This window comes from Pinus tabuliformis, chromosome 1_2, assembly GCF_031772625.1.
Source record: "Pinus tabuliformis cultivar Carrire ecotype Pingquan chromosome 1_2, CPIR1, whole genome shotgun sequence".
Lineage (NCBI taxonomy): Eukaryota > Viridiplantae > Streptophyta > Pinopsida > Pinales > Pinaceae > Pinus > Pinus tabuliformis.
The window spans coordinates 874607235-874679323 of record NC_142298.1 but is presented as its reverse complement, the minus strand read 5'-3'; the positions used below and the strand labels follow the sequence as shown (position 1 = coordinate 874679323).

The 72089-nt window shown below is 37.9% G+C and overlaps 1 pseudogene; it reads left to right on the top strand.

Annotated features, from left to right (window-relative positions):
• The first annotated feature begins 27110 nt into the window (after positions 1-27110).
• On the top strand, positions 27111-30062 carry LOC149208748 (pentatricopeptide repeat-containing protein At1g11290, chloroplastic pseudogene; annotated as a pseudogene).
• The last annotated feature ends 42027 nt before the right edge of the window (positions 30063-72089 follow it).

The following is a 72089-nucleotide window of genomic DNA, read 5'->3' as shown; positions in this document are numbered from 1 at the left end:
TTTACCATTTTGGCGCTTTTTAGTGATGACGTCAGCATGATGTCATTGGTGGGTCAAGGTGAGGTGACGTCAGCTGACGTCATCGGGTGGCGTGGCGGTAGACTATTGGTCCAAGGGGCGATGAGGTGGCGGCCATGTCAGCGGCCAGGTGGACGAATAGCGGGGCGAGTACAGGCGGGCGTGACGTGGCGATGCGTTGGCGGAAAACAGGTGGCGGTTAGGACCGTAGCGGTTACGGTTAAGGCTAACCGCTACGGTTTCTCGGGGCGGTTTGGGTACGGCGCCGAAGTTGTCAGGCCCGGCTCCGAGATACCTTAGCGCTTGACGCGTGGAGAGGCCCTGACGTGACGCAACGTCAGCTTCTCGGGCGGTAAAGGACAGCAGTGGGGGCCGCTCCGATATCAACGTGGATCGTCGGATCTTCGGGGCTTGATCCGACGGTGGGCGGAGCAGGAAGATGCTCGGGTTGTATGCGGGCGGAAAACTTTGGGTAGAGGGTTTTTCGTTGGTTTTCATTGGTTTTTTCATAAAATCAAACTGCGCGCTAACCCTTTGGAAATGCGCCAGAGGCGGGTTTTTGACTTTGGTAATTTTTGCAAAGGATTTTTATAGGCAAAAGAGGTTTTATAAGGTTTTTTCAATGCAAATGGTGGTTTGAGGAGCAGTTTGACTTGCAGCAAGGGGGAATGGGATGGGACAGGTTCACCAAAGTGACCAGAGGTCATTTTGGTCCCTTTTGAAGAATATAGGGCTATAATGCCAAGGTGAAGGAGTATTTATAAGATTTGGGGCTTTATACACCATAGTGTTAGTATTATTAGGGGAAGGGGTAAAATAGGGGAGCTATATAGTAGAATTAGAGGTTAATATGAATGAAGGGAGCAAATGAAGGGGATTTTACTGAGTTTATCTGAAATTGACTTGGTTTTGAGAGTAGATCAAAATGAAAGATCTTAGACCAGAAATGTGGATTCTGAATGAACTAGAACCACCATAAAACCATGATCTCTCTTCATAAATCTCAGTAAAGAAAAAGGGAGTGTTAGTAATGGAATAGAGGGGAAGAGGGAAGTTAGTCATGCTCCTTGCTGTAATATGATGGGATTAACCACTTTGTTCATTGATAGATTTTGCCTTGGCAAAACACCTCTTGACATATGTGTAATGGTGAAAATACCCTTTCTGCAACCACAACTGCCTACCCAGCTATTTTCCTAGCATTTTTTGTTTCTCCATAGAGGGTGCATTTGGACTTGCAAACCCTTACTTGCCTTTTCTTTTCTTTGGCTTTTTCTTTATTCTTTACTATCTACTTCTACCCTTATTTCTTCCAAGGTCCCAGATTAAGCTGTTGGGAACCTTTACTCCTCTACCTAAACTACTTGTCTGCCAAGATTAAGCAGTTTGGACAGACTTCTTTCTCTATTCTATAACTCAAAATTGAAACATGGCATGATCCAGATTAGACTGTTGAATCATCCACAAAATTGAAATAAGGTCCTCAATACTTGAAACACTTTACCCACCTCTTGTTCTCTAGGAAATATGGGATCTTTGTAATACCAAAGCAAAGCATATTTGGACTTTCTTTGGTCAATCATGAAATATGAAACCTATTAGTATAGGTATCCAACAGAATGTTATCCTTTAAAGTCCCTATGAAGACATCAATCCCCTGCTTCTCTGGAATATCATTTACCCTTATATTCAATTTTTTGAAGTCCTCAATGTGCTCTACCATTGAACCCTTTTGTTTGAGATTTATTAATTGGCTAAAGAAGGTGTTTCTCTTTGTATCCTCATAATGTGCTACCATTTCCTCTGTGAAAATTGTCCAAATGACAAATTGTTTACGAGAGAAAAGCCATTGATACCATACAATCTGATTTGGTTCCAAATATAAAGTTGCAATGTGTATCTTTTGGGTGTTTTGCACATTATGGAGGTCGAAATATCACTCCATCTGTAGTATCCATGTTTCAGGAGCCTGGCCGTCAAACTTCCTCATATCAATCTTTGGAACATGGTGGGTCTTCAATCCAACGTTAGAGTCTATGAAATCAAGATTAACATTTCTTTTGTTCTCATCATGAGTTTCCTTTACTACCCTTTCGCCATTAGTAAGAATTTCTTGTAGCAAATTTGTCAAATATGTCTTCAAATCTTCCATGTTGCCTTTAATTTTTCTTCTAAATCATCCATCTTAGCTTCCATGCCCTTTGAATTGCTTCAAACTAATTTTTCAACGAAACTTATGCAAAACTTAAAAAAACAAACTACACACCTCTTTTCACTTTGTAGGCGCTCGATATTGAATTTGTTGTATCTCTATAATTTCAGATCTCCAAGGTCTAAAATTTTGTCCTTTGGTAGCCCTCTATGTCCTCTTTCCAACCCCGCAAGTCTAATCAAGATTGGATTCTCCAAGGAAGATTTATGCTAACTCTCCCACGATGACCTGATTATAGACTAGTTCAGTAGAGCGAACTTGTACGAAGTGCCACGTATCTTTTTTTTTACCTCAGGACCTAAAACCGATACATAGAAATCTACAGGTCGTCCTCTTTCCATAATGTTTTTCGAAATTTCAATTTGATGCTCAGAGAGAAAGTTATGATGATTTTCCCCAGGTCACCTGTTTGCGATGTAATTTGGGAGCCTGAAAAAACCTAAATGTCTTGGACTATATCTTCCAAAATATAGCGAAACAAGATCTGAAATTCGGACCCAAGCTTGACCAAGATTTTGGTTCAAATGGGTTTTTTGTTTAGCTTCTGAAACTCCATAAGAGAAATTTATAGCGAAAATTCCACGATGACATGTTTGGAGCAACAAAACCCTAGAATCTAAAGCTCTGATACCAAATGTTATGAAACCAACTCACAAAAGATAGAAAAGATAGATCAACGACTTCAAAATCAGCCTCTTCAAGGGGGTAACCTCCTTTACATTACACAAATGAACAATTCTTAGATGATACAAATGACAAGACCTCCTTTATATACATAGGATTCTAAGGGGTCCCAATACAATCAGAGCTTACATAAAAATAATATTGTAGGGGCACAAAAATAACAATAGTGGGCTTCTATGGGGCACAATAATAACAACATGGGGACTATATGGGTACAATAATACAATAAGGGGGTTGCACTAATAATAATAAGGGCTTACACTAGTAGTATAGGGACCTAATAGGTATCAAGGACTTTGAGCGACATATGGTACTTAAGTACCATGGATGTATGCATAAATACATCCAAGTAGAAATAAAGTTCCTAGACATCTCCTTGCTTGGTGCAATGTACCGATATGTCGTCAAGATCTAGCATAAATTTAAATAGAATAAGTGAGACTTCGGATTAATGAATTTGAAGTAGGGAAAAGGCACCCCCAAACTACAGAACAAAGGACAAAGCCAAGGTGGAATAACCATGGATAACCGTTCAAAGCCACAAGAAAATAATAAAAATGGGAAGATGAACAAAGACATGGGAAATTGGTGTGAGTTCCACAAAATCCCCACTCACAACACAAATGAATGTCGTGCAAAGCAATCACTAGTGGTTGAGATGAAAGCTTCAGATTGAGACACAAGCTATGACTTTGAGCCAGAACCTGACAAGGGGAAAAAACCATTGATGCTCAACCTAACACCATTGTTGCCACCATTAGGGTAAAGAGAAGTGAACCTGAATATCTGGAGGAGGGTGAATGTTTCTTTTACTCATAATTGTGGGTGAAGGATGCTCCACTACAGTTCATTGTTGATAGTGGGAATCGAAATAAACTCATCTCAATAGAGGTTGTTAAGCAGTTGGGCCTGTCGATAACACCACACCTATAACCATACACCATCGGGTGGCTCCACCAAGGGCGAGATCTCTGTGTCAACCAACTATGTTGCATGCCATACATTATCAAGCCTTTCATAGATGAGGTATTGTGTGATGTTTTTCCCCTTGAAGTTTGTGATGTTTTATTAGGCTAGCCATACTTGTGGAAATGTTGTGTATAAGTTTAGACCTTGTACTATTATTATTACTTTGGGTAGAAAACTATATAGGATACTGAAGGTAGCCCCACCTACCAACATTTCTTTGATATCTGCTAAACAATGTAGTAAGATCATCTTCCAGACTAGGAAATTTGTTTTCTTCCTAATTCACTCTCAAATAAATGGGAAGATCATGGCCACATCTAAGGCCTCCATAAAGGGAACTTCTACGCAACAAAAGTAAGTGGATAAGGTCGTGGAAGAGTACAGGGACATCTTCTCCTTACCTAAGGGGGTACCTTTGCACTATCGGGTCAAGTAATTGATCGATTTGGCTCTTGGTGCTCCTCTACCTATTGGGCCAATATACCATTCATCTCTTCTAGAAAATGAGGAAACCAAGTGATAGATCCAAGATATGCACATCTGACACATTTGACGAAGTTCCTCGCCTTGTGGGAGCCCAATTTTACTCATATAGAAGAAATATTGGACCTATAGACTCTGCATTGATTATCGAGCACTAAACAAAATCATAGTTAGTAATAGATACTTGATCCCATGGGTTGATGACCTTCTTGACCAACTCAAGGGGGCTAAGTACTTCAATAAGACTGATTTGAAGTTTGGCTATTAGCAAGTTGTAATAGAACCCACAGATGTATAGAAGACTGGCTTTAAGTCCAAGGAGGGTCTCTTTGAGTGGTTTGTCTTGTACTTCAGGTTGAAAAATTCCCTCGCAAATTTTATGAGAATGATGGATGAAATCTTGTGGCCTTTCACCAAATCTTTCATGGTTATATATTTGGATGATATCCTCCTCTTTAGAAATAATTTGGAAGAGCACTTGCAACATTTTCAACAGGTCCTTCAAATCTTATGGCAGTACAAGCTGTGTGGCAACCTAGAGAAATGCTCCTTTGGCATGGACCAGGTCCAATATTTAGGCTACATAATTGATGAGAAAGGCATGCATGTGGATCTAGCCAAGACCCAAGTTATTTGGGTTTGACCGACCCTGGCAACTCTAACATGACTTCGCAGCTTCTTTGGCCTTGCTAGTTTCTATCGGAGATTCGTGTTGGGGTTCTCTCATATCACTTTTCCTTAAAGTAAGGTTACCAAGGGCAGAGGAAAAGCATATATATCTATATATCTATATATATATATCTATATATATATAATATATATATATATATATATATATATATATATATATTATTTAATTTATTAATTTATTTTTATTTTATTTTATTTTTTATTTTTTATTTTTTATTTTTTTTCGGGATTCAAGTCACAACAGAAGGAACTTTCTAATTTATATCAAAGATTTGTGTTGGGGTTCTCTCATATCTCTTGGCCCTTATTTCAAGTTACCAAGGGTAGAGGAAAATATTTTTTTTTTGGTTCGAGTCACAACAGAAGGAATTCATTGAACTGAACACTGTCTTTGCTTTGCACTAGTCCACACCTTTCCAGACTTGCGACAACCATTTGAGATTGAGACAAATGCCTCTGATTATTATATTGGTGTAGTCCTCAATCAATAAGGGCATCCAATGACTTATCACTGTGAGACACTATCTGATATTGTTCGAAGGTGCCCCGCCTATCATAAGGAAACATATTCTATCACACGGGCCTATTGGCAATGGAAATGTTATATTATGGGGAAGGAGATAATCATCCACATAGATCACCATCTTCTTTAATTTATGTAGACATGGGGGAAGTTGTTGAATGATATCCATCAAAAATGGTCCACATATATGCAACAATTCCATTTGAAAATTAAATGCAAGAATAATAGCACCAATCACATTGCAAACTACCTCATTCAACCCCCAATTGTGGCATTGAGCACAATTCTCAACTCTTGTGGGCACATGACCTCTGGATGGTCGTAACTATATGTAAATGACTCAGAATTTTCTGCCACCTACAATATTTTGATGGATGAAAAGCTAGTTCCAAACTTCCACCTTCGGGATGGATTATTGTGTTATCTAGGACATCTTTGTGTTCCTTTAAGTGAGCGTGCCAAGATAATTTGGGAGACACATTACAACCAGGTCAGAAGACACTTTGGGGTGGAGAAGACAGTGGAAGTACATTAAAAGTATTTTTATTGGCCAAAACTCCGACAAGATGTTGGAAAATATCTCATATCCTGCACTGCCTATGGCATTTCCAAGCCAACCATTAAGAATCAAGGTCTATACACCCTTCTGCCTACTCCTATATGACCTTGGGAATCCATCTCCATGGACTATATGTTTGGCCTTTCTTATACAAGGCATGGTAATGACTGTGTGTTGGTGGTTGTTAATAGATTTTCTAAGATGGCTATATTGGTAGTCTGCAAGAAGAGTATCATAGCAAAATCCACTACTAAGCTCTTCTTCGAATGCGTGTGGGTACATTTTGGGATCCCACTGACCATTATATCAAATAGAGATAGCAGGCTTTTAAGCACATTCTAGTCAAGCCTCTAGTTAGTGTTGGACACCAAGCTCACTGAGTTGACTACTTTCCACCCCCAGACTGATGGCTAGACAAAGGTTGTCAACAAGATAATAGTGCACATACTACACATGTACAACTCTAAGCATCCAAAAACATGGGATGAGATTCTCCCCTATGTGAAACATATCTACAATAGAGCTCTCCATATCTCAACTGTCCACAACCCCTTTCAGGTGGGCCTATGATTTCAACCATTGTCTCCCATTGATGTTGCAATGCCTCATGTAACTACACACACATAGTCTGCACATGTCTAATTCAAAGATGATAAAGCCATCAAATTTATTGAAAAAATTAAACACGTCCACTAACAGGTTCACGATATCTTGGATAAAGCCAATACTAAGTGTAAAAAACATCATGATGAGCATTGGGTGCCACATAAGTTTCAAGTGGGTGACAAGGTTTGGTTGCATTTGTAGAAGGAATGCCTTGCCGCAACCCATCGAAAGATTCAACCACTTTGATACGAGCCTTACACCATCACCAAGGTTTTGGGTGACAACGATTTTGAGCTAAGTATCCTCCCATTCCTTGGCCTACACCCAATATTCAATGTGGACCTCCTTGAACCATACTTTCCACCATTGTTGGACACATTAGACATTATCAAGCAACTAACACCAACAAAGCTCAACCAAAATTGCATTGAATAGGCCACAACTAATTGGATAATGGAAACACATATTAAGAAAAATCACTAACAAAGGATCTAACTGTATTAGGTTGTCAAATTAGGCTAGCTCTTGCACCAAGGAAAGTGGCTTACCAAAGACCAAGTTCAACAGAAGTTTCCCCATTTGACGAAGTGTTAGAAATTAAATAACAGAGCAATGGAACACACAAAATATCACAGAAACACAAACACATAAAATCATAAACAAGAGAGACACATATATATGAGATTTACCCAATTTGAGCTACATCCACGAAGAAACAACCATTCCTTCCTTTTATATTATCTAGTAAAATGAAGAGATACAACCTACAACAAATCTGTCATAACTTTCCTCTTCGCTCTCACACAGTATCCTCTATTTTTTTCTCGCATAGAATACTACACATCCATAATACAATTCCCTTATATAAACCAAGGGTTTCCTTTTAGGGAAAAAATACCTAAATTAACATAACTTCTATCGTTATATCTTCTGCCTAATGAATGACTCAGATTGACTACGAAATTACAATATTTTAAAAGGCAAATTTTCATCTAATTTTTGTAGCCCCCCCCCGACCCCCTAGTAGTAATAGTCGGGGGGCAATCCCCCCCACACCCCCTGTTAGGGACTAGAATCCAATCACGACTGAAACAAAAACCTTTGAACAATCAGGAAGATAATTAGACTCCACACCCAACATGGAGGCACTCAACACAATGGGGACTATTACTTTCTAAGGAAGGGGCACTGATCCAGGTGGATATTTTTGGCCACCTACCTATTCCACTTGGACCCCTAACATTGTTTTCTATCACTTTCCTATTTTTTAGCACAGTTTCCTATTTTGGCAGTTTTCAAGTCCTAAACTTCTAGATCCATTTGAGGCCCTAAATGAAATTTTTTTTGGAAATGAGAAAATATGAGTCAAAGATCACATTTTCAATTGAAATTTGTTTTCCACGGATAGAAATTTCTAATGGGATATCATGCATACCAAATAGAGAACATATGACAAAGTTATGATCCTCGGAAGTTGATGTTCCAACTAACCCCATTGGGTCCCATACACTTTTGACACTTCATCTCCTAGGGTTAGGTTTTTAGATGTTTATGGTTTCTCATTGTTTCTTCATGATAAAAATTCCTCAAAGCCTCATTGTAACACAATTCAGAAGACATGTAGCTATCACATCTCTTCTCAGAGATAAGCTACCATCACCTGAGCTAGTTTTCTTTCATTCTACATGTAAACAAATTTCAACACTTCCTATTTATTAATAGAAGTTAAATTTTACTTTATCTCTTTTTTTGTGTTAAATATGTATTTCAATTTGTTCCTTCATAAATCTAGATCAATATCAACCTTGAATTTAAACTAAAACTTTACAAATTCAAAGAAAATGGGGTAAATTTCAAACAAAAATGAAAAGAAATCAAACTTCTAATGCTTCAGACAAGACAATAAGTGAGTGAAAATAAAAAATTTAAATAGGGTCCCCATTTATTTTCAAAACATATGGGGGTTTGTTGCATACATGAAAACAGACCTATACCATACGTTGCCCATACCCACTCGTCCTTGGGAAAGCATTTCCATGGAATTTGTAGGAGGTTTACCAACAACCAAGAACAAACATGATTTATTTTGTGGTAGTTGATAGGTTTAACAAGATGTGTGTTCTAATTCCCTATAAAAGGACCATCTGTGAGAAAGAAATAACAAACTTGTATCTTTGGGTAGGTTTGGGTGCACTTTGGGATACCAAGGAGCATCATTTTAAACAAGAACACAAGACTTTTCAATGCATTTTGGACTACAATGTGGGAGAAGAAGGACACAAAGTTGAATATGTATACAACATTCCATCCACAAATATATGGGAAAACAAAAGTAATCAAGAGGAATTTGGTGCAACTTTTGAGGGATTACAATCAAAAGCATTTGAAAACTTGTGATGAAAATATGGTATATATACAACCCTCTTATAGTCCACACTTCTACTAGTAAGTCCCCATTTGAAACTTGTTTTGAATATTTTCCACCTTCACCTTTAGATATTGTATATGGGTAGCAAGGAGGAGTGAGGGAGAATCTCACTAGGAATGTGTTAAGGGTAGAGAAATTTGTTGAGAAGATCAGTAGATCCATCTGTTGACACCTAATCATTGGGATTGGGTGAAGACTTGTAAATAACGTAAATAGTAAATAATGGAAAATAAAGAGCCACATGAGGTGAAGCCCAAGAGTCAATCCCTCATGTATATAACCATGAGTAATCTTAATGAATCAACACAATTCATTTGAGGAGTTACCTCCTGACCTGACATGGTATCAAAGCCAACCCCATTTTTGGCATCCCTTTCTACCCTTGTAACTCCCTTCTACCATTTTTGTTGCAGTCTGTCATATATGCTCATCTATGTCCTTTTCTCATCTCTGCCATAATTATCTATGCATTAAAATTCCCTAGAGATGCATTGAACATCCATTGTGAACGTTGGTTTTTGTACATTCAAAGTATATGGGAGATTGTTGAATAATGAGGATTAGATCTGTGCATTGTGTGGAGGTACGAAAGTATGGCGCAAAAGAAGCATGATGCTGTGGATGGCACTGTGACTGTGACAACGTTGAGAATACTTGAATGTTGTGATACCCGAATATCGCTTGAGGTTTGAACCACTATTCTGGGGATACCATCCCACTCCCCTTTTTTACACTGTGGTGAATAATATAAATTCGCTCCCATTATTTTTTTTACATTGCATTTCTTTAGAGTCCATAATCTATAATACCACTGTTGTTGCATCCCATAACATATATCTGCATTTGAATGTTGCACCACTCCACCCTTAGTTTTTAAATCTGCTCCCGTTTTTTTGCGTTAACACAACCTGCCATACCCATAACACTACTCATATCACATACCACTCAGATACTTGACTCTGTTAAAATTCATTATATGCATACCTTAATACCTCTCTCCGTTAATATGCATACTTTAATACTTTTCCCATACATTGTATCATTGTTTTAATATTTTGTGTTATAAATGATCTCCCTCACATGTTTGCCTTATCTCTGGTGGAATTTCTAAGTCTAACTCGTTGGAACCCTTCATGCACTTTACTGATTTATTCCGACGTACTTGTTATGTTAATTAACAAGTTATTTGCCATGTAAATACTGGAAATAAATACAAGTACATGCTCAACACATTATAGAGCGTCAATTGAAGGAAACAAAACAAGCACACAAGTGACACCATTGTTTTTGGACCAATGTCCCTTGAAAAAACCAATGTGGGAAAATCGGTGCAGCAATCTGAGGGTTTTATTATAATGCAGTTTCTGAATACAATATGGGTGAAAAAACTAGCTCACCCAACAGAGAATAATCTCAGCAGTGGTACCTCTCAGTTGGAGACAGATTTTCTGGCTGAAACCCCGGATAATCACTCCAACAGCTTCACAGCTCCAATCTATCCCACAAAACCCCAATGTCAACCTCTAGGGACAGCGTCAGCCCTTTCTGGCCCAATGTTTACCCTACGTCACTCTGTCTTGGCATGTGTCAGCCTCTGGAGGCACTGCATCAACCCTCTGGCCCTCTGTGTCACCCACACTAGCCCTCTGAGGCACTGCACAACTCTTGGCTGCCTTTGTGTAAGACCTGGCTGCCTCTGCGTGAACCCCTGGTTGGTTCTGTGTCCCTCACTCTCGACTATTGTGCTGATCCTACCGTACTATCCCTCTGCCTCTATGCTTCTGTATTCACTGCCCCTCAGTGTTAATCACTGATTCTATCTCTCTTAGCAAACCTCGCTCTAGATAATAGAATGACTGATCACCCTGGTGTGTTCTCTAAGTGACCCTCAAGCCTCCTCTTATACTTTTCTCATTGACGATTCAATGGCCGAGATTAATTCCCTAATCAATGGCTAAGATTAGATCTTGCATGATCCATGACTTTTAGACCATTCTAACATAGTTTTATATTAATTCACATTAATATTTTATTTTCCCTAAGTTTAGACTTAGGGACTCCATTAAATATTCATTATTTTAATATCTCCCAAACTGTTCAGAATATGCCCAAACCCTTTTTGGGTATTGGAGATCTCATGTTCCTTAGCCTCTCCACCAATTTTCGTGGCTAGAGCACATCCGATGCTACCCCAAATCAACACTCTCTCTTAGCGAGGACTATGATCTAGCAATACTCCTCACTGAGTATCACTCTAATCATCCGACATTGGTCCATTTGCTGATGTTAGGCCTGCTGCCCATCATCTGCACTGCTGCATCCTATACTGCTACCCATGGCCCAGCCACTACCACTGTTGCATCTGTACTGCAACTCCCTCTGCATCTGTGTTGCTACCCTTGGCCTTGCCACTGCCACTGCTACATCCACACTGCAACCCCTCTCATCATGCTACATCGTGCTGCCCATAGCACTACCACTGCTAACTACTACATTGCAACTTAGTTATTGAGAAGTAAGTAACTGATCTCCCAACTCTGACATCTCCATCAGGCTAGAAAAACTCTTGATGCTGAAGCTCCCTATGTCACTGAAAGTGCTCCCTCTATGACGTTTGTGCTGCTGCAACAACTATGTGCATCTCGCACCATTGCACACCTATCTGTGCCATATTGCACTGGTGCAACACTCCTGTGCTTCTCGCACTACTGCCTCACGCTATCCTGGGAATCTTGCATTGTAGCTCCCTCTGTCACTCCATCTGCATCCGTCTCTACTAACATTCACTAGTACTGCTACTCCTCTTCGAGGCTCCCATAGCAATGTCTAATCCAAGAGGTTGGGTACCTCAAGGATCCTTCCCCTTATCACCTATAGTCCGTCTGACTACAACTCCATGTCTCCCCACTTCCACTCAAGTGGTGTGTGTGCACTCATGGTACATTCATCGTTTGCCTCCACTTCCTTCTCTGCCCTTGCTGGTACAACCTTGGCCTTGGAGGCCTCTCCCTTGCTCTTATTCCTTGGAAACTGGGTCACATAATGACCCAGCTCCCCATAGTGGAAGCATTTTACCTTGAAGAGGTCCTTCTTCTTCCATGTCTCCTTCTTTCACTCAGATGCTAGGGCAACATCCACCTCCTCCTCCTTCTTGATTCGGATCCCCTTGCCGCTGCTTCCCACCTTGCTCAACCTTATGATATATTCTTAGCGAAGAGCCACCCTCATTTCCTCCCAATCTGGAAGGGTTGCCCTGCCTAGTATGCTTTGGACAAACACCTCCCAGTCTTTTGAGACTGCATTCAAGGTTGTTCTCACCATCAATTCTTGATCGGTGTGGCCCCTATGGAAGTTAGCTGATCCCGGATCTCCTTCAATCGACCAAGGAAGATGTCGATTTGTTCTCCCTTCTTCATCTAGTATGACCACAACTGATTTTCTAGTAACATCCTTCTCTACACAGAAGTATGCTAGTACAATTTCTTTAGGGCCTCCCACATCTCATTTTTTGTGTCCTTTTCGGCAATATGTGGTACTACATGGTCCTTCACCCCGTTAAGAATGATGCTCTTGGCCCTTGCCATTGCCTTCTTGTACTTGTCGTTATCAGCTGGGTCAACTAGGATTTCTATCGTCCTCAAGGTGAAGTGCTTGACACGATTCCTGTCTAGAATGGATAAGATTATGGGCTTCCAGACTACGAAGTTTGAGGCTCTATCCAGTCTGTCCTGGTCTCCTACCCCATTCACTGCCATTTCATTGTTCCTCTACTTCCCTCCTGGAAGTTCTTAGTGTGACTCTCTCTAAGCCTCAATTTCCCTCCTAGAAACCCTTATGCCAATATCGAGATGCCCCCACTCTGATCCTCACTAATCTAGATTTCTTGGCTAGAAATCCTCAGTAGCAACTCTCTCCTCCCTTGTCTTGCCCTATTAGGTATTTTTCTGACTACAATACCACACCAGCTTCACTCTGCAACTTACCCACAGCCTCCTAAGCCCCAGTAAACTGAAGGTAGAGCTTCTAGGCTCTACGCAATCCTGACACCAGCAAAATCTGCACCTCGTGGCCATGGGCGTCAATCCTTCCTGATTGAGAAATATGACCAGGCACTGTGTAGGTCGAGTCTTCTCCCCTCTGCCACTGCATTGATCCTCTTCACGGCTCAAACTTGATGATGCAGACAGTACGGCACCCCTTCCTTGTTGCTTCTCTACTAGGAACAACCTCTGTCACTTGAGACAACTGTTTTCTGTTGCTGCTGCTCTACTCAGCTGATGTCCTCAGTTCTTCTGTGATCTGCAACTACGCTCTGATACCATGTTTGAATTTCGAAGTCTAATTCGTTAGAAACCCTTCATGTACTTTACTGAATTATTCCTACCTACTTGTTCTGTTAATTAACAAGTTATTTACCATGTAAATACTAGAAATAAATACAAGTACATGCTCAACACATTACAAATCATCAACTGAAGGAAACAAAACAAGCACACAAGTGAAACCATTGTTTTTGGACCAATGTCCCCGGAAAAACCCAATGAGGGAAACTGGTGCAGCTGTCTGAGGATTTTATTATTATGTAGTTTCTGAATATAATATGGGTTCCAAAATTAGATTACTCAATAGAGAATAATCTCGGTAGTAGTACCTCTTAGTTAGAGACAGATGTTCCGGCTGAAACCCCGAATAATCACTCTAGTAGCTTCACAGCTCCAATCTACCCCACGAAACCCCAACGTCAGCCTCTAGGGACATCGTCAGCCCTTTCTGGCCCAACGTTTTCCCTGCGTCACTCTGGCTTGGCCCGCGTCAACCTCTAGAGGCACTGTGTCAGCCCTCTGGCCCTCTGCGTCACCCAAGTTGGCCCTCTAAGGCACTGTGCAACTCTTGGCTTCCTCTGCGTGAGCCCTAACTGGCTCTGCGTGAACCCCTGGCTGGTTCTGGTCCCTCACTCTTGGCTACTGCGTTGATCCTCCTGGTACTATCTCTCTACCTCTCTACTTTTGTATTCACTACCCCTCGTTGCTGATCATTGATTCTATCTCTCTTAGCAAACCCCGCTCTAGAGAATAGAATGACTAATCACTCTGGTGTGTTCTGCAAGTGACCCTCAAGCCTCTTCTTATACTTTTCTCGTTGAAAATTCAACGACCAAGATTAAGTCTCTAATCAATGGCTAAGATTAGATCTGGCTTGATCCATGACTTTTGGACCATTCTAACACAATTTTATATTAATTCGCATTAATATTTTATTTTCCCTAAGTTTAGACTTAGGGACTCCATTAAAAATATTAATTATTTCAATATCTCCCAAACTATTTAGAATCCGCCTAAACCCTTTCTGGTTGTTGGAGATCTCATGTGCCTTAGCCTCTCCACCAATTTTTGTGGCTAGAGCACATCCGATGCTACCCCAAATCAACATTATCCCTCATACATTAACTCCATTGTGAGGAGTTAAATTCCTCATAAGTTAACTCCATATCTCCCTCATCTTCTTTTGTAATTCATTACCTCATATATTATCTCCCCCATATAAGCTCTCCCCTCATATAACCCTCCCCCATATAAGCCCTCCTTCATATATACCTCTGTTATATACATCAAAATTCTAGTTTTTACAATTAGAAGTGCAATTTTTTTATATATTGGTAGCATAGTACATTTTTAAAATGCATTCATTGATATCTATTGTGGGAGTGGTTCTCATGGGAAGGACAACTATCTTGAGTGGTCTCGGAAGATCAAGCAAACTTCATTTTCAATGAGATGTGGAAAGGAGTTTGTGTAGGAGAAGGAGATGATGAACCAACAAAGCCTACCTCAGACAAGGAATTCACCATAAGGGAAAACAAGAAGAGCAAGGCCTGTGCCTTGATTGAAGCATCTATAAATGAAGAGGCGAGTCACCATATTTAAACATTTTCAAATGATTTTGAATCCCTACAGAAGTTGAAGGAACTCTATGACTCACACTTTGCGCTTGAAGTTGTCCAATTGATGATTAAATTGTTTAGCCTTGAATTACAAAATGATGATCCTCTTGCTCTTGCATCAGAAGTAAAATCTATTATGCATGATATCAAAGTCACTAATGTTGAACTAGAAATTCCTCTGATAGCTTTTGTCAAGGCACTTTATCCCACTTATTCAAATTATCTTGAGTGATTTCAAGCATATGGTAACCTCAAAGAAATTACCTTTGACTCCCTTGTAAATAAATTTGTTGAGAGAGAGAAAGATTTTGGGAAGAAGACAACTCCTCAGTCTTCTGAAGAGGTTGTGTGTCTTGCACATAGAGAGAAGAATCATTCTCAAGATTATTCCAAAGGAAGAGGTGGTCGAAGACGAAAAGGAAGAAGATATTTCAGAGGCAAGGGGGGTAGACACTCTCAAGGAGAAAAATCTAATCTTCATTGCATACGTTGCAATATAGATAGATCACATGATGAATCCACATGCAAGTTGCTTTGCGAAAAAAATTGAGCAAGAAAGAAATCAACCCAAAGGTAAAATCAATGAAAAAGAGAAAGGTAAAGCACCTAAATTTGTTCACTATGTTGTGGCACATTGTAATATTGGTATAAATGAAGACTTGTTTAATGCTTCACTTGCTTCTTGGAAAAACGATTCGTTGCTTGATTCAGGAGCAACTTGCCACATGAATTTTAGAAAATATTTTTTCGAAGAATTTACTGACAATGTTGATGGAGTAGTATACTTTGCAAACAAATCAAAACTCAAGCCATCAGGGCTTGGCACAATCAGGCTCAAATTGCTTGGTCTTCCAGACTTTCTTTCTGCATGATGTTTTATATCTCCCACGGCTAAGGAGAAACTTGTTGTCCATGGTCCACATCCACCAACAAAGACACTCCATTCATATGTTTGATGGCAAGGTTGAGGTGAGAAAAGCATCATATCACTCACTTTTCATGATGGGGATAGAAGAAGAAAGGCTTCTTAAGCTACAAGGTACCTATGCTCGTGCACAAAATTTCTCATACAGTTCTCATTATGATGAAGGTATAGTTCCATCAAGTCTATTATGGCATGCTAGATTTTGACACTTGAACTATGACAACCTTCGCTTGTTGAAGAAAAATGGTGTTATTGGTTTGCATACAATTCTTAGGAAAATTAAGCAATGTGATGCTTACATTCTAGGAAATCATAGCAAAAATTCTTTTCATGATTCACATTCTAGAGCACATAGAAAACTTGAACTCATTCATTTAGATTTATGTGGTCCAATGCATGTTCCTTCTACAAATGGAAATAAATATATGATGACATTTATTGATGACTACACCAGAATGTGTTGGGTTCATTTATTGAAGAACAAATCTGACGATTTTCAAACATTCAAGAACTTTCATACATGGATTGAAAATGATGCACAATGTCATATTGGCTCTATTCGCACTAATAATGGAAAATAATACACTTCAAATGAATTTTAAAACAATCTTCGCCAGCATGGGATCAAACATCAAACAACTGTGCCTTATAATCCCCAACATAAAGGAGTAGCTAAAAGAATGAATAGGACAATCTTAAAAATGGTATGTTCCATGATGTTTTTCAAGAATGTAAAATTGATGTTTTGGGCTGATGCATTTCTATGAGTTGTATATGTAAAGAATAGATGTCCATCTAATGCTATTAGAGACAAGACTCCTTATGAATTGTGGTATGGCCACATTCCTTCGGTAAAGCATCTCAGGGTCTTTGGTTCCACCTATTATGCCTTAATACCAAAGGTACATAGAAACAAACTTCGTGCAAGGATTCGTAAGTGTATCTTCTTGGGGTATTCAAATACCTCCAAATCATACTGCATCTATGATGAAGTTAATAAAAATTTTGTTGTATCTAGAGATGTAATTTTTCTTGAATCTTGCAAAGTTGACAATGTTGTTGAGCGGCAACTTGATCGCTTGGATAGATTTGGACATGCAAAATCATTTCAAGAATTTGATAATCATATTCCACATCTTGAAGGGGGGATTCCTATATTGGATCAATCTGTGGAATCTTCTTCTGAAGCACTCTCTCCCCCACATGAAACTCCAACCACTGATGATACTTTGAGTGATGTGATTGATAGAATTGGGAGACTCAATCTTGATTCAGTCCCAACTCAATCAACTGAGCAGCCTGGACCATCTCAGAAAGGTCCCCCAAAGTGGTTGACAAAGACACTTGAAAGTGTTCATCCTGATGAGGTTGGAAAGATAGGAACACGAAATTCAACCAGGCAAAATGGAGGTGATGTAGATGATTCTGATTCACTTGTTGATATGGATGTTTCTTATGATTGTTAACTGAATTTGTCTACATATTTTGAACCAACTTCCTTCAAAGAATCCACTTCTCATGATGAATGGAAAGAAGTGATGCAAAAGGAGTATGGTGCCTTGATAAATAATGGCACTTGGAAGTTGGTTGATCCTCCATTAGGAACTAAACCAATTGGCTACATGTGGGTCTACAAGAACAAGTATAAAGTTGATGGTTCACTTGACAAGAACAAAGCCAAGCTTGTGGGAAAAGGTTTTGCGCATAAGGAAGGGGTCAATTATGAGGAAACTTTCCCCCCCACAACAAAATGGGCTACCATCTGGACACTCTTTTCCCTAACAGCTCACAACGGTTGGAAAGTCCATCAAATGGATGTAAAAACTACTTTCTTGAATGGAGATATGAAAGAGAATGTTTTTATGTCCCAGCCCAAAGGATTTGCTGTGAAGGGACATGAACATAAAGTATGAAAACTTGTGAAATCCTTGTATGGCCTCAAGAAAGCATCGCGAGCCTAGTATGAAAAGTTAACTGAGCATCTTCTGAAACTCAACTTCAAACATTACGATCTTGATGATGCAACTTTGTTTTTCAAGAAATTTTTAAGAACAGTTGTATATCTTGTGGTATATGTAGATGATATTTTTATTATAGGGAACAATGAGAGCTACATTGCATCCATAAAGAAGGAATGCAGGAAAGGTTTTGAAATGACTGACTTGGGCTATGTTCACTACTATCTTGGTATTGAAGTAACTCAACATTCAAAACATGTATTCCTCTCTCAAAAGAAGTACATTGGAGATCTATTGAACAGTTTGGCATGGCTGAGTGCAATCCTCTGACTATTCCAATGGAACAAAACTTAAAGCTCACATCCATTGAAGGAAAAGAATTTGAGGATGCACCAAAGTATAGACAACTTGTAGGAAGTCTCAACTACCTAACTACTGCTAGACCAGACATTTCGTTTTTTGTTTGAATCCTCTCCAGGTTTATGCAAAAGCCTTGTGAGGGACATTGGTCTACTGCAAAAAAGAGTTCTAAAGTACTTGAAGGAAACTCAAGAATTTGGACTCAAGTATACATAGGTGGGAAATTTCAACTTGATTAGATACTCTGATTCAGACTTTGATGGAGACAAAGAAACTGGGGTATCTACTTTAGGTTATGCTATGAGTCTTGGATCAAGAGCTGGATCCTATAGATGACACAAACAATCAGTTCCAATAGATTCCACACTCTTGGCGAAATATGTGGCAACAGCTGAGGAAACAAAAGAAATTGTGTGGCTCAGGAAATTTATGGAATATTTGTAGGTAAAACAAGTACATTCAACTCCACTCAAGATTGACAACACCTCTGCAATAAAGTTGGCAAAGAACACAAACTTCTCTAATTGAACGAAGCACATAAATACAAAATACCATCTGATTCAACATCATGTTGAGGCTAAGACAATCCATCTATGCCATTGTTCCACTAATGAGCAAATTGTAGACATCTTCACCAAAGCGCTTGGAAGAGAAAAGCTTGAAAGATTTAGAATGATGCTTGGACTCACCAACATCCCTTCAGATTAAGGGGGGGAATGTTGACACCTAATCATTGGGATTGGGTGAAGACTTGTAAATAATGTAAATATTAAATAATGGAAAATAAAGAGCCACAGGAGGTGAAGCCCAAGAGTCAATCCCTCACGTATATAACCATAAGTAATCTTAAGGAATCAACACAATTCATTTGAGGAGTTACCTCCTAGCCTGACACCATCTACAAGTAATACAGAAACTGAAGAGATCACATTAAAAGTAAAATACCATGAATGCTGAGCACATAACATAGAATTCATTCAAGGTGGAAGATAGAGTATGATTACAATAGAATAAGAAGAGGCTACAAGGTCCTAATAAGAAAAAAAGGCTTTGGTATATGGTCCCTTTGAGATACTAAAAATGGTGAGAGATAATGCCTATAGAATCAATCTAACCCCATACATGCACATTTAATCACTGGTGATTGTAAAAAATTTGAAATGCTATCATCCTTCCAGGCTAGATCAAGAAGAGGAATAGATCCTCCCATTTGTAGAGGAATTAGCCTCATATGCTTAAATAGAGTTGATAAAGGATACATTTTTGTAGAAGAAGTCCAAAAGTAAAAGACAATGGAAACATGACCTTTAGTAGATTGGATTGAATGTACAACTTCCACGCAAGGCTAAATGGTACACTTAGGAGAAGGTAGAGGAAAAATTTCCTCACCTTATTCGGTAAAATATATTTGGGACCAAAATCTCCCAAAATGGGAGGTATGTTCTAGATTAGATCATTATATTATTTGTCATCCATCTTGATGCTTTCAAAGTGGAAAAATTGGAGTTAGATCACAAGACCAATTTTACCAGCGGGTCTCAATTTGGTGAATTGGGGTCTACAACCTTATGAAAGTAGTTTAAGGTATTAATAATTCATAAAATTATGTGGATATTCCACTGGGTAGTCCGTCACAATATTTATGATAAAATTATATTTGAAATAGAAATTCTACACTATTACATTTTTTTAGATTCCTGTATTTGTAGATTTACTATTAATAGTGTGTGCATGCGAATGAAAATTATGCATAAAATAGAGAACGACAAAATAAAAACTCGCACAAAAATTTGACACAAGATATGCTTGGGAAAGCCTTTCGGGAGAAAAACACAACTGGAAGGTGAGGTCACTTCGCTCTCTTTATCTGAATGGAAATATGGCCGCAAGTACACAGAAGTGTGGCCTATGCACTGTAATTACTATACTGCGCAAATCCTATATGTGTGCTCTGTTTCGTATCCCTCTTTGCTATTTTTTCTCAACTATGGAACAAATGCACTTGAAATAATGGAACCCCTTTTCCTCCTAGTGGCCTAGTTATAACACAACCCGATAGCCTACTTGTGGTTAGGTTTGACTAACTAAACTCTTAACCAGAGTTACAATATAGACTCTTCTAGAGTCTTCTACATCATAATCACGTGGCTATCACCTTTTTCATGAATAATGGGGGCTAATGTGGCATCCTCTCAAATTATGGTGGTAAAAATAGGAAGGTCAACTTCTGAATGGCAAAACTTTCACATAAATACTTTGATTGATGTGACTCTTGTGTTGCTGGAAATGTATTTGTGTGTAGAATAGGTGAAAAAAGTTTCATGCTAGAGAAACAAAGTTTTACCCTCAAAAAATGTCATTTGATACCTAAAAACACTCCCAGAAGGTTTCAGACCCTATTTTGCCAAACTGGGTCCCACTAGTAAAAATTGTCCCATGAGTTGATTCCTCCAATTTTTCCATTCTAAAAGCATCGGGATGGATGAAAAACAATATAATGATCTAATCTGGATCAATTAAACAACATTTTTTTGAGGCAAAACTTTGTTTCTTAAGTATGACTCCCACAAGTGCTATTCTACACATAGATACCTTTCCAACGGTGCAATAAAACCTCAAATGAAGTTTGTTGCAAAAGTTATGCCACCCAGAAGTTGACCTTACTATTTTGACCATGTTGATTCAAGAGGATGCCACATGAATCCCCATTATTCATGGAAAAGGGGCTAGCCACATGATCATGATGAAAAAAACTTTAGAATAGTTAATGTTGTATTCAACTAGTTAAGACTTGAAGGAGTCAAACTTAATCACTAGTAGGTTATAGAGTTGTGTTATAACTAGGCCACCAAGAGGAAAAGGGGATCCATTCTATTGGAGTGCATTTTGTTCCATATATGAGCAATGTAGAAGAGAATGAATAAAGAGAGAGGAAAAAAAGAGGGTCTATGTAATGTAGCATCCCATGGGTTGTAGGTTTCACTCACGTCTCACTCCTTTGTACTTGCATATATTTCCATTCAGAGAAAGTAGAACAACCTCATCTTCTAGTAGGGCTTTTCCTATTAGGGTTTCGCAGATCATATCTTGTGTTCATTGCGTTTTTTTAGTTGTACTTTGTTCTTCTCTATTTTCCATATTTCATTTAATACTTGCATAAGAATAACACAATAATTAATGAATCCATAAATCTAAGAAAAAGTTAACCCTGATAATGTAGATTTTAGATTTTCAAATATATTTTAGTAGATATGTTGTGACAAACTGAAATTGTCCAATGGAATATCCACAATAATTTACATATCATAAATGGGTCAAACTTGAGACATTTCCTTCAATTTAAAATGTTGAAGGGCTATCTAAACTCATGCTTGGTTCAAATCTCCTTAAGTGATATGCATTAGTCTATATTAGCAAGTTTACTGGGGATAACATCCACAAATACGGGAATGCATGTTTTGATTTTTCTCATGAAGTTTTCCTAAAAAAATAGAATAAAACATTATCAATATTACCTCCATGGTGTCCATTAAATTTACATTTATAAAAATTAATGACAATAGAAGTGTAAAGGTGAAATTATTTAATGCCACAATATGTCATGTAGGCGTAGTCTAACTAATAGACAAAATGGATTTTTGGCCAGAATATGACAAATACAGTTTCTAGCAAGATTGTGTTTTTTTGTTGTTTAAAATACATTTTTGATGCATAAATGGACTCAACACCCTTAAAAACCACTGAGGCACTCAATCTTTGCAATTAAAGAACTTAAACTTATGATTTTTAAAAATATCTACTTCATTTTGAACAAAAATGACCAGAAAAATGCTCAAAAAAGGGCCATTTTGTCTATTAGTTAGACTACGTGTATCCTCTAGTCTCATTGCATCATGGGTTAATACACTTTAAAGCTACACATGAAAGTTATAAACATGTGTGTTTTATATATGAATAATTATCACACATTTCAACTATTTTCACTCCAAATTTTAATGCAAATACATATTTTTTGGAGCCATATAGCAATTATTTATCATAGATACGTAAACTCTCTCTCTCTCTCTCTCTCTCTCTCTCTCTCTCTCTCTCTCTCTCTCTATATATATATATATATATATATATATATAGTTGAGTAAAACCTCATTTTATCTCCTCTATTCTTTGAAATATCCAAATGAAGGGAAACTCAATTTTCAATGACAATTACAAATGCTAATTCCAAGATATTTGATTGGATTTGAACCTATGACATTGACCTCTCTATTATTAACATGCCTTGAGTAGATAGTTCAATTGACTAGGCTAACACTCAAAACTTTAAATTTGAAGGACATCAGGTGAGATTCAATTCACTTATGTATGCATGGACCACAAGATCATTTAATATAATCTCTCCAGGTGCAACTACACATTCAACCGCATCCACTTATGTATGCATGGGCCATGAGATAATTTAATATAATCTCTCTAGGTGCAACAACAATTCAACCTCTACTTTAAGGTGGCCCCATGACTCTAAGAAAATCTTTCACAAGAATTGAAACTTGTCGACGTATGAAAAATTCCTTAGTGTTCACCAAGACAAACTTAGTGGATTTTGATCCACTTATTCAAAAAACTTGTTGAAGAACACTGGATTGGAATTTGATACAGTTACATGTGCATAGGCCATAAGATCATTTAATATAATCCCTTTAGGTGCAACCACACATTCAACCACAACCATAAGGTGCCCCCCACCACACATATATTATTTTATTCATATTCCCAAGGGTCAATAGCTCAATTGGTTTAAATAACACTATCTCATTACTAGCCTAGGTTTTATTCTTCTAGTAAGGTCCAATAGTCTTAATAGCAACCAATGGTGAGGATGAAAACCTGCATTTGGGTTTTGCGAGGTGAATTATACTAGTACCTACTAAGAAGTTTATTATAAACACCATCCACGAATATGGAAAAAAGGTCCTAAATTTATTTGAGAAATTGTTTCTTTTTAAAAAAAATATTTCATTCATAGTAATATTTAAATATCTTTTATTGATATTAAATTCTCTATGAATTGTGCTTATGCTTAAATAGTAAAACATATCTAATAATAATCTATTCCATAAAATTTGGTGAAATTTTATCAAAATAATAAAATTATACAAAATAATTAAGTTTCATTAAAATTCCAACTTGACATGTGCTTGTCTCCTACAAGTCGCCCCAAACATGCTTTCACATTCCACAGGGTTCTATTTTATGTTCTACACAACGTTTCTTTTTTGTACGTTCTCGCATTGCCCATTCACCGCTTAACACTAGATGTTTGTATATGTTTACGTGTCTCCCAATTAGGTCCTTTTAGCTAATAAGATCTAACACTTACAATATAACAACTGAAATACAAGATAAAAAATAAAATAGGCTCCTTGAGTCAAAGATTGAGAATCCTCACGGATAGAAAGTCCCAAGGCACCGAAATTCATTCATTCAAGGTAATAGAGTAAGAAAATGTTTAATAAACATGTAAAATCTCAAAGGAGTGTAAATTTCTCTTAATTTTAACTCCATCATAAGTTTTTTTTTTTTTTTTTAATTGTTAAGATGAGTCACCTCATCATGCTCTCACATGAACATATAGGACTTGAATGTCTCTCCATTGGTTTGGGCGTATACATTTTTTAACAAAAATAATGTGAATATGTATATTATTATTATTATTTACTTTTAAGGTCACGACCAAGTGAGACACAAAATTGGTGTATGAGACCGTTTTGTTTGTGGGACAAGGGACCCACTTCTGCGCAATGATTTGACTGCTAAGTCTACGAAGGCATACATACCCTACCCCCCTCTGGTCTTGAGCTTGTGACCTCTTAGGAGGAAACACATGCTCTTAACCATTAGGCCCACTCAAGCTATATTGTAAATTGTTTAATATTATTGTAGGATTTTCCATGATTCACAAGACACAATTTAATGATGTGTTAATAATTTAATGGTGGTTATTAATTAATTCAATTATCTACTTTAAATTTTATGTTATTATTTTATTAATCTTTATCAAAAACGTGTATTTTTAATAACTTTTAAGGTTTCATTTTAACATACCTTTTGGCTCTATTGAAAGACATTCCTCTTGTAATTATGTATAGGTTGTAATTCTCCCTGATATGCATCACAATGAACCTCAACCTTGACATATTACCATAACCAATTTGATTCCCCAATAATATAAAAGTAATCCTCCATAATCATACCTATTGTTAGTGCATTAAGAAAATAACTTCTTGAGGAAGCCTTGCCCATGTGTTTCACATAACAAGCTGGATCCTTTCATAGATAAATCATGATCAATCACTCATACTAAATGATTCACACCACTCATTATAACCTTGTCAGAATTCAAGTTTTACGCTATTTCCGTCAATAAAAACATCAAACATTTTATTCTCTGTAACAAATGATGCCATCATACTATATCCATTTTGTCTCTCTATATAATGATGATTGATTTTCACATAAAAGCACCTATCTCTTATGTTTTCATTATCTATTGAGAGAGGTAGGAGATATTTTTATTACAACCATTAATGCTACCATAATGTGTTGATTTCAATTTATTATAGATTTCAAAATATGACACCAATTTAGTGTACTTACGATCACTTTAAATATCAAAGTTCCCAACATATGGTGGGTAGTTGATAACGGGTAGATTGTAAAACAAGGCATAATGTAGGGCGAATCTAAATATTCTACATTTTTTACTTTGATAATACATTAGAATCTAGTGATGTAATTGTTGGTGAAATCACTATTTTACATTGCTTAAATCATACTATTGAAAATGCATATATCGGTTCAACATCCTCAAATACCCTAAGGGCACTTGAATTATGCAGTCTCAACAATTATCATTTGCAATTTGAGAATTTCCAATCAAATTTTGGATACAACACATTGGAAAAACATACTCAAAAAAGTTGAAAAATGTAGAACTTTTAGACCACCCTAATAATATATGTTAATGATCAATGTCCATCATAACCTTTGCAATTTCCAATTAAATAGTGGTAACTTTTTAAGCCTTTCCTTAACCTATACATTATAACAAGACATTCCTTTGTAGGAATAACACCTATTGCATGCACCCCAACCTACACCTAAAAAGCATAACTCTTTTATTTCTCAAAAATCATTTAATTAATCTTTCTTAATGGTTAAGAACACATGCCTCCTTGTAAGAGGTCACAAGTTCAAATTCAAAGGGGTAGAGTATGTACCCCTTCATAGACTTTACTAATCAAATCGTGAAGGCAGATCCCTTATCCCACAAATAAAGGGCTTTCATACATCAATTTGATGTCTAGCGAATCCCTTGTCCCACAAAATAGAGAGTCTCCTACACCAATTTGGTGCCTAACCTTGTTTTTACATAAGTTTAACTTGTCTCATACCCTCCACCATGCAATAACTCTAAAAATAGATGATCATGACCCTATATACCTATGCATCACTTTTATTACCCCATCTTCATTACCTGAAGCCACAAGGAAAACCCAAATATAAGTCTTTCTTATCTCATGGGTTTAGCTTGAGTGGTTGAAAAAGTAGTGTGTTATCCTCTCCACTTGGTTTCATTTCTTGTATATGGACATGTTGGTCCCTTGTGATAAGGTTTGAAGGGTAGACAACCCCCTGTGATAGATTCCACTTCGACTGGGTTGAGGCATCATGACTCTTGATAAGTCCTAAGTTATTGGAAAATCTGGCTTGCGGATATTGAAGATACTCTTAATGTTATAAATTCCACTTCAGTGGGGTCAAGACGTCTTGACTCTTAATAAGTCTTAACTTATTGGAAAATCTGACAAGATGTATTGACTCTCGATAAGCCTTAACTTATTGGAAAATCTGCCTTGCCGACAATTATATATACTCTTATTAAACAAAATTACCAATTCACAATGATTAAAAAAAGAATGAAAAAGCTCTCCTTGAGTTTACTTATTGCAAAAAGGAAAAGGCAAATACACTCTGCCTAACAAGAAACACCGAGGAGTAGTTTAGCAATTGATTGAATTCAATGCAGTGTGAAGTGCAAAAAGGCAAATACCCTCTGCCTAACAATAAACGTGTGAAGTGCAAAAAGGCAAATACCCTATGCCTAACAATAAACACCGAGCAATGGTTTATTGAATTAACAATAAACACTGAGCAATGTTTTATTGAATTCACTACACTATGAAGTGCAAAAAGTCAAATACCCTCTGCCTAACAATAAACACCAAGCAATGGTTTATTGAATTCATTATAGTGTAAAATAATAATAATAATAATAGCTCGAACTAAAGAGATAATGCTAACAGTAGGCACCGGGCAATGATTTATGACAACAAATATTTACCAGTCTATTTAGTCATAAATACGTTGGGCAATATATGTCCAACAAATATTTACTACTCTATTTAATCATAAATATGTTGGGCAATATATGCTCAAAAAATATTCACCCGTCTATTTAGGCATAACCATAAATAAGTTGAGCCATATATACTCAACAAATATTTACAAGTCTATTTAAACACAAATAAGTTGGCCGATATATGCCCAACAAATATTTACCAGTCTAGTTAGCAATAAACAAAGAGTTGGACGATATATGCCCAACAAATATTTACCAGTCTATTTAGCAATAAACAAAGAGTTGGACAATATATACCTGCCTTAAGATTGAAGCAGGTACATCATCCAATCCAATCCAATCCAGCTCTGGGCATGTACTGCATGCCCTGCCTTGCGGTGGTTTATCAACTGCACCATGTTGTTGAAGCACCGTGCCGTGCTTATTGTTAGCCAATAGGCAGTTTGTTGCAGTTTGTGAACTTTCAAGGAACTGGCATTGCCGGTTCATATTTGCCTCATTTGCTTCTCCTCACTCTACCTTCTCTGCAACAAAAAGTTCGGCCTGCTTTGTAACAATGAGCATGTCGGAGAAGACAAATTAATGCCCACGATGGAGGCGTTATGGTAGGCCTCCTTTTTCCTCTCTTGTCTGCAGGATGGAATTTCCGCTATTTTTCCGACCGTCTTTTTCGTGCCTGTCCCCGTCTCCGTACCCAATCAAACTTTCTTCCATTACCTGCATCTGCAAGTTTCGACATGTGCCAGCGCATATGGTAACCAAAACGAATTCACCCAAATGGACATACACAAACAAAATTGGAGCAATGCGCTGATATGGAACGAGGCCATCAGAGGTTATGTTAAAAATGGCTCCTGGCTTAAATTGTTGAGGGCGTATTATCAAATGCAACGCATAGGCATAAACCCCGACAAATTGGTATTTCTTTCTGTAATCAGAGCCTGCGGCAACCTATCAGATCTCCAAGCAGGCAGGAAGATTCACGAAGATATCATCGAAAGGGGATTTGAGTCGGATGTCGTTGTGAGTACTGCGCTGGCGTCAATGTATGCCAAGTGCGGAAGTTTACAGAATGCGCGCCAACTGTTTGACAAAATGCCGGTAAGAAATGTTGTTTCATGGACTGCAATAATAGCTGGTTATTCCCAGAATGGTCATTCCCATGAAGCCTTGGAATTATTCAAAGAAATGCAAGTTCAGGGTATAAAACCCAACTCAATCACTATGGTTAGTGTTCTGCCTGCATGTTCCGATTTGTTGGTTCTCGAACAGGGTAAACAGATACATGGTTATGCAATAAGAAGTGGATTGGAATCCGATGTTGTTGTGGGAAATGGGCTTATTAATATGTATGCCAAATGTAGTAATGTTAGCATTGCCCACAAAGTGTTTGAAAGAATGCCTGAACAAGATCTTGTTTCATGGACTGCAATAATCACTGCTAATTCCCAGAATGGCCGACACCATGAAGCCTTGACATTATTCAATAAAATGCAAGTCCAGGGTATAAAACCCAACTCAATCACCATAATTAGTGTTCTGCCTGCATGTGCCAATTTATTGGCTCTGGAACAAGGTAAGCAGATCCATGGTTATGCAATAAGAAGTGGATTCGAACATGATATTGCTGTGGGTACTGGGCTTTTGGATATGTATGCTAAATGTGGGCATGTTAATATTGCTCACAGATTGTTTAAGAGAATGCCTAAACAAAATGTTGTGTCATGGACTGCAATAATTGCTGGTTATTCCCAAAATGGCCAATCCCATGAAGCCTTGGCATTCTTCAACGAAATGCAAGTCCAAGGTATAAAACCCAATTCAATCACCATAATTAGTATTATGCCTGTGTGTGCTGATTTATTGGCTCTGGAACTAGGTAAGCAGATCCACAGTTATGCCATAAGATGTGGATTTGAAACTGATATTGATGTGGTCAATGGACTCGTAAACATGTATGCCAAATGTGGGAATGTTAACATTGCCGCCAAACTCTTTGAAAGGACGCCTCAACGAGATCTTGTGTTATGGACAACAATAATTGCTGCTTATTCCCAAAATGGCCACCCCCATGAAGCATTGGCTTTCTTCAATGAAATGCAAGCCCAGGGTATGAAACCCGACTCAATTGCCATCGTTAGTGTTTTACCTGCATGTGGCCATTTATTTGCTGTGGAACAAGGTAAGCAAATCCATGGTTATGCAATAAGAAGTGGATTTGAATCTGATGTTGTTTTAGTCAACGGACTTATAAACATGTATGCTAAATGTGGAAAAGTTCACATTGCTCACACACTATTTGAAAGAATGTCTGAACGAGATGTTGTATCATGGAATGCAATGATTCTGGCATATGGAATTCATGGACATGGTGAGGATGCTCTGGCTCTCTTTTCCCAAATGCAACAGACAGGCACAAAGCCAGATCATATCACCTTCACTGCTATTTTGACTGCCTGCTCTCATGCAGGGTTAGTCGACCAGGGCTGGCAATATTTTGAGTGCATGAAGTCGGATTATGGCCTTGCACCTAAGCTGGAGCATTATGCATGCTTGGTTGACCTTCTTGGGCGTGCAGGGCATCTAGATGAAGCACATGACATTATAAAAAAGATGCCATTGAAGCCTGGTGCAGATGTGTGGGGAGCCTTGCTTGGGGCCTGCAGAATTCACCGCAATATTGAGCTTGGAGAACAAGCAGCAAAACACCTTTTTGAATTAGAACCAAACAATGCTGGATATTATGTACTGTTGTCAAACATCTATGCTGAGGCACGCAGGTGGGAGGATGTAGTAAAGTTGAGGACAATGATGAAAGAGAGGGGAGTAAAGAAGCCACCAGGATGCAGTGTTGTTGCAGTACATAGAGAGGTTCATACATTCCTTGTGGGAGACAGAACCCATCCTCAATCTGAAAAAATTTATGCAATGTTGGAAACCTTGTATGGGCAAATGAAGAAGGCAGGTTATGTGCCTAACACAAATCTTGTGCTGCAGGATGTGGAGGAGGAGGTTAAGGAAAACATTCTCTGCAGTCATAGCGAGAAGCTAGCCATTAGTTTTGGGATCATCAATACAAGCCCAGGCACCCCAATTAGTATTATGAAGAATCTCCGTGTGTGTAGTGACTGTCACAATGTCACTAAGTTCATCTCCAAGATTGTTGGGCGAGAAATTATTGTGAGAGATGCAAATAGATTCCACCATTTTAAAGATGGTTTGTGTTCTTGTGGAGATTACTGGTAATGTTAGTTGCACCCAGCAATGAACATGTTTATCCTTTTAAACTAACATGTTGCATCTCATTCTTTGCTAAATAGAAGATAATTTATGCACAAAATATGTGTTGACTTAAATTTTGTGGCTTTTGAAATAATGATAACCTCAAAGCTATAAATAATATGTTAAACAAACAAACTAATATGGAATTGTGTTAAATAATCAACATGATACAGTATAGCGTGGATGTAAATCTTATCATATATTAAAGTTAATAGATCTAACTTGATTTGATTTAATTTATATGTATTGAGATTACAATAAAATTAAATGTAATTAAATTAAAAAACATTATGAAATTAGAAAAACGAACACTACATGACTATGGGAAGATAGAAGGGACACTTAATCTAAACTAGATGAGTATGACATTTTATAATAAAACTGAATTATGTATTATATTTATATAGATGATTGTTTATGGTATTTTGATGTAGCATTTCAACATGTTGCGGAACTTGTTTTTATTGATCGTTGTGCTTAAGTGCTCGTTTAGTTAGCCCTTGGTCCAATGCAATTCCACATGACCCAGGACCCAACCCCTTGGGGGCTCTTCCTCATTTAACCTCGAATTATTTCTAATGACCATGGTCAGTGGAAGTAAATCCATGACGCATGTGGATTGGAAGGGGGTTGTTGGCCCTCATGTCAATGTAAGTGGGGGCGAGGGGGAAGTGAAGGGAGGGAATGGAGCGCAATTGTTCTTGGCCTACCAATTTAATTGAACGGTGGAGAACCGTTGGTTCTCTAGCGAAATCCCATGGTTCTTGTGTATTTTGGGGGGGGTTGCAGGTGGTCCCTTACATGGAGGGGGTGGAGGGAAGCAGTCAGCTCTATTCTTCATCCTCATGCCAATACACCCACGTCTCTTGCACCATATTGCCAATGCACCCAACTCAGTGTTTCCCTTGCTCTCACGTTAGCCTATTGGCTCGGCCTGGTTCATTCAATATGCATTGTGCCTAGGTAATCGACCTTCAGCTATAGGGACTTCCTCACCTTGTGACTTCAACCCTTTCTCAGTATTCTCAACACTTTGTTTGCTATGTCGACTTTTTCCCATGTAAAACTAACACAGACTCTAATCCTTATCCCTTTTCATAGATTTCAATACACAAATTTAATCACACTATCAAATAGTAAACGCACAAGTTTCTATTATACTTCGTATTGCAGGTATTTACATAGGTGGGGTGATATTACATAGGCTTGAGCACCTTGAGCAATAGATCTTGTTTTATATCCCTCGTCCTTGACATAATATCTCCATTAGAAAAATGAAGTTGTAACAAATAGTTCTTGGAGATTCCTGTAGGTGTCCCCATTCTAGAAGACTGGGTACCACCTTATACTATCAACTAAATACATTTGTCCTCTAGGGACACTTCAAAAAAACTAACAAATTCTTACAACTTAAAATATCTTGAAAGAATATATTTTTTGTATCAAAAGAAAAGGAAAATTTTGTGGGATGCTTTTGCATTAGACTCTCACAGAACAAAAGGTTTCATGGACTCTTGTCCATTAGGTCTTCAATGGTTATACCATATTTCTTTATCTTTGCAATATTCATCCAAGTTGCATCTTCCGTTATGTTGTAGCGGCTACAACCACCCTCCAAAATTTTGCCTCAACCTATTTTGGAGCCTCCCTACCAACCCTCACAACAACTTGCCTTGCTTCGTTAAGTCCTCAAGCTTCAATGTCTTTCTTGCTCAAAGGCAACCTGTCAATCGCAGTTTGATATTTTCCTTTCACAAGCTATTCACCCAGACTTGGTCTAGCTGCACGCTGAGCAGCTTCCCCTTGAAAATTGCGCATTTCTGGAGGGCAACCATCCTTCCCTCCAAAAATTGTGCAATCCTCTCTGACAGCCTGCTGGGCTTCAGGATTGGGCAATCCTTCCAGCTAACCCTCCCAGTAGGATTTGCACAAATTTTCCCAACAGTAGGCTGTTCAGCCCAGGATTTGCGCAAATCTGGGTAGCAGTCAACTGCTCTACCCAGAAAGTGCGCAAATCTCCTGGGCAACCAAACCAACTCCCAACAAAAAATGCGCATTTTTCTCTAGTAGTCAAGCAGTGTCTTGCATGTGCAATGGAGTTGACCGGTTCTCTCCGGGACTGAGCAAAACAGACTTGCATGCATGGGCTACTTCTCCCAAGGCAACATGCAAAGGCATCCCCTGTTTCAGGGATCTATGTTTAGTAGTTGGAGGTCACATGCAAGGAGCAATTCGCTTCCCCTAGATTTGTGGCATGCACATCACAACCTCGATGTTATCAATACTCATCAATCAGACATTGTAGAGTTCATTCCTCACATCAACCTTGCAACTCTGACATCCCACATCACATCTAGGAGCAGTCGACAAATTCAGCTCAACAGTTTTGGGGTAAGCCCGCTTCCTATGCCTTATGCTGCATTTCTGTCGCTTTTTGTGTTTTCACTTATGGGAGTATTGTTTGCTTGAATTTATTTGAATGCTTGCTGTCGTTTACCTGTATACTAGCTTGTCCTAGCTCTGTTTCAGTTGCTATCTTACTATTGTTGCATGCATGGCATTGTTTTGCATAGACGTTCGCCCAACGGACGAATTTCCTCACTCACATTCATGTTGATCTTCTTGTTGAATCTTTCATTCATGTTTTGCATGCACTGTTAATCACTTCTGCTATCACTTCGTGTCACCATGCATTCATTGACTTACTTACTTTCAGTTGCCCGTTGGCAAGTCGAGCCAACCTTGGCTCAGGCTCCGCTGTCACCAAGGCTGCATTACGCAATCTGGGAAAGGAAGACTCGCCTTCCTCTCCAAATTTGTGCATTCCTTCCCAACACTGCCCTCTAGGATAGTTTTGCACATTTCTGAAGGACAGTGGCTGCTTAACCCAAGAAATTACGCAAATTTGTCCCTGGACCAGTGGTCCTTCCCAGCTGGAATTGTGCAATGCACAATCCCAGCAATCAGCAGCCAGACTGCACTATGCATTGCGCAGTTCCAGCAATGAGTCAGCGTCTCAGCAGCCCGGATTGTGCCTTGTGGAGTCTTGGCAGTCGGTCCCCCAACCTCCCGGCCGAAATAGCGCAACCTTCATGATCATTCGCACAAGTATGTTGCAAGTCAGTTCTCATGTTCATTTTGGTTTTCGACTGATAGATTGCTTGCTATGAGTGTTTCCATGTCTCCAGGTATTGCAGGTGTTCATCTGCCTCTTAGCAGTACAGGTACAATGGTTTCCAGGAGAGCAGAGACGAAGACACCGTTCAGAGCACGCTTGGGGATGCAGTCGATCAAGTGTCCATGGACTTGCCTACCCATGAAGACATCAAGTTGTTCGTAGACAAGGACATCAAGATATCACAACAACGACATCACAACGAGCAACATCATGAACATCAGCTGAAGACAACATACCAAATCCAACGAATGCAAGAGGAGGGTTGTTGACAACATGGAGGCGGAACAAGTTTGCAAGCTCAAGCATGGCCATTGATGATGAAAGCAACTTTGGAAACTCCAGCGATGAAGTGATGACGTGACATGAAGATTGTGCGAAGGCATAAGATGGAACAAAGAAGGAGTTGCATGCGCTGAAGCAGCAACTCAGGAAAAACGTGAAGCTACATAGATAGATGAATGAGTTGCAACAGGAACATGAACAACAATGGGCGCAACATGCACTCATGGATGAAAAGGAATTTACAGGGTAAGTTCCTCAGAAAGCATACCAAGAGGACACCGCTCACAACCAGATCTCAAATCAATACACCATTATTTTTGACGTGGTTAAAACCCTCAGAGTGCAAGGAGGGAAACAGTCCACGGCCTGTCCCAACGTGGGTACAGACAATTTATTAATCAAAGAATGAAAATTTACATAAGCTTCTCTCATGCACGGATTACCCGAACAATGACCCTCCATGCGCTTTAAATAGAACTCATGGACCAATCGGGTGTCAAGCCACGGATCAAGTGTCGGTAATACCGAGGTGAGAGTGAACCGTCGGATCACTACATATCGTGACCGTCGGATTGTAAGTTACAAAATGTACAACGGTAAAGAAACACACTTTACCTAACTCTATACTAGACCAAGTTGAACTTAACTATATCCTATGTGTCGGAATATCCTAACATCCCCCCTTAAGAACAACTTGGGATAGGATTGAAGGATTTACAAATATGACACAATAGGAGAAGGAAGGAGGCACTAGAGCCTATCCCCCCTTAGTGACAACTTCCTGAACTCCAAGCATATATCGAAGTTTAGTGAACTTCGCCTCTGTGAGAGCCTTTGTGAAGATGTCTGCAACCTGATCATCTGTTGGACAATATTGCACTTCAAGAACATGGTCATGAATGAGCTTTCTGATGAAGTGCATGTGTAGTTCAATGTGTTTGCTGCGCTGATGCTGGACTGGATCTTTGCATAGCTGAATGGCACTTTGATTATCACACCAAAGTGTGGTTGGATGCTGCTGCTCAAAGCCAAACTCTGATAGGATCTGACGAAGCCACAAGGCTTCCTTACTAGCTTCCACGGCACCACGATACTCTGCTTCTGCTGACGAAAGAGAAATGGCAGCCTGTTTCTTACAAGCCCATGTAATAGGTCCTGAACCAAGAGTGAAGACATAACCGGCAGTAGACTTCCGATCATCAAGGTCACCAGCCCAATCAGAATCAGTGAAACCAACTAACAGAGGAGCTGCTTTGGCACTGTAATGAATCCCAAACTGTACTGTACCTCGAACATAACGAAGTATTCTTTTAGCTGCTTTCCAATGACTTTCACGGGGGTTTTGCATAAAACGAGCAACAAGGCCAACAGCAAAGGAAAGATCAGGACGAGTATGGGTTAAATACAAGAGTTTTCCGACAAGTTGACGGTATAAGGTAGCATCAACTTCAGGAGAAGTACAAGAGACTGAAAGTTTGACTCCAGACTGAAAGGGAGAAGGGGCTGGCTTACAGTCTTCCATGTGAAAATGACGAAGAATATCACAAGCATACTTGGACTGGGAAAGGAAAATACCCTCTTGGGATTGCAAGACTTGAAGACCGAGAAAATAGTGTAAGTGTCCTAAGTCTGTCATTTCAAATTTCTTTTTAAGGCTGGACTTCACATGGTTTATAAGGTTGGGATCACTACCAGTAAGAATAAGATCATCAACATAAAGAACAAGGATGATAAGAGAGTTGCCCACTTTCTTGGTGTAGACAGTATTGTCAGAATGACACCTAGAAAAGCCAGATTCTAAAAGAAAGCTATCCATTTTGGCATACCAAGCTCGAGGAGCTTGCTTGAGGCCATAAAGGGATTTCTTAAGTCGACAAACGAGGCTGGAGTCTGTTTGTATGAAGCCAATGGGTTGTTCCATATAGATTTCTTCCTGCAAGTCCCCATGCAAGAAGGCAGATTTAACATCCATTTGATGGACTTCCCATTTTAAAGAGGCAGCAAGGGAAAGAACAAGGCGGATAGAGTTCATTTTGGCAACTGGAGAGAAGGTTTCAGTGTAGTCAATGCCTTCAACCTGTGAAAAGCCCTTAGCAACTAGACGAGCTTTATGTTTATCAACTTTCCCATCTGGTCCATACTTGGTTCTGTAAACCCATTTGCATCTAACAAGTTTGCGTCCCTTTGGTAGAGGAACAAGATCCCATGTATCATTTGTCATCAATGAATGATATTCTTCATTCATAGCTGTTTCCCAATGTGGATGGCCTGAAGCTTCTGCAAAAGTGTCAGGATCATGATTTACTGGAGCTTGAGCCAGTAAAGAAGAGGCTCTTTCAAACTGAGAACGTGTACGTCGCTGATCTGTAGGATCACCGGCAAGATCACCTGCTGCATCCCGAGTAGCACGGACCCATCTTGGAAGTTGAGGATCCTGAGAAGGTGGGGAAGGATTATCATCCTCGCTTTCATCATCAGAAGAAGAAATGTTTTCAAAGATAGAAGAGATAGGAAGAGGTGGCACATCCGCCGGACTAGGCTCGCAGGCCGATTTATTTTCATCAAATTTTACATCTCTTCTAATGATAACATTTTTGGACTTAAATGGAATAAGTCTATAACCTTTTACATCTTCAGAATATCCAACAAAAGTACATTTCTCACTCTTAGGTTCTAAAGCTTTATGCTTTTCATCTGGAATATGGGCCCATGCTTCACTTCCAAACACACGAAAGTGACTTACATCTGGTTTAATGGAACTCCAAGCTTCTTCTGGAGTGATATTCTCTAGAACCTTAGTAGGAGTGCGATTGATTATATAATTTGCACAATTAATTGCTTCGGCCCAAAAACTAAGACTGAGTCCTTTAGATTGCAGCATACAATTAGCCATTTCCTTTAAGGTGCGATTTTTCCTTTCAGCTACACCATTTTGTTGTGGAGTGTATGGAACAGTATGTTGCATTTGAATTCCATTTTCGGTGCAAAAGTTGATGAATGCATTTTTAACATATTCTCCACCATTATCAGTTCTTAGCTTAAGAATTTGATGTCCAGATTGTTTTTCAACAAATGCTTTGAAGGCCAAAAAGGTGGTAAATACTTCGCTCTTGAGTTTTAAGAAGTATACCCAAGTGCGTCTGGAGAAATCATCAATGAAAGTTAAGAAGTACTTGCAGCCAGAGAATGAAGCAACAGGAAGAGGACCACATAAATCACTGTGCACAAGCTGTAAAGGGGCTGAGGCGTGCCAAGAGGCACGTTTGTCAAAACTGTCCCGATGATGTTTTCCGAGTACACATCCGGAACAAACACCATCTTTGCAAGATACCATAGGAAGACCTGTCACCATATTTTCTTTACATAGATGCTGAAGGGAGCGATAGTTTAAGTGACCAAACCGCTCATGCCAAAGTTTGCTCACTTCATCATTATGAGCAACAAATACTGAGGGAAGATGGGATGACCCAAAGTTGTGAAACTTATACAACCTTTTGGAATCATCAGCAAGACCAGTAGCTAGAATCTGTTTAGGATCTTTTAGATCCTTGATTACAACATCATGAGGTGAAAATTCAACAATTTTACCTTCACCTGAATGAGTTATCTGATAGACAGATAGAAGGTTGCAGGATAAGTTTGGAACACATAATACATCATTGAACTGACCATTGTCTAGATGAACAGTTCCAGTCCCTACAACATTAAGAGATCTATCATCACCAACATATATATTTTTGGTGTTACAATCATTTAAAGAAGAAAACATGGCTTGGTTTTTGGCCATGTGACAAGAGGCTCCAGAATCAATGAGCCACTCATGAGAATGAGAAGAAGAAGAAGATACATTTAATGCATAACCAGACTGAGATGATTGACGATGACATGCAGAAAATGCCGTTCCGGAAGTTGAAGTTGAAGTAGGCTCCAGATGGATGTTATGTTTCTTCATTGCGGCTTCCAAGGCTTCCATCTTCTTAAAGCATTTAGATTCTAAGTGGCCATCTCGATTACAAAAGTTACAATGTCTGTCAGTCTTCTTCCATTTGTTTTTATTGGTCTTGTCATTTTGCTGAAATGATCTTTCATCTTGAGGCTGAGTTGGTTTAGGACCATTCCTTTGAGGATAAGACTTCTTAGGATTCTTTGAATTTGGTTGCTGCTGGGCGGCTAACGCTTTCGAGGAAGAGTTTCCAAGATTAAGAAGACCAAGGTGTAAGAGTTTTTCTTGTTCTCTTATTAAGGAATCACAAAAGGAGTCAAAGGAAGGGGGCTTGTAGTCTTTGCCTTGACAAATGAAAGCTTCCCTGGTAGAATGGAAAGTGGAAACAAATACAGAGTAGGCTGGTCCCAACTTAGTAAGGATGGAATAAATAAGGTTACCATCTTCTTTCTTAACTTTAACACCTTCCAAGAGATATCTAAGGGTCTTGAATTTGGACAAGAAATCTTCAATGCAAGAAAAATTATTAGGATCCAAAGTAAGCAACTCATTCTCAAGTTGATGGGCTCTAATTTCATTTTTAATCCCAAAAACTTTAGCAAGTTTTTCTAATGCTTCATGAGGAGTTTCAATTTCTGCAATGTGGAATCTAAGATCAGGAGAAACAGACATTCCTATCAAACCACGTGCTTGATCTTGTCTATTTTCCCATTTTTCGGCCTTGTCTTCATCTTTGGGTTTCTTCTCTTGGTCTGTGGCTATTCTGAAGAGACCTTTACTTCTAAGTAAATCTCCCATGTAGGCTACCCATTGGAAGTAGTTAGTGCTGTCAAGAATGACTTGGCATGGACTTTCCATTTTTTGAAAAACAACTGAAGCTGAAGATGCTGAAAGTAAGTGGTCCAATGGATAGATCTCGAAAAAATAGGCGGTTTTAAAAAAAACGGCTCTGAAAAAGGCTTCCGGATGAAGAAGTTATGGCTTTTTGAAAAAAAATTGTTGACGTTGCCGGCAAAGTGCGCGAATGTGCGGGAATGAAAAAATCCGCCCCCACAAAATGGAGACTTGAACCCAAGACCTCTACTCTCTTAAAAGGTCTTTGAACCAATTGATCTATACAAAATATTTGAGAGAGAGAGAGAGAGAGAGAGAGAGAGAGAGGGGGGGGCCTCGATTTGCGTGCTTGCCTTGGGAAGACTCTTTTCCCTACAAAACACAAAACACAAAACCCAACACGAATATCCAAAGAAAAACGAACCTTACGGCTCGAAGTTAGCTTTAGCCAAAAAACTAGAAATTTTAAAAAAAAATCTCAAAGTTAGCTTTTAGCCGAAAAACTAAATATTTTTCTCAATGTTTCTGATTTTCCGAGATCACACTAAGGTGCAGGGAAAAGAGCATACGCATGAGAAAAATCCTTTCTTTCTGTTTCTGATTTGCCCAGATCGCACAGAGTCGCAGGGCAAAGAGCATACGCAGAAATGAAAGGTATAGATCCGGAAAAAAAAAGGCTAAATAAACCGAAACCGAAATAAGCAGAGAGAAAATGACAGTAAACTGCAAAAAAAAACACTGTATACCTCCCGATCTGAAAAATGACGCAGCTAGGGCTACCGGAAACCTTTTCGCGTGAAACGAAAGGGGTTCCTCACTGAAACAGATGCTCCGAACGCAACAGAGCAGTCCTCTCGGCCCGAAAGCAGTCAGAAACAGCAGATCTAGGAAACGACAGCCGCATGCAGTTCTACCGGCTTCAGATTTGGATCACCAACGGACGCGGCCCTCAAATAGCTCTGATACCATGTAGGAATTTACAGGGTAAGTTCCTCAGAAAGAATACCAAAAGGACACCGCTCACAACCAGATCTCAAATCAATACACCAGTATTTTTGACGTGGTTAAAACCCTCAGAGTGCAAGGAGGGAAACAGTCCACGGCCTGTCCCAACGTGGGTACAGACAATTTATTAATCAAAGAATGAAAATTTACATAAGCTTCTCTCATGCACGGATTACCCGAACAATGACCCTCCATGCGCTTTAAATAGAACTCATGGACCAATCGGGTGTCAAGCCACGGATCAAGTGTCGGTAATACTGAGGTGAGAGTGAACCGTCGGATCACTACATATCGTGACCGTCGGATTGTAAGTTACAAAATGTACAACGGTAAAGAAACACACTTTACCTAACTCTAACCTAACTCTATACTAGACCAAGTTGAACTTAACTATATCCTATGTGTCGGAATATCCTAACATGGGGATGCAGTCGATCAAGTGTCCATGGACTTGCCTACCCATGAAGACATCAAGTTGTTCGTAGACAAGGGCATCAAGATATCACAACAACGACATCACAACGAGCAACATCATGAACATCAGCTGAAGACAACATACCAAATCCAACGAATGCAAGAGGAGGGTTGTTGACAACATGGAGGCGGAACAAGTTTGCAAGCTCAAGCATGGCCATTGATGATGAAAGCAACTTTGGAAACTCCAGCGATGAAGTGATGACGTGACATGAAGATTGTGCGAAGGCATAAGATGGAACAAAGAAGGAGTTGCATGCGCTGAAGCAGCAACTCAGGAAAAACGTGAAGCTACATAGATAGATGAATGAGTTGCAACAGGAACATGAACAACAATGGGCGCAACATGCACTCATGGATGAAAATGCACTCGTACAAGTTAAGGATCCATCCCAACAGTGGAAATAGAGCAGACATGGTGAGCAGTGTTGTTAATCGCATGCAAGGGATTCTGAAGCATGCATGTCATTGAGCGCACACATGCAATCCAACCCTTCAACACACTCACGAAGGCGAAGCCAAGAAGCAAGTCCAATTGGGGCTGAACATGTGCTTCGACAAGTTGATGCACATTACCACCAACACACACTTGAATATCAGCACAGACACTATGCATTAGTGTGTTGCCGGTTCAACCATACCCAAGATGACCATGCGCATGTTAGCAGACGAGTTAGATGAAGGGGTCAAACCAATGCATAGGTTGCAACGAAGGCAAGAGTTCACTTCAGCAAGATGTCACCATGACGCGCATGCACACCATCACGGACGACCAAGCTTGGCATCAGCTCACCACCTTCACCATCACAAGCGTGTCAAAGAGTTGGTCTCACCACAACAAACCAAGTGTCAGTGATGTCTTGCAAGGCTTGCTCAAACCATGTTGTCTCACATGAGTACATGTGCATTTTAATGTTGAGTCATGTCAAGTGTCAACAGTTGGATGTAACAATCATAGAGTAGATGAAGAGTCATGAGCGTAGTTGAACTGTCAGAAAGGGGAATGTCAAGGGTCACCCCACCCTTTGCTATAAATAGTCCCTTATAACTCATTGTAAAGGCTTTTGGTCAGCCAAGCTTCTACTAAGAGTATCTTGAAGAAGGCTTGGAAAGTATTGTAACACACCTTGACTTTTCCATTGCACGAAGCTAGTTCATCTCTTTGAAGGAGCAGACGGATGTGGCTGTAATGTTCCACTGATGGGGCTAGCATGTTTACATGGTGTATTGTATGATTGTGACTTACACTTCTTTATATAATAAAAACCAACACATTTTCATGCATATATTGTTATTGTAGTTGGACTACTCTGATTGCCTTAATGATATATTTTTCTTAACTTACGTACTTATATATGAACTGATTTGTATGCAATTATATGAATATTGTTGTTAATGTGTTGCATACGTTGTTAATGATGTCACTGTCCGTGTCGACTGCTCTACCGGACATCAGACAAACCTTTCTCTGAACCTTGTTATATCAACTGTCACACTCGTCTTAGACTAATTCGTGAGTGCCATTGGTGTTATCTTACCTTGTATGTTGTGACTGTCGCATCCGTGTCGACTGCTCTGCCGGAAGTTGTGCATGTCCTTTGTGTTGTGTGTTCCTAGCCGAGTTGGGATTGATCCCTTTCAACCTGGAACTCACCTTCACCTTCCTCTCCTTTTGAAGTATTGGAACCTCTCATACTCATTCCTTAACTCACTGCATCAGTCACACCCTTTTTACTAACAGACTTATCTTACTTGCCTCTGTGCGACATCGTGATCAAGGCATTACCTTACGAGCCACTGTTGGGACTCCTACACCAAATGGTCTGAGGTATAATTGGGACTTCTTACCAGGGAGATCCTCTTGACATGTTGGCGGGTCCAACACCGTCAACAGTTCTGGCGCTAGAAGGAGGGTCTGATGACAAGAAATTTCCTCTCATCCAGTTTTGAACCTTTGCATATCTTTCATGGAGTCTTACATTCTTCTTGCCCCGAGGTGTTTTTCGAATCGTGAAGATGTGTCCATCTCGGGGAAGCTTTTCAATCTCTTGTCCACTCACATGTATGATGGTGAAGGCGAAGTGGCTTGGCCTGAGCACTTACATAACTTTCTTTCCATGATTTATGAGGAAGTTGAGTTTACTTACGAACAGGCTGGGTTGCTGCTCGCATACACAGTTTGTGAATCTCCATTTTGTTGGGTGATTAGCCTACCGGCTGACACCATGCACTCATGTGAGCACTTCTGTGATCTTATTGAAGACACTTTCTATCATTTTGATCCATACCATCTTAACCGGAAACTATTACAGCAACTGAGGGCTCCACATGAATCCGTTATTGATTTTTGGCAACGTTTCCGTGACTTGTAGTTTCAAGCTCCAAGGAACCAGATGAAGTTTGCTAATTTTTAGGATCAGTTCGAGTACTGTCTTAAAAAATCTACCCATCCCAAGAGGAAGCTTGATGTCAAGCCTTGCTTAACCTTCTGCGCTGATGGAACTGCGCATTCTCATGTGGGAGCAGGCACTATCTCAACAGACTATCCACCTCCCTCTCATTCAATAGTTCCACCATCGCCCAGTGATGTTGAGGATCATGTTTGTACACCTATTCAACCTTCACACCCTCCCAACATCACTCCACTCAATTTTCGCGCAGATTTGGTTGTGAGTCCTTCGAGTTCTCACATGCATTTTTTTTTCAACCTCCGTCTTCGCACTCAGGTGTTCCTCCAGATGATGCTGTCTTGTGTTCATCCATTCCAGACTCTTCACTTGTTGTGAATGAGGAACAACCCACTGACAGAGTTGGTGTTGCACAACCAACATGCATTGTCATTCATGAAGAGTATGAGTGGGAGCTTGAGCATCAACACTCGGTGAAGGATGACTCCCTTCCATCCAAGCCCCCTCCGTTCTTTCCTAACATTGTTGGTGAACCTGCCATCCATGATTTTGCATGTGTGTCTTCATCCACAGATGCACCCATTGTTGATCTTTCGCAGGACACACTGTATGTTAGCCCATCATCCAACAACAGAGAGGACCAATCATTCATTAAAAATCCACTTGATCTTTCATCTTCCCTTTTCGGAAACGTAGATGGTAAGCATCCTTCCTTCTCATCTACCCCTCTATGTGATTTTTCAAATCATGAGGATATCGACCAATATCCTGAATTTTCTAATCTTGGTTGTCGTGATCTCTTCACCTCATCATCTGATCACAATGTTGATTCACTCATTGTTAATCCATCTAAGTCACTGGTCTATGAAGATCTATCTGTCAACGAAGTCAAAACCCCACAGACTGTCGAGGCACTTCAACCCGAGCTGATGGTTATGTTAGGTCCTCGTTGTCTTGAGGTTGGTTTCACCTCCGATCGGGTAATTGTTCAAACACTCAAGGCTCCTCATCACTCATTTGTATGCACTCAAGATCAATCTAACACTTAGATTTTACTTCCTCCACTCAAACTACACGATCCCATTGCTTATGCATTGGAGGAGTCTTACATTGCAAGCACTCGTGCGTGACACAAGTTATCTTTGTTTCTTTCATTTGCTTGCATGTCAGTCAAGAGTGTGCTTTTGCTTCAAATTTGCACGTAGTGTCACACAACACCACGATAAGTCCACGGACTACCCGTCATGCACATGCACACACTTATGTCGCGTGGGCACTTTGAAACATGAAGTGTGGTTTTCTTCATTGTTATATCTTTCTTGTTCGGTGGTCCGCACAACTGGGTTACTCGTGGACCAAGCCTTCACCAACATGGGTCTACCAATGTGCCAGTGGCTAAATTGGAAATATCACTTCAAGTGATCATGACCATGCACCAATAGTGTAGGAGTAGGAGTAGTGTTTTCTTTCAGTTTTTTGCTTGCATGCTTGTTCACTTACATGCTTTATTTGCTTGCTTGTTTGTTTGCTTGCTTCACTTTCGTTTTTTCTTATGCTCTTGCTTTGCTTTGTTGATTGATTAGTTCGTTCGCTCATTTCATTCGTAGGTTAGTTTGCATGAAACCATGTGTGACTCATGAAATGAGCTGGGTAAAGTACATGAGGGCTTGTACTGCTATGATTACTTGGTTATATGTTATCTCACCTCTGTATAATGAGCTTTTTACTCTTAGTCCATGATACGTTGAAGGAAAATGCGTACTGTTCAAAGTGAACATTGGTGAAAACATAACACTTGTGCGCTAACTAGTGTCACCTTCTCTAGTCGATTGTTTTTGGGTTAACCATTGTCAGCTCGGTCAAATAGAGTAAGGTGAGGGGGAAAACCTTAAATGACACGTCAGAGATACAATAAACTACTTCTCTACTGGAACAATCTCTTATGCTCTCAATAAGTCAAGATCTATCTTCGGACTCTGAAATGAATAAGTGCTATGCATAGTGAAAAATGGAAAAAATGAAAAGTCAAAAAATTCAAAATGAAAGATGAATAAGGTGAAAGAAGAGAAAGGCTTCCTGCGTAGGGAAGTGATGCAAGTAACTCTGTCGGGGTATTGACTAGGCTCATTGGCAGCGGAGCTATGCTTGTGTTCTGATGTGACTCCACCGGGGTACTGTCCAGGCCTACTGGCAGTGGAGCAACACTAGAGATGAAACTTATACTCTGACAACTATACTGCTTGTGCACCTATATACCCCTCAACCCCAATCGAAAAAACTGTGTTGCCTTGGGTTGGAATGTGTATCAATCAACCAAGAGTATGACAGATGCTACATCTTACAATCAAGCTAGTGTGAAGCCAGGACGAGTTGAGAGCTGAACAATATTTCCAGAGGTGTTAGAATTTCTTTTAACGAACAAGGTCCATTCAAAGAGATGGACTTCTACCAGTGTGTCGCCAAGTGTTGTAGCAGCTATAACCACCCTCCAAAATTTTGCCTTAACCTATTTTGGAGTCTCCCTATCAACCCTCACAGCGACTTGCCTTGCTTCGTCAAGTCCTCAAGCTTCAGTGTCTTTCTTACTTAAAGGCAACCTGTTGATCGCAGTCTGATCTTTTCCCTTCACACGCTGCTCACCCAAACTTGGTCCAACTACAGGCGGAGCAACTTCCCCTTGAAAATTGTGCATTTATGGACAGAAACCAACCTTCCCTCTAGAAATTAAGCAATCTTCTCTGACAGCTTGTTGGGCTTCAAGATTGCGCAATCCTGCCAGCCAATCCTCCTAGTAGGATTTGCACAAATTTTCCCAACAACAGGGTGTTCAACCCATGATTTGCACAAATTTTCCCAATAGCAGGATGTTCAGCCCAAGATTTGCGAAATCTGGGCAGCAGTCAGCTACTCTGCCCAGAAATTGTGTAAAACTCCTGGGCAGCCAACCCAACTCCCAGCCAGAAATGCACATTTTTCTCCAGCAGTCAAGCAATGTCTTGCATGTACAGCTGAGTTGACCGGTTCTCTCCAGGATTGAGCAAAACAGACTTGCATGCATGGGTTGCTTCTTCCAAGGCATCATGAAAAGGCATCCTTTGTTTTAGGGATCTATGTTTAGCAGTTGGAAGTTATATGCAAGGAGTAATTCCGGAACCTCCTACCAAGTGTCGCTTCCCTTAGATTCGTGGAATGCACGTCACAACCTCGATGTCATCAAAAATCATCAATCGGACACTGCAAAGCTCATTCCTCACATCAACCTTGCAGCTTTGACATCCCACATCACATCTAGGAGTAGTTGACACATTCAACTCCGTTGTTTTGGGGTAAGCCCGCTTCCCATGCCTTGTGTTGCATTTCTGTCGCTTTTTGTGTTTTCACTTATGGGAGTACTATTTGTTTGAATTTCTTTGAATTCTTGTTGTCGTTTACATGTATACTAGCTTGTCCTAGCTCTATTTCAGTTTTTGTTGCTATCTCACTGCTGTCAAATGCATGAAACAATTTTGTACGGATGTTCGCCCAACTAGTGAACTGTCTCACCCACATGCATGTTGATTTTCTTGCTGAATATTTCTTTCATGTTTTGCATGCACTATTAATCACTTCTGCTATCACTTTGTGTTGCCATGCATTCATGAACTTGCTTTCAGTTGCCCATTGGCAAGTTGGGCCAACCTTGGCCCAAACTCTGCTATCACCAAGGCTGCATTGCACAATCTGGGAAAGGAAGGCCCACATTCCTCTCCAGATTTGTGCATTCCTGCCCAACACTGCCCTCCAGGACTGTTTTGTGCATTTCTGGAGGACAGTGGCTGCTTGGCCCAAGAAATTGCGCAAATCTGTCCCTGGGCCAGCAATCCTTCCTAGCTGGAATTGCGCAATGCACAATCCCAGGAGTTAGCAACCAGAATGGACTGTGCATTGTGTAGTTCCAGCAGTCAGTCAATCTTTCAATAGCCTAGACTGTGCCTTATGCAGTGTTGGCAGTTGGTCCCCCGACCTCCTGGCCGAAATTGCACAACCTTAATGATCATTCACACAGGTATGTTGCAACTCAGTTCTCATGTTCATTTTGGTTTCTGACTGACAAATTTCTTTCTATGAGTGTTGCCATGTCTCCAAGTAAGGCAAGTGTTCATCTACCTCTTAGCAGTATAGGTACAATGGTTTCTAGTAGAGCAGAAACGAAGACACCGTTCAGAGCACGCTTGGGGATGCAGTCGATCAAGTGTCCATGGACTTGCCTACCCATGAAAACATCAAGTTGTTCGTAGACAAGGACATCAAGATATCACAGCAGCAACATCACAGCGAGCAACATCATGAACATCAGTTGAAGACAACATACCAAATGAAACGAATGCAAGAGGAGGGTTGTTGACAACATGGAGGCGGAACAAGGTTGCAAGCTCAAGCAGGGCCATTGATGATGAAAGCAACTTTGGAAACTCCAGCGATGAAGTGATGGCGCGACATGAAGATCACGCGAAGGCATAAGATGGAACAAAGAAGGAGTTGCATGTGCTGAAGCAACAACTCAAGAAGAACATGAAACTGCATAGACAGACGAATGAGTTGCAACAGGAACATGAACAACAATGGGCGCAACATGCACTCACGGATGAAAATGCACTTGTACAAGTTAAGGATCCATCCCAACAGCTGACATAGAGCAGACATGGTGAGCAGTGTTGTTGATCACATGCAAGGGATTCTGCAACATGCATGTCATTGAGCGCACACATGCAATCCAACCCTTCAACACACTCACAAAGGTGAATCCAAGAAGCAAGTTCAACTGGGGCTGAACATATACTTCAGCAAGTTGATATGCATGACCACCAGCACACACTTGAAGATCAACACAAACACTATGCGTTAGTGTGTTTCCAGTTCAACCATACCCAAGAAGACCATGCGCATGTTAGCAGACGAGTTGGATGAAGGGGTCGAACCAATGCACTGATTGCAACAGAGGCATGGGTTCGCTTTAGCAAGATGTCACCATGAGGTGCATGCACACCATCACGAACGACGAAGCTTGGCATCAACTCACCACCTTCACCATCACAAGCATGTCAAAGAGTTGGTATCACCAGATCGGACCAAGTGTCAGTGATGTCTTGCAAGGCTTGCTCAAGCCATGTTGTCTCACATGAGTACATGTGCATTGTAATGTTGACTCATGTCAAGTGTAAGTCAAGTGTCAACAATTGGATGTAACAGTCATAGAGTACGTGAAATGTCATGAGGGTATTTGAATTGTCGCAAAGGGGTATGTCAAAGGTCACCCCACCCTTTGCTATAAATAGTCCCTCATAAATCGTTGTAAAGGGTTTTGGTCAACGAAGCTTCTACTAAGAGTATCTTGAAGAAGGCTTGGACAGTGTTGTAACGTGCCTTGGCTTCTCCATTGCGCAGAACTAGTACATCTCTTTGGAGGAGCAGACGGATGTGGCTGTAACATTCCATTGATGGAGCTAGCAGGTTTACATGGTGTATTGTATGATTATGACTTACACTTCTTTATATAATAAAAGCCATCACATTTTCATGCATATGTTGTTATTGTAATTGGATTGATACGGTTGCCTTAATGATATATGTTGCTTAACTTATGTACTTGTATATGAATTGTTTTGTATGCAATTATATGAATCTTGTTGTTAATGTGTTGCATACGTTGTGAATGTTGTCACCGTCCATGTCAACTTCTTTTCCAGACATCAGACAAGCCTTTTTCTGAACCTTGTTATATCAACTGTCACACTCGTTTCGAATTGGTCCGTGAGTGATTTTCGTGTTATTTTACCTTGTATGTTGTGACTGTCGCATCCGTGTCGACTGCTCTACCAGAAGCTGTGCATGTCCTTTGTGTTGTGTGTTCCTAGCCTAGTTGGAACTGATCCCTTTCAACTTGGAACTCACCTTCACCTTCCTCTCCCTTTGAAGTGTTGGAACCTCTCATACTCATTCCTTGACTCATTGCATCAGTCACACCCTTGCTACTGACAGAGTTACCTTACTTGCCTCTATGCAACATCGCGGTCAAGGCATTACCTTACGACCCACTGTTGGGACTCATACACCAAACAGTTTGAGCTCTAATTGGGAATTCTTACCGAGGAGATCCCCTTGACATGCTGGCAGGTCCAACACTATCAACATGTTGAAAGACTTTTCCACTTGATAATATACTCATAGTAATTTTTTTTCCTAGTTCTCTTGCCAGTTCTTTGATCAAGGATCTTTTCCATTTGCAACTTCTTGGCTGTAGGTAACTGCTTCTTCCACTAAATTTCCTCTTGATTCTCTACATCCTCTACTTCAAGTTCTCTGTAGGGATACAGGTCTGCAACATTATAGGTGAAATTCCAATATCAGGGAGTAGTTCAATCACATAAGAATTGGTTGAGAATTTTCTTAAAATTTTGCAAGGTTTTATCTTCTTCAACTCCAATTTGTTATATTCATTTCTTAGAAATCTCTCCTTTCTCAAATGAGCTAGTGCCATACCCCAACTTCAAAATTTACTTCCCATTTTCTTAGGTATGCCCTTTATTTGTACTTATGGTTGTTGTCATGAAGCTTCCCCTTAACTTGTTCATGTAAATTGTGCATTATTGTAGAAAATTTCTCTGCATCAACAATTCAAATTTCTTCTTTCCCAAGTTTCTAAGTTTAGAGATGCCTCTAGGGTGCATACCATATAAAATTTGGAATGAGCTTCTTCCTGTGCTTTTGTTTGGTGAATCGTTGCAAGCAAATTCAACCTATTTAAGGACTTGATCCCACTGCTTGTTTTGCTTATTTACCAAACTCCTCAATAAATTCTCAAGCTTTTGTTTACCACTTCAGCATGTCCATCAGTTTGATGATGATAGGCTGATCTAAATGAAAGATTGGTTCCCAAATTTTTCCACAACGTCCTCCAAAAATGTGCAATAAATTTCATGTCCATATCTAAAACTATACTCGTGAGCAATCCATGTACTCTCACCACCTCTTTGAAAAATAAAGTTGCAATGTGGGTTGCATCATTGATTTTATGACAAGGTATAAAATGAACCATTTTGGAGAACCTTTCTACAAATACAAAACTCAAATCATTTCCCCTCTAAGTTCTGGGTAAACCCAAAATAAAATTCATGCTTATGCTATCCCATGGTCTACTTAGTATGGGTAAAGGCTGATATAAAATAATATTTTGTTGCTTCCCTTTTGCATATTGACAAATTTTACATTTGTCCACAAATTTCTTGACATTAGTCGTCATACCTGGTTATAAATAAGAACTCAGTTGAGTATAAGATTTTTCATGCCCAAAGTGGCTAGCTAATCCTTCGTTGTGTTTTTATTTCAACAAGTTGTCCCTCATTGAGCATTTAGGGATACACAGTTGGTTCTCACAAGCTTCATAAGCTGCTCCAAATTTTGGGTCTTCCTTGTACATTTCCTTGATATGTTCAAGTCCCAAAGCATTTATTTTGAATTCTTGCAAAGGAAAACATCTACTGCTCAAACCATTTGCAACTTTGTTAGCATTTCCATTGATGTGTTTGAGAACAAAAGTAAAATTTTGCATAAACTCTACCCATTTGGCATGCCTCTGATTTCGTTTCTCTTTCCTGGTTATAAATTGTACGACGTGATTGTCAATGTGTAAGATAAACCGTTATTGTGGCATAAGATAATGTTTCCATTTCTTCAAGGATAACACTACTGCATAAAACTTCTTGTCACAAGTCAACTATTTCTGCTTGGCCTTGTTCATTTTTTTGTTGAAATAAGTAATGTGTTTATCTTCTTTACTCAGAAAAACTCCAATGGTTATCCCTCTTGCATCACATTCTACTTCAAGAAATTTATGGAAATTTGGTAGGGTTAGAACATGTTGCTATGTTATCTTTTCTTTCAGCAATCTAAATCCCCATTCAACTATTGTTGTCCATGTAAATTGTTGTTGTTCTCTCTTAATAGTTTCAACTATTGGTGCACATATATGGCCAAAATTTCGAATAAATTTTCTGTAAAAAATAGTCAATCCATGAAAACTCATTACCTCATAAACACTTCTTGGAGAAGGGCACTACTAATATCTTTTACCTTATTTGGATCCATCTTTATTCCTTCTGGGGAAATCACAAAACCCAAGTAAGCTAGCTTTTTTTTCATGAAGGGACATTTTTTAGATTTACTAAAAGTTTCTTCTGATGTAGCTTTCTCAACATTAGTTTTAAGAACCTTAAATGTTCTTCTCTTGTTTTGTTGTAAACAATAATTTCATCAAGATATACAATCACAAATTTATCATTGAAGTCTTTGAGAATTTTGTTTGAGTCTCATGAATGTACCTGGTGCATTAGTCAAGCCAAACGGCATGATAAGCCATTCATACAATCCATCACTTGTTTTGAATGTTGTCTTCCACTCATCTCCCTCTCTCATCCTAATCTGATGATATCCACTTTTTAAATCTATTTTGGAAAAATAATTTGCACCACTCAAACAATTTGTTAAATCATCTATGCAAGGTAGATGTAATATGTACCTTATTGTTATCTTGTTTAGTGCCTGGGAGTTGGTGCACATTCTCCAACCCATCCTTCTTTAAACTCAAAATTGCAGGTACAACACAAGGGCTTATACTTTCTCTAGTCAGTCCCTTATCCAACAACTCTTGAACCTAATTTCTGATTTCCTCCTTCTCCTTGGGTGTCATCCTATAGGCTGCTTTATTTGGTAGACTAGCTCCTTAGATTGGATCTATGTGATGGCTAATTCCCCTCATGGGTGGTAATTCATTAGGAAACTTATCAATAATAATATCACCAAATTCATCTAATAATGCTTGAATTTCATCAGGAAAATCACTTAACATAGTATTAGAAAAGACTACTCTTGGTTTTCCAATTAAAGAAATTGTTACATCTTTTTCTTCCTTAATTTCTCGCAATAGCTCCTTCTCACACATCATCAACACACTTGGGCCTATTCCTTTCTCGTTTCATCATTCATTGGTAACAACACATAATTACGACCATCTTTTTCAAGAGTGTATGTATTTCTCCTTCCATTGTAAACAACTCTCCTATCATACTACCAAGGTCTTCCAAACAAAATGTGACAGACATCTATAGGCATAATATTACATAGCACTTCATCACTATAGATACCAATCTAGAATTCTATGTTACTTTGTTCACTTACCAAAATTTGATGTCCTTTCTGCAGCTAGGACAAGGGTGCCACATCAACCTATGTTACTCATGCATATGGAGCTAGCCATGTGTGGTCCTTCAAAAATATTGTGGAAGATCCAAAAATATAACTCTAATTGAGAGTTGAGGAAGTCAAAAACTTACCCCTATACGATTATTGGGCTATGTTAAATAATAGACTAAGAGGAGTAGGGTTTCTTTTCTATGTTATTGTATTTGTTCTATAGTTGAGCAAAGCAACTAGGAATGAGAAGTTAGGGAGCAAAATAGAGGATAGGATTTTGCCGCAACCTTATAAGCTACATGCCTCAGGTAACTCCAAAGAGAGTCCCTCTTTTTTTGTGTTTGTGTATTTCCATACCAGAGAAAACAGAGCAAAGTGACCTCACTTTCTAGTTGAGTTTCTCCTATATGGGTTTCCTAGGGTAAATCTTGTGTTTATTTATGGATGGCATGTGGGAGTTTTTTAATTTTTTTTAATCTAATTTTTGTTGGGGAATTTTTTTTGGGAGGGGGTTATTATTTATTATTATTTTTACCATATTTTAGTTATTTCATACATTTTAGCATAAAACAAGTAATTAAATAATAAAAGATTAAAGAAAATTTAACCTTCATAGTAAATATTTAAGTATCTTATCAAATATATTGTGATGAACTATTCTAATGAAATATTAATATATCATTTCAGCTTTGTTTTCTTTAAAATATATTTATCACAACACATATATAAAAAATTAAAATCGATAAAATGAATGTAAATTCACTCAATTTTAACACTATGGAAAAAGGGGCACGAGTGATACTTCAGTGGGAAAAATACTGAACAACAAATGTATTATGATTTTCCATGAAAATTGAAGTTTGTTTTTTTTTTCTTCGAGTGATGATAAGCTTCCTGACAAATGATGGGTATTATTTTCACTAGAAAACTTACAGAGGTTTTGAACCCAGTGACCATCATTATGGATATTTGTTTATCTTGTTTCAATGGCTTTTTGGTGTTGGAAGTTAAGGTGGTGTCCAACCACTTACATGTTGCTAGTAATAACAACGAGAATGGATACGTACTTAAAGAAGGAAGATGATGTGATTTATGAGCACAAGGGCATCATTAAATATGGCAAAGATATATTGTAGCATTTTTGAATTTATGCAAGGTGAATGCCATGTAGGAGTTCTGCATCTCTATATTTTATATTAAACATCACTATTGGATTCCTATTTTCTAGATCTAGAACCAAAAAAACCACAAGCTTGTGGAGTACCTATCCATTCTTTCTCATATGACAACAAGAACCTACTTTAACCCCATTAAAATTTTCGAACCATTAACCAACCTAGTTCACCATGAGTTTGGCCTCCAAAAGAAGCTCAATGAACTAAAAATGCATGCATGAGTGTCAAATTAATGGAACAACAAATTAATTTTAACATTTACTAATAGAAAAACAAGATAGTATGTGTCCATCTCATTCTTCAACACACACACATGTTGCATGTACAAAATTATATTATTAGCAAAGATTAAATAATTTAATTTGAATGACGTGAAATATAGATTAAACACTTGTATTTTAATAAAAGGTAAACAATGTTACCAACTTAATGAGAACTATAACCTTAAAACGACAAATCTAGCTCAAAAAAGCTCTATGTTGCATAAAAAAACATGAAAAAACACTTCGAAATCGAATGTGGTGATGTTGTGTCACCCTTTGTTTTAAGTTTTAAATTCCAAAAATTTTCAGCCATGGCATTAAAAACAAAAAATCATGATTGTGGAAAACCTTTAAATTCTAATATTTTGTAACCATGGTGTTAAAGATCAAATAGTACGACTCTTGAAAACCTTAATATTCTAACATTTTTCAACCATGAAATTAAAACCAAATATCATGAGTACCAAAAACCTTAAAATTTCAATATTTTTCAACCATAACACTATAAACCAAATATTATGACTAAAAACCCTTAAAAATCAATTAGAGAGTAATTTTACCAAGAACAATTTTCTTTTTTAAATGTTAAAATTATATCTTTTTTAAGATTTTAGCCTAAAACAACTTGACCCATTTTCAACAGAGAATTAAAATTATGCTATTTTTAAGGATGACTTATAAAATAATTATTGATATTAAACAAATTGTGATTTTTTTTAATCAAAGCAAATTAAAAAATTATATTTTCCAAAATAAAAATATAAAAAAATCTAAAAAATATTAAAAAAAAAATTTAAAATAATTTTAAAAACAAATTATTAAAAATAAAAAATAAACGATATGAAATTTTAAAAAATTATTAAAAAAAATATAAACAATAATTAAAAAAATCTATATATAAATTTTTATTTTAATATATATATATATAATTTTGAAAAAAAAAATATTAAAATAAATAATAACAAATAAAAAATTATAAAAAATAAAAAATTGTGTATGGGATGTATAATTGATAGTGAGAGGGTGTTCTATTAATGCACTATGTGGCGTCAAGGTTATTAGTTTGAAATTCAGTGAGAAAAAATTCAGTCATGCTAAAGGTTGGTGTGACCTAGATGTACGATCCCCAAGTGATTCTGATGACTTAGATACTCTTGAGTCACGACTATTCAAGCCACAGTGTAATAACGCAATAATCTTAGGACTCACATAAACTAACAATATATATATATATATATATATATATATATATATATATATATATATATATATATGTAGAGAGAGAAAGAATAAATATAATTTAATTAAAAAAAAAATTCTTGTTTGTAGAGAAGGTAATATTGAGCACCATTAAAATTTAAAATTATATTTAATATTATTTATTTATTTTTATTTTTTCTAAAATTTAAGTTGATTTTATTTTAGAATTTGTGATTTAGAATTTTTATTTCATAATTTTTTTCCGAAATATATTAATACTTTTTAAAATTATTTTATTTTTTTAATTTTAATTTCTTTTACATTATTTCTTTTATTTTTTTGGGTTAGTTTTTATTTTTATTTAATTTTTTTTATTATGATTTTTTTTTTAAATGCTTCTTTTCATTTTTTTAATTTTTATATTTTTCTATGTTTTTTTTTTTTTTAATATGTATTTTAGTTTTTTTTAAATGTTCTTTCTCTTTTTTAATATGTATTTTAGTTTTTTTTTAATATGCATTTTCTTTAATTTAAGAAAAAAATGTTTTTCAACATTTTTGGAATAAAAAGACATTTAAAAAAAAATTAATTTACCCCTTAAAAAGATAATATTTACAATTGTTTTTCTCAAATTTTTAATGTAAATTATTAAAAAAAGTGAATACTTAATAATTAAACAAAAACTATGTAATCTTTTTTTTCGATTCATAGTCATTTTTTAAATGGTATTTAAGTGTTGAGTTTTAGGGGTTTTTTATTCATGATATTCGGCCTTTAATGTCATGGTTCAAAAATGTTTGGAATTTAACCCTAAAAAAAGGGGTGATGTTGCCTCACCACTTCTGCATTTCTATGTATTTTTCATGTCTTTTATAGTCATGATATTTGGTCTTTAATGACATGTTTGAAAAATGTTTATATTTTAACCCTAATAAAAAAGAGGTAGAAATGGGTGATGTTGCATCACCACTTTTGCATTTCCATGTATTTTTCATGTCTTTTGTAGTCATGATATTTGGTCTTTAATGACATGTTTGAAAAATGTTTATATTTTAACCCTAATAAACAGGAGGTGATGTTGCATCACCACTTTTACCTTTCAGCGTGGTTTTTCACGTCTTTTGTAATCATGATATTTGATTTTTAATGTCATGGTTAAAAAATGTTGGAATTTTAACCTTGAAATGAAAAAAGGGTGATGTTGCATCACCACTTTCAAAATCAACATGAAAATCATGATTTTATGTGACCTCCAAAGGAATTAGAACTCGATAAAGTTCTTGTTAAGTTGGTCACATTGTTAGTTGTCTAAGAAATTGTTGTGCAAAATCAAGTCATTATCCACCATATACATCTAGTGAAAATACCAACACCAATTTGGGCAACAAGTTCACCAAGGTGCACAAACCAATGATAAGTTATAGCTCACTAAACCCATTCCATTTCTCTTGTGACTTGGTGTAATCACTCACGACATTCACTCTAGTCATTTCATTGAATGATCAATTAGTGATGAAATTCTCTTCCCAAATCCATACATAACATAAGGTATTTCCCTTCTCTTCTCAACAATGCCTTGGGATTCCTTCCCCTCTAGTGCTCTAATGCTAGCAAAAAGAGTCATATTGTTGATTTTTGTTTAAGAAATCTAGTACAATAATACTTTTTGTTGTAAACAAGTCAATGAGCAACAATATCAAGGTAATTATTTCCTAATATTCCTAGCCTTTATGCTCACATAAAACCACCAATCTCTCTTTCAAGATGTAAAAATACCCATTCATAATGTTGGTTTATGGTCATTTTGGAATTTTAAATATGGAGATACTTTAGAGAACATGGCATGGGGGTTGGGAGGTTGATAAAGAGAATGGTAATGTTAGTTTGATGATAAGAATGAGTTAATTCCCATGAGTTACGAAAATTGAATTAAGGACTTTCACTTCCTTGAGATGATTGTACTTCCCCTTTCTGACTACTTATTTATGTGAGGGGAGTTTCCTTCACCCACCTCTTTATGCATTTATATTTGGAATTTTAATTCAAATATGGTGATACAATTCATTTAAGGAACATGATGGAAAAGATGCATGTTCCTGAGGTGACACTTGAAAATAAAGGAATCCTTTCTCACATATCCACTTTCATGTTCCCCTCTTGTGGATTCATAGCCCACTTGTTCACCTCATAACCACCTTGAACCATTATATATTATATTCCAACAATGCATTTTGACATAATATAAAGTTTCACCATGGTAAATCTACCATACAATCTGATGAAAAACATATATACATCTTATATATGCATAACCATTCTTTATCTAGGCCTTGGCTTTATCTTCACACTAAATCCCATAAAGCATATTCACAAAATTTACATTATGGGGTCAGCTATTTAAGTTTGTATGGCTTGAGATCCCACATTGTAACCATGTATTCACAAGCTGTGCATAATTTGATCCAATATATTCCAAGGGGGAAAATTGGGGTATTACATCCCTATCCTCCTTGGGTTATTACAAATTGATGTAATCCAAAGAAATAAAACAATGGTTTTACCTCCTTCATGGAATTCTATACCTTCCACTTAACGCCACTGAGCCCAAAGTGCTTTAGCAATACTTATATACTTTCCTTATGTCTTGATGTTATACAAGTTGATTTCACAACAATAGTGACTTTAATGGTTTTCTTTGGAACTCTCCCTTTAGTTCTCACATCCAAATTAATCATATGGTTAGGAACATATTTCCTTACCAAAGAAACATGGAAAACATTGTCAGCTTAATGTTAATAGGAAACACAAGTATATATGCAATTTCTTAACCTATAAATGGATTTAAAGGGCTTGTAATATCTAAGTGCGCATTGGTAATAACTTCCACACTTCAATAAGTTCTTCCCTGGTCTAACTCTAAGGAAGACATGATCCTCAACACCAAATTCCCAATGCACTTTATTTTAATTTGCATATCTTTGGTTGCCTTCAAATCATCCCTAATCTTGACAATTTTTTTGCTCCATTTGGACCTTAATAAGTTTTTCCCATGTACAACTATATTCATAAGATTATCTTGGCTCATCGAATTACTGCACCTTCTTCCATATAAAACTTCAAATGGAATCCTCTGCAATGATGCATGATGCCCATTTTTCTATGCAAACTCCACCAAGTTAAATAATATTCCCACTTGGATGGTTTGTCCATCACATAAATTGAAGATATTTCTTCAATTGCTTGATTTATCTCTTGATATGTGATCCATGATTTGTTGTCGATATTTCACTAGGTAGTTTGTGACAAGAAATTTGATAAAATTATACTTAAAAATCTAAAATCTGCATTATGAGGGTTTATTTCTCCTTAGATTTATGGATCTATAAATGTTTATTTATTGTATATGCATAGAAATTATAGTTATGTAGAAAATAGAGAACAAAAAAATTAAAAATCACAAACCACAATTGATACAAAATGTATCATGAGAAACCCTTTTGGGAGAAAACTCAACTAGAAAGTGAGTTCACTATGTTCTATTTCTCTAAATAGAAATTGGATGCAAGTACAAAGAATTAAGGTATGTGGTTTGTAGGCTACTATAATGCACAAATCCTCTTTTTGTTCTCTCTCCCTATCCATCTTAGCTACTTTTCTCCCCTATGCAACAAACTGCACGAAAAAAGAAATGAACCCCTTTTCCTCCTAATGGTCAAGTTATAACACTACCTGATAGCCTACTAGTGGTTAAATTTGAATCCTTGAAATCTTAACTAGAGTTACAATATTAAATCTTCTAAAGTCTTATTCATCATGATTATGTGGCTAGCCTCTTTTCCATGAGAATTTAGGTTGACGTGGCATCCTCTTAAATTATGGTGGTCAAACCAGGAAGGTTAACTTCTGAGCAGCATAAATTTTTCATATGGACTTTGATTGAGGTGATTATTGTGTTGTTGGAAAGGCTTTTGTGTGTAGAATAGGAAAAATAAGGTTTTGCGCTAAAGTAGAAAATCCCCCCACCCCAAAAAAAAAATGATGTTTGATACCTCAAAATGCTCTTGGAATGTTTCAAACCCCAATCTACCAAACTGGGTCACGCTAGTAAAAATGGTCATGTGAGTTGATTCCTCCACTATTTCCACTCTCAACACATTGAAATTAATTAAAAAAAATATAATGATCCAAGCCAGATCACACCTCCCCATTTTGAGAGTCTTTTGGGACCAAAAAAAATCTATTAAATGAGGTGAGTAAATTTTTCCTCCACCTTCTCTCGGGCATACCATTTAGCCTTGCTTGGAAGTTGTTATTTCAACCTTATCTTCCAAAGGTCACGTTTCCCCTTTCATATAGTTCTAGTCCTCTTCTACAAAATCAGATCCTCCTTCAACTCTACCTAAGAATTTGGTGCCAAATCCTCTACAAAAGGTAGGACTTGTTCCTCTTCTTGATCTAACATGAAGGGCTCATAGAGTTTCAAATTATATAAATTCATAACTGAGTAAATGTGCATGTATGTGTGTAGACTTAGCCTATAGGTGTTATCTCGCACCTTTTCCAGTATCTCAATGGGACCATACCGCAAAGCCATGATTTTCTTGCCAGGACCATATAGCATATCCTTGTTCAACTGTAACCATACTTTGTATCCTACCTTAAATGAATTCTCTATTATATGCTTATCATGCTTGGCTTGTGTTTTTCTTGTGACTTGTGCAATGTCTTAGAGGTGTGATCCCTCTCTAATCAAATGCAATCGCTCACCTTTAGGAACACATAACTTATCTAGCACGTAGATTAATCCATCCTAGAGATGGTAGTCAACTATGTTATCATCCTAGTGCACATGACTCTAGATTTGCAAATGTTAAAACACCTCCTTGAAGTCCTCATCCTCTGAATATGTCGCTCAATATGCATAATGAGTGAATGACTCCATGTGCATCAGAGTTCCCAAAGTTGTGATCTTTGATGTGGGTGTCCTTGAAAGCATGTTGGCCAACTTGTTTACACTGCCCTTCTTATAATTGATCATTGAATGAAACTATTGTAAAAATACCATCCACTTGTAATGCTTATTTTGTTGTAGCTTACTTTGGGCTTGGAAGTACTGCAATCACTAGCGATGTGTGTATTACTTTCTCCTTTCCCATTAGATAGTGTTCCACTTATTCGCAACTTGCACAAGGTAATAAATCTCCTGTGTAGGTAGGCTAGTTAATAAATTCCCCATGAAATACTTCAAAATTGTAACATATGGGCCTTCCTCCATGCATCATGACTGCTCCCATAACGTACCCACTCACATCTATCTCCACTTCAAAGGGTTGTTGCAAGTTCGATAATGCTAGAATTGGTGCTTGATTGATATTCTTCTTCAACTCCTCAAAGACCCTCAGTTGATCATTTCCCCACGGAAACTCTTGCCACTTGTTGTTATGGTGTGGAGCAGTGCTGCTACTGCTAAAAATGAGGTATGAATTTCCTCAAGTACTATGTTTCCCTAATGTAACTCTCGATCTTAGGAACATTAATAGGTATCGTCTAAGTCATGACGGAATCCATCTTGGAAGGACCTATCTTAAGCTCTCCTCCACCTATCACATACCCTTGATACACTAAATATTGTTGTGCAAATCCACTCTTCTTGAGATTTGCTAGCAGTTGGTGCTTCTTTCATTTCTCCAACACCTAGTTCAAATGTGATTTGTGCTCCTCCCAGGTAGCATTGTATACCAATAGATAATACAAATAGACAATACAAAAATAATCTATAAAAGGGCACAATATATCATTCATTAAACTCATAAACATAGACGGTGCATTGCATAGGCTAAATGGCATGACTAACTAGCATACAAACCTTCTCTGGTTTTGAAGAAGATCTTCATAATATCACATTGTCTAACTCAAACCCGGTGATATCTAGACTTTAATTGCAGCTTGGTGAAGTATTTCACTTTTTGTGATTGATCCAATATATCATCTATTTTAGGAGGGGGGTACCTATTCTTAAGCATAATTTTGTTCAACACCCTATAATCTATATACATTTTCCAAGTCCCATCCTTCTTTGGCATAACGATGATGGTTGACTCACATGATGATGTGCTCAGTTGAATGAAACCCTATTCTAGTAGCTATTGAAATTATTTCTTCACCTCACTTGCTTCTATAACATATTTCATGTACAATATAATGTTTGGAAATTGGGATTCCAATAGCTAGATCTCATGCTCCACTTCCCTCTTAGGTGGTATCCCTTTAGGTTCCTAAATTACATCCATATATTCCTATAAAACTCTTCTAGTTGTTGTTTCTATTTCTTAATACACTCCTCCAAAGATGCCTTTTCTCTTAATGACTCTTCTACAAATCTATTTTCTCTTAAAAAAAGTAAAACATACTTCTTTCTAGAACTTATCAATTTCTTGGCTTGGTTAGCACTTATTAGTGAATTTTTCGACTTGCCTTTGTGCATGTTGATGGTGAATGATCTTTCATCCTTAACAAATCGATACTTGTTATCTTTCTGAATGATGATTGCATCTATAAATGTAGGGACTTCTAAACACTACTCCATATACATCAAGGGGAACTAGATCTAGTTCTACTTCATCAATAAAATTAGCACTAATAGAAAATCTAATTTTGCATTGTTTTGTTACCTTTATATCTGCATCATTATTTACCCATCCCAATAGATATGGACATGGATGATCATGAACTTCCAATCCGAATTTGTTGACCATATTTGATGCCATGAGATTCTTATATGATCCTAAGTCAAACATATCATCAATATTTGTTTTCTTGACATGCATCTTTATGTGGAAGAGTTTGGTCATTTCCTTCTCTTTTATTTCTTAATGCTACTCTAATTCACCTCCTTCTGCATTGATTTACAAATGATCTTATCATCCGCATCTGAGCTACTCTCAATCTATTTTCTTGAATAAATGGCCATGGGATTCTTCTTCTTATTATCTTTCTTTTTATTCTCTGGGTTAAGCTCTAGATGCAAATTCCAATATTTCTCCTCTTTTTGGCCCTCAATGTTTTAGTGGTTATAGTGGTTTCTAGGATATTTTCATTGGTGTGTTGTGGCTTCCATATTTTTATCTTTTCTCCCTTTCCACTTATTTTTCCCCTCCTTAGAAGCATCTTATGTTCTCTAGGTATTATGCCTATACACAAACCTCGTCCATCAATCTAGGATTAAAAAACATCACTTGCTTCTACAGATGGTCGTGTAGGCCCATAGATACTTGAGGAGTACATTTGGGTTATTTGAGTAGATACCCAACATGATGGCCATATTTATAAATTATGTGGTGTACTCCTATACACTCTACCCTTGCTTCTAAAGTAGTGCCACTGGATCCACTGGTCCTCTACATACTCAATAGGGTAAAAATATGACTTTATGAGGGTGTTAAATTCATCCCACTTAGTCACTAGAGGATTTTTCTCCAACCTCAAGGTATTTGTGTGGATTTCCCCCCAGGTTAGGGCATATCCCTCTAATTTCTGTCGTACAAATGAATTTTTTTTTTCTTCCTCTATATGATGAAAACTGGAGTAAAATTCTAATTGTTGTAACCAATGATTTAGCTACAGAGTGTCTATTTCACCTTAATACATCATGATGTAAAATTTAGCTTCCATTCTACATAGCGACTGTGAATGGTTCAAGGCATTCTAACTAGGTTAATCCTTTTCAGGTTCTTTCTTTGGATCCTTCTTTATTTCTTCCTAATCACCTAATCTCCCCTCTAATCATTCCTTTGCATTAGACCCCCAATATTATCCCAATAGCCTGATCTTATTGGTCAGAGCCACCATGATGAGGCTCACATTACGGTTTATATCTTCAACTTGTGCTTCTACCCACAAAAACCTCTCCTCTACTAGATCACAAGGGCCATTCATAGATTTGTTAGCCATGAACGAGGTTTTGTGACTTTTAGCTTAATCAATCTAGATCCCTTGAAAATATCCACAATATTCCCAAAGAAACTTTCTTTGATACAAATATGATCCATAAAATTCCAAGGATATTCCACTAGAAAGTTCGTCACAACATATCTGATAAATTATACTTAAAAATCCAAAATCTACACTATGTGGGTTTATTTCTCTTCAAATTTTATAGATTTGTAAACTATTATTTATTGCATATGCATGTAAATTATAATTCTGAAGAGAATAGAGAATATAAAATTAAAAAGTCACAAATCATAATTGACACAAGATTTTTTTCCAAGGAAAAAACCATAATTCAATTAATGGTAATATCAAAATTAAATTCAATGTATACACCTTCAGAGTGTATTTCCATCATCTGTTCAGTTTTAAAAAAAAAAATCAAAATGATTTATTTCCTTCCAAGAAAAACTTTAAAAGTCGCACAGTCTAAACCATGGCAGCATAGTTCGCCAAAAAAAAAACATGAATAATAGATAGAACAAAGTTTTATTTCACATAAAGCCTCCGAAAAAAATGTTTCCATTTCTCTATGAGGGAGATCCATCACCCAAAAAGAGCATACTAGCAAACAACCAATACCCATGAGTCATGAAATATACGTTGTTTGAAAGCAGTCTTGTACCTGCTTATAAGAAATAAACCTAAGGAAACCATCAAAAATAAAGTGCACAGTTCTATGTTAGGCCTTGATTGGCTCGTGGAGTGTCCATGCACGGTCTGTGATAATATTCAAAATGTTATGGGCCTTGGATCTCTGTCACATGTCATAAACCCCTGTCCAGAAGAAGGAATTCCTCAAAAATTTTATCTGCTTCTCTATTATTTTCCCTGAAAATGTGCCTACAAGAGAATCGAACAAAATTTAGACATAGCCAACTGATATCATCCACAACATTATCTAGATATATATTCCTACACTATTGAGTCTTATTGACGCAGTTTATCACCAACATTGAATCCCTAAAAATATGAAGACTTTCACATTTTATTTCAACTGCAAAATCCAAAAGTGATCTACAAGCTATGGATTCAACCCAGTTACTTGATCTGCTACATATGCCAAATTTTACCAGATAATAATGTTGTTAAGTAAGATATAGAATAAATCCCCCGTTTACAAAATTTCCATTTTCCTGGGTTGCCCCATCAAAGAATACTTGAGGAATTGATTTGTCGATGATCTCCTCTCTCATAATTCAAGCAGAAGTGGCATATTTTGTTTGTGGGAAGTGATTGAGAATAGTTTCACTCTCAGATGCTATTTTTTGTCGGTCCGAAGATAGTCCTCATAAAATTTCCTTATTCCTATCTATCCAAATTCCCAAGTTGATTATTAGAGAGAGGACCTATATGGTTATATTCTCTTGGTTTTGAACCCAAGTTTTCCAAGAAGTTGCAAAGTTTGTTTCTCCCCATATGATTTGGAAGGCCAACATCTCCTTACATTCCTTCGAGGTCTACTATGTGAAGGGGAAAGTAGTAAACATGTGGTTGATTGTTTCACTAGCACCCTTGCATAAGGCACGCCATCATGGTCCCATGATATACCTTCTTTGCAATATCCTAGGTCGGAGCTTTCTTGGCCATTATGCACTAAGTTAGCAGTTTTTCCTTTGGAGGGTACTTTTCTTTCTAAACAACCCTCCACCACCATTATGTCTGCTCTATTTGATCATGTGACATTAGATGAATGTAGCCCATTTTTGGTGTGTAGATGCCATGAGGGGTTAGGGCCCAAATCAGTTCATCATCTTGATCGACCAGTCTGATGTGTGCCCTAGATAGTGCCTAAAGATAAACCCTTCAACTATCCCAAAATTCGAGAGGGAGATTCAGATCCTTTGATGTTTGCCTACCCTGTGACCAAATGGTTGTAGTAATTGGATTAGGAATTTGGTGTAAACTGGTGATGCCTTCATCACGCAAGAGTATAACCATATTTTGAGGACGTAGGTTGCCAACTCCACTTCATGGCCATGGATCACATCCCAACCTCACCCTTTTTCCATTTCCTATCTTCCAAGCCAAACCAGATGCAATCAAGTCAAAAGAGTTTAAAATTGATTGCCATATTACTGAAATGTTTCCTCTTGGTTTATTGGGAAATCAAATCCAATTCTCTAGAGAAATAGGATTGTTGTACGTCTAGTTTATTACCTCTATCCATAGACTGAATGTGGATAACAACCTCCAACCTGATTCCACTGCTAATGCCTTTGAGAAAAAAAAATTAGCCCCCATTCTCCCAACATTTTTGGATTTGCAATTCTCGACCATTTAACCCTAAGGAAAAGCAAATTTATCTTGATTCCCCTCCCAAAGATATTTGAAACAAATTCTCTGTGCTTTTTCCAAAATACCTTTAGGGATCCAGGCCAATGCCATCCGGTACACTAGAATTGCTTCAATAACTAATTTTTCCATAACCAAATGCCTGGGTCATGACAACCACCTATGGCTCCAGCTGGAAAGTCTATTTTCTAAATTTTCTTGTAGCAAGGACCAATCTTCCATTTTGTAGTTGTTTGGTTTTAAATGAAAACCCAAGTATTTTAGCCCTACATCAAAAGTCCTCACCTCATATGGGAAAATCCTTCTCATATTTTTTTATCTCTTGTACTGACAAGTTATGTATAGTTATGGATGATTTTAAGACATTAACCACCATACTAGTTGTGTTGCTAAAGAGTTCTTGCAATTCATGAAGGAACTGAACATCTCTAATAGTCTCGTTATAAAATGATAATGTTTCATCAACAAATAATTGCTGAGTGATAAACATAGTTTGGGATTCATTTACTCCTTGGAAATCCCCTCTCTTATTCATTGCAACCAACATTCTGTTTAGGCCTTCAACTACAAGAAGAAATAGAAGGGGTGACAGAGGGAAGCGTCGTTATAGACCCCTCTCTGATCTAAAGAAAGGGTAAGTTGATCAATTATTAGTACAAAAAATACACTGACATCATACAACTCAGGACCCAATTTATAAAAGGAACCTCAAACCCTACATGGGTGAGAATGAGATAGATGAATAACTAATTTACACGAGCATAAGCCTCTGGCAAGTCAAGCTTGATGATATCTCCTTTGATACTTTTAGTTTTTTTTATGTGGATACCTTCTTGTGCTACCCTGATAGCCTCATGGATTTATATCCCATCAAGGAATCTGCATTTCTCACTAGAAATAGATTTTGATAGGATGGGCTTCATTATCTGAGAAATCACTTTTGAGATGATTTTGTAAATACAATTACACAAAGAGATGGGTCTGAAATATTCAAAAGAGGAGGGGTCATATATTTTGGTAATTAGGCCAATGAAGGTTGAATTGAAAGATGGGAGAATGTACCCCTCCTCTCTAGATTCATTGATCACTTTCAATAGGTCTTCCCATAGAAGGCCATAGAAATTTGTAAAGAATTAAATAGTCCAACCATCCAGCCCTGGAATCTTGTCTTTTTGGAAGATGGAAATGGTTGATTTGAGTTCCTCCTTTGAGAATTCATTCATTAGTGATATTATTTCCTCCACATACATAACATGTGGGAAGAAGTTTGCAACCCTAATAATTTCTACAATCGATACCCTATCAGGAGCTCTGAAAAGGATTTTGAAATGATCTTTGCCTAGTGTTGCTAGTCCTTTGAACTCTGTTGCCTCCCTTCCCTGCTAATATTTCATTTTCTAGATGGCTTTGATCATTCTGCAGCTCTCGAGATATGCTTGGAAGAATTTTGTGTTTTCATCTAATTTTTCCAGCCATATGGCCCTACTTTTCAACCTCTATTCAGCCTCCTTGTTGGCTAGTATATCCTTCCTCTTGGAAATAAGTCTTGTCAACTCCTCCCTTGACTCCTGATCTTTGAAACCTTCATCATGTGACTTGGATATCTGGCCCAGTAGAATTTCAATGGTAGAGATATCCTCCTCCTCCCTGGACCATTTCTGAGTAATCCATTCCCTGGTGAGAAGCTTTATTTGTTTCAAATTGTCCCCAAATTGTTGTGTCGCTGACCTATATGTGTCCCTATCAAAAAGTTGCTAGTTTTTAAAAACCAAATTCCTAAAATATCCATATTGAAGCCAATAAACATTAATTTTAAAAGGGCTAGTTGGTTTTAGGGATCTGCCCTTTATCTCTAATATGATGGGAGAGTGATCAGATTCACCTCCCACTCCAATCCACTATTGTAGGAGACCGTGTCTATTAATGAGGGCCTTAGCAAAAAGAATCCTGTGAATACCTTTGGCCACCCTATCCTCGCCAAAGTGTCGATTCCTCATGTAGGTTTAAGTTTAATGCCTTGAATATCTATAAGATTGGATGAGTATAGAAAATGAGAGAAAAAATTTGAAAGTATGTCAGGCCTGGCATGATCACCCCATGCTTCTACATCACCCATAGAGAGGTTTCGGTCCCCTCCTAGAATAAAGCTATATTTATTTATAAATGTCCTATTTAATAGATCAAGCCAAAAAGTTACACAATCCTCATGCGGCCCATATATATTTAGGAAAGTGACCTTTGTTCCTAATTCCACAGATAAACCATCCAAGCCAAGCTTTGAAGGAATGCTCCAAGTGACCTCCATCTAAATATTTCTAGAATCCCATCCTAGGGCCAAGCCCCAGAGCATCCCCTAACATCCAAGCTGATGAAGCTCCAATTAGGAAGAATTCCCTTAATAATGGAAGTAACTCTTTCCCCCTCCCCTAAAGTTGCTTGTTGAAAAATTACCTCAAAGTCTATAGTCTCAACAAGTCTCTTAAAAGCAAGTTTTCTGGGATTAATTTCTAACCCTCTATAGTTGTAAGATAGGACAATCATTTGGGCACTGCACTCTTGGCCTTCAAATCTCTAAGGGCCCTATCCAAAGAGACAAAATATCTTCTCTAGCCCTGGCCTATGCCAATGATATATAGGAATTTCTACCTCTTCCTTTTTCAAGACCATTAGGAACCAAATTTTTGCTAACCTGCCCCAAGGGATCCCAGATTTAGTCCTATTTTTCAAGATCTAAGATTGTATCTATAAGTGTTAAAGCCTTTTCATTATGATGAAACATAATTGAAAGATACAATTGGGGAGGAAAAACCTTCAGAAACTATAGGGATGTCACATGAGGCATGTTATAGTGATAGAGAGGTGACAAGGTTTTGTAACACTCCAATATTTTGTTTTTCTGAGATTTTGATTCCACTCCATACCCAAACAACAAACAAGAGAAGATATAAAATAAATTTATGGGGAAGGAAGAGAAATACCCAGATAGGTACCCTCGGTCACTTGTTGAGTGCTTCCATCCAACCCATTGGCTGGTTGAAATTCCATGTCCATTCATATATCTTCTTGTGTATCCATGGTCACCACTCTCCTAGGCTCCACTAGAGTTGCTTGTTGTGCTATAATTGGATCCCATTGTAGCTCTTTTGTTCTCACTATTGGGAATCCATGCTCCTGTGTGCCTGGATTCTCTACTTCCCCAGTATGAACCTTAATAGAAGTTCTCCGCATCTCCCCTGTTGGTGCTCCCACTCGCTAATTTATGTTCCCTGAGGTCCCCACATCCCCAGATTTCCTTTATTTCTTGATTAGGCTAACCTGGTTATGTTTAAAGTTAAAGGGAAGGGATCAGTTACTTGCTACATGCCCATATTTATGACACCTATTGCACCTGAAGGGAATCCCTTCATAATCCATATCCACCTACCATTCCTTATCCTTTCAAATATTCATCAATTGGTACAATTTTCCTCAAAGGTCTAGGCTAACCAGAATTCGAGCCACTGACCAATCCTTTGTCTCCTTGAAAGAGTAGTCTACACCAAGAAATTTTCCTAGGGTATTTCCTATGTTCCTAAAGTTGTGACTGTTCCACATGTTGACTAGGAGGCCCAGTAGTTAGACCCAAATAGGCATGACATCCATTTTCTCCCCGTGCACATCAAATAAAGGAGTTAAGGATTTAAAAACCACAAGGGTGGAGTCTATGAACCATATCTCTTTTACAACCCTGGATGCATCTTCCTGGGATTGGAAAATCAGTTAAATCACTCTTTCGCAAAATTTCAGACCTCTAGAATTGTCAATACTTTCCTACCAAGATTCTGGTCCCTCCAGGTCTCTAGGTTTTCCACATTAAATACCTTTCTATGTGCCTTTCCAACTACAAATTTTTCAGCAAGGGTTTCCACTTTAGACATTTCCACGTCGTCACCTAAGCAAAGATTGTATTGAATTTCCCTACTCTCACTCTTCAAAACCCTCTTTTTCATTTTTATTTTATGTACCTTTTCTACCCCCACTTCTTTGCACATGTTTCACCTTTCCTTCCTCTTCTCTTCGAAGTGTATGCCCTTCCTCTCCCAAAAGTTCCTAAGCCACATGACATTGGGATTTTCCTCTTCATTAATCCCTACCTAAGCCTCTAGTATCCCACTCAGAGATGGATCTTGGAGAAGAGCGTGGTCAACATTTTTAATCATGTTGGTGGCACTAAGGCTAATACCCCCCTTCTCGCTACCCCCTGACTTACCATTGGTTAAAGATTCAACTTTTGGTCTATTTGAACCTAAGATTTCGATTATGTCTCCCCCCTTAGAGCTTCAAAAAACCCAAAAGGCGGGAAGGGTTTGGGTCCTACATCCAAAGCATTCTTGGTCTCTTCTTGCCCCAAAATTGAACCCTAAAGGCTAACTGAGTGTATTAGGTGTTGGGGAAGACTAGATGTAAAGGGGTTTTCAAAGGATTCAGAGGACTGAGTAGTCACCTCCCTTTCTTTATTTCCAGCTTCCTCCACTAGGTATTCTATCACATGCAAGCCAGATCTGATAACATTCTCCAACTGTGGTCATGTAATCCAACTCAACCATTGATTGTTTCCCTTATTAACTCTTTAAATCCCAAAATAATTTGGTGAGGTAAAAATACAACCCTTAGCCAATATTTCTAGGTCAAAATCCACTAAATCCTCTAGATCCATAGCCTTCTACCTCAAACCCCGCCTACCACCTCAGCTCAGAACAATTCAAGAACTCAGTTAATGCTAGGTTAAAGTCAGGAGTATGACAATAAAAACTAGAAAATAACCTTAACAAAAATAGTAACCCTAGAAAAAAACACCCTTCCCTTAAAACTATTGAAATGATTGCTTGCAAAGTTATCTTCTACTACCTGTAACCACCCCACTGCTTTCATCCGTAACTATTAGCGACCTGCGACTTCTAAAAAACCTATCCCTCCTCAAACCCTGCACTCCCTCCCATCTCCATTCTTCTCTTCCATTTCTATGAATATTTCATACCAATTGTTTCAAACCCCATGAATGATATAATTGACGCAAGATATATCTTAGGAAAACCCTTCAGGAGAAAACCCAACTAGAAGGTGAGGTCGCTCTGTTCTCTTTCTCTAAATAGAAAATGAATGCAAGTAAAAATAATTAAGGCCTATGGTGTGTGGTCTACTACAATTTACAAATACTCTTTGTGCGTTCTCTATCTACCCTTTTCTGATACTCTACTCATTTATGGAATAAAAATGCACTCGAAAAGAATGAAAACCCTTTTTCCACCTAGTGGCCTAGCTATAACACAGTCCGATAGCCTACTATTGGTTAGGTTTAACTCCTTCAACTCTTTACTAGAGTCACAATATTGACTCTTCTACAGTTTTGTCCATCGTGGCCATGTGCCTAGCCCATTTTCCATGAATAACGGGGGTTGACATGGAATCCTCTTGAATTTTTGGTGGCCAATTTCAATAGGTCAACTTTTGAGAGGCATAACTTTCTCATACAAGATTTGATTGAGGTGATTTTTGTGCCATTGGAAAGGTATCATTGTAGATTATTGAATCTAGGTCCATATTAAGGTTAGGAACAAAAAAGCTGTTCATTTAAGGCCTCAAAATGGATTCTAAGGTTTTTGCCTTGAAATTTTCCAAACTAGGGCCGCCAGTAAAAATGTTCTTGTGCACTAATCCCTCCACCTTTTCAACTCTAAAAGCATCAAGGCAGATGAAAAATAATATAGTTATTCAATTTGGATCATCCTTTGACTTCTTGACCCAAATATTTTTCTTACTAGAAGCAAGTGAACAATATTTCCACACTACACTTGGACATGTCCAATTTCATGGTTGGAAAAACATTGAAAAGGAAGTCTCCAATAATTATTTTTTGGAACCCAAGTAGAGGAGCTAAATGCCAATTTGGTTTCTCCTACAATCCATTTACTTAAATCTACCTCCACTTGAATCCACATCCATCGGTAATCCACCTTTTCAGCCTGATTAGGTTTCAAATGAAGGAAACGACTGATATTATCTCCAATGAATGGGAGAATCTCCTTGGTAGAAAAAATGAGATGTGTATAAAGAAATATATCTCAAACATTTTTCATAGAAATAAGTTCCCTAATAAGGTCAAAATCCATGAACCTATATTTTAGGAGAAAAACCAGTAGGACCTAACTCCATGAAGATCTTTGAATTCTATCATGGTCATATTCTAAGTAAAAAATAAAAATGATCCATCCATGAACTAATAAATGGAACATTAGGACATAGCCAAGAAAACACTACCGCAATTTTTCTAACTAATCCAATAGAGGTTTCTCCTTGATGACCTTTCCAAAAAGGTTGCCAAAAAGGATTTTACCCACCAACTATGGAATATTGATCTCTATATTGATATCCCATCCACCCACCATTGAAACCTTCAAATAGTTTGATCTCTATATTGATATCCCATCCACCCACCATTCAAACCTTCAAATACCTAACCCTAATATATCTTTTTCACTTTGAATGGACTGGACTAGGGATATCCAAGCCCACATTGCACATTAAGGGACAACATTTTTGAAAGTGAGAGAGGGGATAGGGGAATGTGATTTATTCATAGTTAAGGAAAATGTAGAATTGGGACTTGGCCTACACAACACCATAGGTTGAGCCACCTCCACTTGCGATGATATGGACCCTACATCTGGTGAAGGATCAATAGGATCACCAAGTGTAAAGTCCACACTTGGTGCTTCAACCAAAGAACCTTATGAGAAAGGAAACATATCATAGTCCAATTGGGAACAAAATATATGGGTGTGATATGAACTATCATTATAATCGACTACATCCTCCTCATGATGAGTTGGTTTTTTCAAACTATTAACACATATATTTAAGATACCTGTAAAGAAAATGGCAAGAAAAATTTGTTAGAATTAGAGAAATTTTGAGGTAAAAAATGGGCCTAAAGCAAAAATGTACAACAAAAATAAAATTTATAAAAACCAATATGATTCAATATGATGATGTCAAGCATGGGGGATGATTCACCATTTTTGGAGTAAAAAAGTTAAAAAAAATAAAACTATTTTTTCAACTTATATCCCTACGAATTTACTCAAATTTTGAGTGGGAGAATTTTTTGGATACAAAATTTAATTTTGCATCCAAGGAGTACTCACGTTGCATGCTTTCGATGGACCCTACCACACGAAAAATGTGAAATACATGAAAAACGTGATTGCAATCATGGTTTTTTCATGTATTTCACATTTTTCATGTAGTAAGGTCCATCAAAAGTATGAAACATGGGTACTCCTTGGATGCAAAATTAAATTCCACATCCAACGAATGCTACCGCTCAAAATTTAAGTAAAATCACAAAGAGATAAGTTGAAAATACGAGTTGAAAAAGTAGTTTTTTATTTTTATTTTTTTATATTTTTACCTTTTTACTCCAAAAATGGTGAATCATCCCCCATGGTTGACATCATCATATTGAATTCTATTGGTTCTTATAAATTTGATTTTTGTTGTACATTTTTGTTTTGAGGCCCATTTTTTACCTCAAAATTTCTCTAAGGCTAGCAAAGTTATCTTGCCATTTTCTTTACCGGTAGCTTAAATCTATGTGTTAAAAGTTTGGAAAACCAACTAATCATCAGGAGGATCTAATGGATTCTAATGATAGTTCATATCACACTCATCTCTTTTGTGCCCAAGTGGACCTTGATATGTTTCCTTTCTCAGAAGGTT